This window comes from Aegilops tauschii, chromosome 6, assembly GCF_002575655.3.
Source record: "Aegilops tauschii subsp. strangulata cultivar AL8/78 chromosome 6, Aet v6.0, whole genome shotgun sequence".
NCBI lineage: Eukaryota > Viridiplantae > Streptophyta > Magnoliopsida > Poales > Poaceae > Aegilops > Aegilops tauschii.
The window spans coordinates 97,910,570-97,982,658 of NC_053040.3; positions in this window are offsets into that span (position 1 = coordinate 97,910,570).

Sequence of the window (72,089 nt, forward strand, 5' to 3'; positions counted from 1 at the left end):
TGACGTACTTCTTTCGCCTATATATATACTCTTATACCCTAGAAACATCAAGAGGAGCCACGAAACCACTTTTCCCCGCCGCAACCTTCTGTACTCGTGAGATCCCATCTTGGGGCCTTTTCCGGCGATCTGCCGGAGGGGGAATCGATCACAGAGGGCTTCTACATCAACACCATAGCCTCTCCGATGAAGCATGAGTAGTTTACCACAGACCTTCGGGTCCACAGTTATTAGCTAGATGGCTTCTTCTCTCTCTTTGAGCATCAATACAAAGTTCCCCTCTATGTTCTTGGAGATCTATTCGATGTAATACTCTTTTGCAGTGCCTTTGGCGATGGAGGAAGCCGATGCGCACCGTCCTCTTGGAGGCGGCGCTGGCGCGGATGAAGGTCCTCCGCGCCCTTGTTCGCTGCCGCCGTGTGGGCAGATCTCGCCCGCTCACCTAAGCGACATCTCGCCTGCCTGAGGTATAACTTCTTGTACTGGTCCAGCTCCCCAGGTCGCTGCCTGCGGCTTTTCTTCTATGCGACTACTCCCTAGCTTCTCGTGTATAGTAGCTAGGGTTCGTCGGTTGGTCCAACATCACCTACTATTATAGAGGAAATGCCACTCGAAAAGTTGTCCTGATTTATGCCTCGGTGGAGGTATACATGTTGTTTCGACAAAAAGTATATGGTGGTTGTGTGGTCATTGTCCATATGCTCCTATTGCTGTTGCTAATCTAATACTATCACTGGTTAAATGAGAAATGCTTTTTTTCTCGGGTATCCTGGTTTAGATCCCATCAAGATAATCATGATGCTTCTGTTTGTTGGTGTACTTTTCATTAATTCTTAATGACAATTCAGATGTCGTTGTTAATCTTGTACCACTACCAAAACAAAGTAACAACACTATATCCCTTTTTTATATTTTTGCAAACAGCAATGCGTATCTCCATACCCGGACATGTCTTCCTCAATTTTAGTGGAACTGCACAAAATTGGATGGCCATTGTTGTTCTGCCTCACTGTCCTCTGCCACGTGGTTCTTCCTTCCTCGAGCTTGATTAACGAGAAGAAACAGACCACAATGAGGATTTGTCGAACTTCATAGGTGCCTCACCCAAACTTGATGCCAAATGGATGATGCATCACCACGATGACCTATCGATGCTCATGGTTGCGCCTCATGGTTGCGTCAGCTGGTGAAGCTGATCGATTTTCAACGAAAAACAAGTTGTCTTCCATCAGTGTTGTTTGCTTGGTTGTGTTGGCAACGCAGTCGTCTTTCATATTGGTGCAATTTTATCACACAATTGGCTATGAACCAAATGTTTCCTCGAAGAAGGATCGACGTTGGTACTAAGAGCATAAGTTTTGTATTGATTTCTAAGCCTTCTCACAACTTTGTCTTCAGCTCCCCTGTAATTTTATTTGTCCAGCTATTAACCTTGATTAAAAAAAGGCGCGGACTAAAAACCCGGATGGACGTAGTAGCCCTCCATTTTTATTTACTCCGCATATTAGATTTGACTAAAGTCAAACTTTGTAAAGTTTGACCAAGTTTAGACTGAACACAACAAACCATAATTATTGAGAGAGGGCAAACTGTACATACTCTCAAACCTTTCCGATAATTGAAATTAAGACTCTTTATTTGTACACACTCTCACACGTTTCCGATAATTTGGCGTATGTGTGGTTGCTCACTTAAGGGAGGTTAGTGTACCGCACGTGAAGGACAGGAAGTGCGACCAGGATGCGTGGATCGTTAGTTCATCGGAAGTAGTAGTTTTCTTCACTAGTACGTTAAGTAAAGAGTTTTGTTTTGTACTTTCACAATTTGAAAAGATTGTTATGGAGAGAATAAGAAAACCACTCCACTATATATTAGTAGTATACACGAGTACTATATGGATGCAGCTTCGTTGACTTAGTGCACCTGCCTTTGGGTGTATGACATGTGGGCCCAAAATGTGGCTGGACCACCTGTCATACAGCCAATGGTAGGTGCAGTTAAGGCACCAGAGCTCAGTCCGTAATACAGCATATATGTAGTACACTATATAAGCTGGAGCCTCTGTAGCGACCAGACCTCAAACAGTCTGTGCTTCTGTGCACCAGTGTCATCCCTGGATCAGTAATGCTGACACGCACAGTACAAATGGAGGATTTATACAGAGTAGCAATCACACACTTATTACAACGAGTATCTCACAAGAGAAATAAGTATGTTAAATATGGCTTAAGGCCATCTAAATACGATAACGACGGAAGACTTGGAAGATAAGTGAGTCCATCAACTCCAACGACATCACTGAGTATAAGACCACGACCTAAGGCACCTTACTCGTCGTCTGAAAAGTCTGCAACATGAAACGTTGCAGCCCGAAATGGGTCAGCACATGGAATATGCTGGCAAAATAACACATAGAGAGTAATGAACAGAATGATGCTATCACTACATGCATATTTGGCTGGTGGAAAGCTCTATGGTTACTGTTTTGCGAAAAGCCAATTTTTCCCTACTGCAAAGGAATAAATTTTATTTAACTATCATGGTGGTTGTTAAACATTGAATGGTTGACAGCATCTCAATCCCAATTAAGTTATCATCATTAACCCAACAAAATTAATTAAAGTAACATGGTGATGAGATTCACAGGATAATCCAGATACTAGATACTCAAAACGTCCATAACCGGGGACACGGCTAACCATGATTAGTTTATACACTCTGCAGAGGTTTGTGCACTTTTCCCACAAGACTCGATCGCCTCCGCTTGATTCTCGCACTACATGATGTTTTAGAAACGGATGACCGAGACACAGTCTTTCCGAAGAGGTCCCCTTAACCGATAGATAGGCCGATACACCTACAATCCCCTACATCTGCTAGCCCATCATGGAAAGGTTTCCCACAACTTACTCGACTATGCTAGAGCCCATAATAGCTTGTGGCTGCACACGGAAGTTTCTAGCATGAATAATCTCATGATCCCTTTGAACCTGGGTGGCGGTCCAAAAGAAAAACACAGGCAATCCTGAAATACCCAGGTACCTCAATCCACCCAGATGTGAGTTTTAGTTGCCACCTTAAGTAAACCATTAATTATAAATCTCACATCTGTCGTGAATATCTCTCAAACCCAATCCACGTCTACGAGCATAGCATAGCGATATAAGCAACGCAGAAGTAACTCCCAAGGGTTTGCTAATAAACAGTTAATAGGTACTACCTCAACTACTTCCCAATTCCCACAATTTAATTAGATCCTAACCATGCAATGTTTGAGGGTTGATCTAATGCAATAAAACTGGGTAGTAAAGAGATATGATCAAAGTGTTACTTGCCTTGTTGATGATCCGTGAAACCTAGAGATTCGAAGTAGCAAGCGGCGCACTCTGGGTACTCTATCGCAAACAAACAAGCATACAATAAGCACTCATCAAATACACAGGTAAAACTCAAATAAAAGATCTAACCAGAAGGTTCAACTTAAGAACTCCGGTTTGCAAAAAGAAACAAATCGAACAAAGCAACGAAAGTCAAACGGCGAAAGAAACAAGCTTCGTTTACTAATCTGGATCTAGGTCAAATTTTACAGTAGCAAAAACTTGTTTGAGTAGGTTAAACGGAAATAGAATTTCGAGACGAAACTCTAGGCGCTTGAATCGCCTGATTCCGATAAACGAGCGAAAAGTTCAACTAAAACGAAAAATAGATCAGAAATCGCGATTCTGGAAAATCGCGGATAATCCGACGAAAATAAAACTAAAGAACAGTTAAACAAACGGACGTTCGCTAACAGCGACTAACCAACGAACACGTTCGTTAAAACGAACAGATCGGTGAACGTTCACTAACAAACTAAACCGAAGAAAAAAAATAAACCGATCATAAAAAAATAAACCTAGGGTTCTAAAAAATAAACCGAAGCAGTTTTTTTTGCAAAAAACCGGACGGTCGGCGGCGGCTGCGGCTACCTCGTCGAGGCAACTCCGGCGGGGCTCGGGACGGGCTCCGACGTGGCTCGGGGGGTGCGGCGAGGGGCGGCGGGGCTCGAGGAGGCGACGGGCGGCGGCGTTCGGGGCTCCGGCGGCGAGCTCCTTCGGCGGCGGCGGCTTGGCTCCGGCGTGGGGCTTCTCCGGCGTTGGCGGCTTCGGTCGAGGCGGGGAACGGGGTGAGGGAGGCGGCGGGGTCGGGCGGGGATATATAGGGGGGTGCCGTGGGGGAGGAGTAAGGCGGCGGCGGCGTCGTCCCCGACTGGGACTTGGGCGGCGGCGGGAGCTAGGTCTCCGGGAGGGAGACGGCTCGGGCGGCTGGGCTGGGCCGTCGGCTGGGCTTCGGCCGAGTCGGCGCTCGCGCATTTTTTTAAATTAATTCCGCTGAACCTAAAAAAATCATAGAAAAATAAATAAAACTTTAAAATTGCCAAAATAAATTTTCACCGCCTAATTAAAATAATTAGAACGAGGTGAACATTTTCTTGGCCCTAAAAATGCAGTTTTTAAAACGTGCAACTTTTTTAACGCAAATAAAATTGCAAATAAAATCCGAATAAAATCAAATATTTGATTTTAATATTTTCCTCCAATATTTCAATTATTTTGGAGAAGTCATATTTTGTCCTCTCATTTATTTTAATATGAAATATTTTTCAGAGAGAAAAATAATTAAAACAAAAAATCCTCGTTTCACTTATTTGATAAAAATAAAATATGAAAACCGGGAAAAATCCCCAACTCTCTCCGAGGGTCCTTGAGTTGCTTAGGATTTTCGAGGATTTGCCAAAATGCAATAAAATATGCTATGCAATGATGATCTAATGTATAACATTCCAAATTGAAAATTTGGGATGTTACAAACCTACCCCCTTAAGATGAATCTCGCCCTCGAGATTCGGGTTGGCTAGAAAATAGGTGAGAGTGGTTCTTCCGTAGATCTTCCTCTCGCTCCCAAGTGGCTTCATCTTCCGTGTGGTGACTCCACTGAACTTTGCAAAACTTGATAACCTTGCTGGGGGTGACTCGGCTGGCATACTCGAGAATCTTAACTGGTTTCTCCTCATAGGTCAAGTCACTATCCAACTGAATCGCTTCCAATGGCACCGTAGCTTTCAGTGGTATCTCAGCCATCTCTGCGTGGCACTTCTTCAACTGGGAAACGGGAAATACATCATGAACTCCTGACAGTCCTTCAGGCAATTCCAGCTTGTAAGCAACTTCTCCCATACGCTCCAATACTTTGTGTGGTCCTACAAAACGTGGCGCTAACTTTCCTTTAACTCCAAAGCGCTTCACTCCTCGAAGTGGTGATACACGAAGATAAACTCTGTCTCCGACTTCGTGAACTGTCTCCTTGCGTTTAGAATCCGCATAACTCTTCTGCCTGGATTGGGCTACCTTAAGCCTATCACGAATCGACTTCACTTTCCGTTCAGACTCTTTAATCAAATCTGGTCCAAACAACTGGCGGTCTCCAACTTCGTCCCATAACAATGGTGTTCTACACCTCCTTCCGTACAAACCTTCGAAAGGGTCCATCTTCAAACTGGTTGGATAACTGTTGTTGTAAGAAAACTCTGCATACGGCAAATTGTCATCCCAACTAGATCCATAATCTAACGCATAAGCTCTCAACATGTCCTCCAAAATCTGATTGACTCTCTCGGTCTGTCCATCTGTCTGTGGATGAAAAGCAGTACTGAATTCTAGCCTGGTTCCCAAAGTTTCATGTGACTGATTCCAAAACTTCGAGGTAAACTGGGTTCCTCTATCTGATACAATGGTCCTCGGAACTCCATGCAAACATACGATTCTGGTCATGTATATTTTTGCCAACTTAGCACTCGTGTATGTGGTCTTCACTGAGATGAAATGAGCTACTTTCGTCAAACGATCGACTACAACCCATATCGAGTCATAGCCTGAACGAGTCCTGGACAATCCCGTGATAAAATACATGCCTAGTTTATCCCACTTCCATTCGGGTATCGGCAATGGCTGTAGCAATCCTGCTGGCTTCTGATGCTCTGCCTTTACTCTCTGACATACATCACAAACTGCTACATACTCCGCAATATCCTTCTTCATTCCGGTCCACCAGAAAGTATCCTTCAAATCCAAATACATCTTGGTATTTCCTAGGTGAATCGAATACGGTGAATCATGGGCCTCTTGCAAGATCAACTTCCTGACCTCTGGATCATTGGGCACATAAACGCGGTCCTCAATCCTTAAGGTATCGTGCTCATCCTCGCGAAATCCCTTGGCTTTTCCTTTGCTCAACCTTTTCTTTATCTCATCAATCTCCTTGTCTATCTTTTGAGCTTCCCTGATCCTTTCCATCAAGGTAGACTGAATCTCCAACGTTGCTAAATAGCCTCTTGGTACTATCTCCAAACATAGCTCGCGAAGATCCGGGGCTAATACTTTCGGTAACTCTCCGGTCATGAGTGTGTTGACATGGCTCTTGCGGCTCAACGCGTCTGCTACTACGTTAGCCTTTCCGGGGTGATAATGCAATCTCATATCATAATCCTTTATGAGCTCCAACCATCTCCTTTGCCTGAGATTCAACTCCTTTTGCGTGAAAATGTACTTCAAACTCTTGTGATCCGTGTACACCTCACAGTGATTTCCGATGAGAAAATGTCTCCATGTCTTCAACGCATGTACTACGGCTGCTAACTCCAAATAATGGGTGGCATAATTCTTCTCATGGGGTTTAAGTTGTCGTGAAGCATATGAAACAACTCTTCCCTCCTGCATAAGCACTGCTCCAAGTCCTCGACGAGAAGCGTCGCAATAAACTTCATAATCCTTGCGTTGATCTGGCAGGATCAACACTAGTGATGTAACCAAACGTTTCTTCAACTCCTGCAAACTAGCTTCACAATCCTCAGTCCAATTGAACTTGGTGTCCTTCTTCAATAGCTCAGTCATGGGCTTAGCAATCCTCGAGAAATTCTCAACGAACCTCCGGTAGTATCCTGCAAGTCCAAGAAAACTCCGGATTTCTCCAACTGATGCGGGTGATTCCCAGTTTGTTACTGTGTCAACTTTGGTGGGGTCTACTGCTATTCCTTCTCTGGATATAACGTGTCAAACTCACATTTGCTGAACTTGGCGTATAGCTGATGTTCTCTGAGCTTCTCAAGTACCAAACGCAAATGCTCCTTATGCTCCTCTTCGTTCTTTGAGTAGACCAAAATGTCATCAATGAACACTACGATGAACTTATCCAAAAACTCCATAAACACTTTGTTCATCAGGTTCATGAAATAGGTAGGTGCGTTAGTCAGACCAAATGACATAACGGTATACTCATACAGCCCATACCTTGTGGTAAAAGCCGTCTTAGGTATATCCTGCTCTCGAATCTTCAACTGATGGTATCCTAATCGTAGATCGATCTTGGAAAATACCTTAGCTCCTTGTAAGCGGTCAAACAAATCATTGATCATCGGCAGTGGGTACTTATTCTTGATGGTCACTTCATTCAATCCACGATAATCAACGACCATCCTTAACGATCCATCCTTCTTCTCCAGTAGAAGTACCAGCGATCCCCAAGGTGACGAACTTGGGCGAATATAGCCTTTATCCAGTAACTCCTTAATCTGCTTCTTAATCTCCTCCAAATCTTTTGCGGGCATCCTGTACGGTCTCTTAGATATTGTTCCTGTGCCTGGCAAAAGCTCGATCAGAAACTCAATGTCTCTATCTGGTGGCATGCCTGGCAACTCTTCTGGAAATACATCCGGGTAATCCTTCACCACTGGTACTTCCTCCTGTACAACTCCTGATAAGGAATTCACTTGAGTCCTCTTCGGCACATGCCGGGATACATACTTAATCCTTCTTCCTTCTAGGGTGGTAAGCGAAATCGTCTTACTGGCGCAATCAAAGTTCCCTCCATACTTCGATAACCAATCCATACCCAAAATTACATCCAAACCTTGCGACTCCAAGATTATCAAGTCTGAGGGGAAAACATGCCTACCTATGGCCAATGGCATCTGAAAACATCCTTGGCTTGCCATATACTCTGCTCCTGGTGAACTTACTAACATAGGTGTTTTAAGAACCTTTGTGGGCAGTTTATACTTATCCACAAATCCCCTTGATATGTATGAATGCGATGCACCAGTATCAAAAAGAACGAGTGCCGTAAATGACTTAACCAAAAACTTACCTATTACTGCATCAGGCTGTGCTTCAACCTCCTCCACGTAAACGTGGTTCACATGTGCTTTGTTGAAAGGGTTCGGCTTCTTCCCAGAGCTTCCATTTCCATTTCCATTCTGGGCTTCAGGACATTCATTGGCGTAATGTCCAGTCTTCTGGCACTTAAAGCAAGTGACTTGGCTCAGGTCTCTCTTAGCTGGGGTTGAAGGATTGGTACGGTTCTGGCTGTTGCTTCCTCCATTCCCATTACCATTCTTGGGGCCATTATGGTTGTGAGAACTACCTCCTCCATGGGTATGCTGAAAATGTTCTCCCGATTTCGGGGTAAAACGTGGCTTTTGCTGAGCTCCAGAATTGTACTTCCCTTGTCCATACTTCCTCTTACAATTTTCAATCTGCTGCTGCTTCCCTTTAATCATGAGAGCTCTATCTACCAACTCCTAGTAGTTGTTGAAGGTTGCTACCATCTGCTGCATGCTCAGCTCATCATTCAGTCCTTCCAGAAACTTCTCCTGCTTGGCTGCATCTGTAGCAACGTCATCCGGAGCATAACGTGCTAACTTACTAAAGTCCTCCACATACTGGCCTACGATGCGTCCTCCTTGGCGTAGGTTGCGAAACTCACGCTTCTTCATAGCCATAGCTCCTGCTGAAACATGGGCAGTACGGAAAGCTTGCTGAAACTGATCCCAGGTGACACTGTCAATAGGGTGTGTGGCTGTGTAATTCTCCCACCATGATGTTGCGGGTCCATCAAGCTGATGTGCGGCAAAACGCACTCTCTCCGTATCTGTGCATCCTGCAGTGGTCAACTCCCTTCCAACTTTGCGGAGCCAATCATCTGCAACAATCGGCTCGGTGCTGCTGGAAAACACCGGCGGATTTAGCCTCAAGAAACGGGCTAAGTGATCAACAGGTGGTGGTGGGTTGTTGTTGTTGTTGTTGCCTTGGTTCTGTACTAATACTTGCATCAGTGCATTCTGCTGCTGAATCAACTGAGTGATCTCCGGTGGAAAAACAAATCCGGTGTCGCGTCTCGAAGGCATCTGATAGGTTTAGAAAAGATGATATATAGAATAGAATGAGGTCTAGAGAGAAGACACTACCCATATGCTCATGAGACAAACACAATCAATATCACTCAATCAACAAGGCATACAATCGATCTAACTATCGTTACTACGTGCTCGGACTATACTATATACATGGGGGAATACTACTACTGATTATGGTGGTCTACTACAAATTTTGATCGGCCGAAGACTCCATGATATCTGCTCCAGCTTCATCAACATAGTCATCTTCACTTGGGTCCGAGTCGGTGTCGTCGATGATGATGTAGTTATCCGGGCAAGTAGAATCGTCATCTTGTCCTCCAGGTGCTGGGTCTCCCATGAAAACTCTGATCTTCTGTGTCAGGTCGCCGTTCTTCCTTACTAGTGTGACGATTTCCTCTATATAATCCTCGCGTGTAGCCTTGAGTTCTTCCTCCAACTCCGTGATCTTGGTCACTGCCTTCTTCAGATCTATCATGTCTGCGCACATCTGGTTCTCCTGGCGACGAATGTGTTGGTTTTGCTCCTGGATGAAAGCTGCAATTGATCCATCCTTCTTGGTGCTGATCATCTCCCATTGCTCATCTCGGCGTCCACAAATCTGGTAGATAGTATCCTTATGCTCCCTATGGTAGACTTCTCCAATGTGTCCCATGGTGATGTGGGCTGCCATGCTCTTCCCTAAACACCAGGTTGGTGCATCAAAGGAAACTCTATAGGCTCAGTGACTGGCGTAAACGTCCTTCCTGGAACTTGAACTTGAATCTTCCAGCGCTCTTATTCTGGTAGTGTGGCGTTGTAGGTTCCGGTGAAGCTTGGAATTCCGATGTTTAGGTATCTAGTGACTTCCTTCAAGTGGCGTCCAAAGGGTGTATCTTCATCTGGTTGCATGAACTTGTTCCTTGCATCCGCCATTCCTAAAAGAGTAGAAAATGGAGAGGAGTAAGAAATGAGAAGAGAGTAGTGTTCTAGGGTTTAAACTTAGTGGTCGTGTCCTACAGTCAGCGTGTGCTCTGATACCACCTTTGTAGCGACCAGACCTCAAACAGTCTGTGCTTCTGTGCACCAGTGTCATCCCTGGATCAGTAATGCTGACACGCACAGTACAAATGGAGGATTTATACAGAGTAGCAATCACACACTTATTACAATGAGTATCTCACAAGAGAAATAAGTATGTTAAATATGGCTTAAGGCCATCTAAAAACGATAACAGCGGAAGACTTGGAAGATAAGTGAGTCCATCAACTCCAATGGCATCACTGAGTATAAGACCACGACCTAAGGCACCTTACTCGTCGTCTAAAAAGTCTGCAACATGAAACGTTGCAGCCCGAAACGGGTGAGCACATGGAATATGCTGGCAAAATAACACATAGAGAGTAATGAACAGAATGATGCTATCACTACATGCATATTTGGCTGGTGGAAAGCTCTATGGTTACTGTTTTGTGAAAAGCCAATTTTTCCCTACTGCAAAGGAATAAATTTTATTTAACTATCATGGTGGTTGTTAAACATTGAGATGGTTGACAGCATCTCAATCCCAATTAAGTTATCATCATTAACCCAACAAAATTAATTAAAGTAACATGGTGATGAGATTCACATGATAATCCAGATACTAGATACTCAAAACTTCCATAACCGGGGACACGGCTAACCATGATTAGTTTATACACTCTGCAGAGGTTTGTGCACTTTTCCCACAAGACTCGATCGCCTCCGCTTGATTCTCGCACTACATGATGTTTGAGAAACGGATGACCGAGACACAGTCTTTCCGAAGAGGTCCCCTTAACCGATAGATAGGCCGATACACCTACAATCCCCTACATCTGCTAGCCCATCATCGAAATGTTTCCCACAACTTACTCGACTATGCTAGAGCCCATAATAGCTTGCGGCTGCACACGGAAGTTTCTAGCATGAATAATCTCATGATCCCTTTGAACCTGGGTGGCGGTCCAAAAGAAAAACACAGGCAATCCTGGAATACCCAGGTACCTCAATCCACCCAGATGTGAGTTTTAGTTGCCACCTTAAGTAAACCAGTAATTAACAATCTCACATCTGTCGTGAATATCTCTCAAACCCAATCCACGTCTACGAGCATAGCATAGCGATATAAGCAACGCAGAAGTGACTCCCAAGGGTTTGATAATAAACAGGTAATAGGTACTACCTCAACTACTTCCCAATTCCCACAATTTAATTAGATCCTAACCATGCAATGTTTGAGGGTTGATCTAATGCAATAAAACTGGGTAGTAAAGAGATATGATCAAAGTGTTACTTGCCTTGCTGATGATCCGTGAAACCTAGAGATTCGAAGTAGCAAGCGGCGCACTTCGGGTACTCTATCGCAAACAAACAAGCATACAATAAGCACTCATCAAATGGACTGGTAAAACTCAAATAAAAGATCTAACCAGAAGGTTCAACTTAAGAACTCCGGTTTGCAAAAAGAAACAAATCGAACGAAGCAACGAAAGTCAAACGGCGAAAGAAACAAGCTTCATTTACTAATCTGGATCTAGGTCAAATTTTACAGTAGCAAAAACTTCTTTGAGTAGGTTAAACGGAAAGAGAATTTTGAGACGAAACTCTAGGCGCTTGAATCGCCTGATTCCGATAGACGAGCGAAAAGTTAAACTAAAACGAAAAACAGATCAGTAATCGCGATTCTGGAAAATCGCGGATAATCCGACGAAAATAAAACTGACGAACAGTTAAACGAACGGACGTTCGCTAACAGCGACTAACCAACGAACAGATCGGTGAACGTTCACTAACAAACTAAGCCGAAGAAAAAAAATAAACCGATCATAAAAAAATAAACCTAGGGTTCTAAAAAAAATAAACCGAAGCGGTTTTTTTTGAAAAAAAACCGGACGGTCGGCGGCGGCTACGGCTACCTCGTTGGGGCAACTCCGGCGGGGCTCGGGACGGGCTCCGGCGGGGCTCGGGCGGGTGCGGCGAGTGGCGGCGGGGCTCGGGGAGGCGACGGGCGACTGTAACGCCCGGATAATCATGCTACAGTAATCTCACGTTAATGATGGCACGTCACCTCTGTCACTGCAATTAATCTCGGGTTAATTCAAAACCGTTTTAAATTTAAATCCTAAATAAGTCAAACGAAAAAAGTTTTCAAATATTAAAATAAAAATGTTCAGGAGATGCCATATTTTGCATAAGTAAATATGGTGTGGTAAACACATTTTTATAAAATGCCAAAATAGTTTAAATTAAAATAAAACAGAAAAGCAAATAAATAAAAGAAAAGAAATTACAAAAAAAACAAAAACAAAAACAAAAAGAGGAGCCCCCCCACTGGACCCTGGCCCAACTGGGCCAAACCCCAGGCCCAGCCGGCCGCCCTCCCCTTATCCACTCCCTCTTCCCCCCACCGACACCCCCCACTCCCACGAAAATATCCTCCCCCTCTGCCTCCACCGATCTGGATCGAGGAGGAGGCCATCGCCGTCGCGCTCGACCCCGCCGCCGCCTGGACGTCGCCGGAGCACTCCCCCGCCGGCCTGCTTCCCCCTCCTCCCCTGCGCCGGTCGTCCCCGTCGCTCCTCCCCGCGCTCGCTGCCCAGACCCCGCACCCCCCCGTGAGGACCCCCTCCCTCTCCTCTTCCCCACGCCCCGCCGGTGAGTGCCCGCATGCGCCCGCCGTGGCCGCGTCCGGCCACTGCGCACGCCCCGCCACCGCACCTCCTCCCGCAGTTCCGCCCCGCCTCGCTCCCTCCCTCTCCCTCGTGCGCTCGCGCTCGTCGCCGCGCTCCCCGCGTTCGGCCCGCGCCCGGGCCGCGCGTCGCCCCGCCCGGCGTGCCTACACATGCGTCGTGGCCGCGCCCTCTCCCCCGTGAGCAGCGCCCCTCCTCTCTCTCCCTCGCCCCCACGCTCACCGTGGCCCTCGCGCCCGGTGGCCGCGCTTGGGCTCGCCCCTGGTCACGCCCGCGACCGCGCTTACCGCGCCCCGCGACCACCGCCCGCCCTCCGGCTCCCAACGCTTCTCCACCTCGGCCATGGCCTCGCCCTCCCCCGTCTCTCCCTCTGTCCCGTGGCCGCGCCACCACGCCTGCCCCTCCGCGCCACTCCGACCGCACCAGCGCCACCCCTCGCCTCCACCCGCCGTGGCCCCTGGCCGCGCCGGCGAGCCCCGCCATCGGTGCCCTGGCGTCCTCGTCCCGCCCTGCGGGCAAGCGCTCGCTCGGGTGCGCCCGCACACGTGGACCAAACCCGCTGTGCCCCCAGGGCCACTGCCAGGTGGGCCTCGCCCCCCCTGAGCCACTGCCCCTAGGCCCGAACCCCCGTGGCCCTATGACATATGGGGCCCAGCCCAGAGAACAAAAAGAAAAAAAATGAAATGATTAAAATAATAATAATAAAAATAATAAACTAATTAATAAAAATTAAGAAATAAATAAAAAATAATAAAAATAAAATTAATAATAAAACAAATAATGAGAATAAATTTAATTAATTAATTAACTAACTAAATTAATTAAGTTAATTAATCCTGTTTAAATTAATCTAATTAGTTAATTAATTTAACTAAACAGTAGTTAATTAGATAACAGTCACTGACAGGTGGGACCCACCTGTCAGGTTGACCAGGTCAACGGTCAACGTTGACTGCTGACGTCAGCATGACCTCATGCTGATGTCATAAATCCAAATTTCGAATTAAATTAAATAATTAATTAAATTCTAGAAATTAATAAAATCTTTAGAAAATCATATCTTTTAATCGGTAACTCGGATTAAAATATTTTCAACATGAAAGTTGCTCAGAACGACGAGACGAATCCGGATACGCAGCCCGTTCGTCCACCACACATCCCTAACCTATCGAACTCGCAACTTTCCCCCTCCGGTCCGTTTGTCCGAAAACGCAAAACATCGGGAATACTTTCCCGGATGTTCCCCCCTTCGCCGGTACCACCTACTGTCGCGTTAGGACACACCTCGCACTGTTCATTGTCATGTCCCGCATCGTCATGCTTATGTTTGCATTGTATTTACTGTTTCTTCCCCCTCTTCTCTCCGGTAGACTACGAGACCGACACTGCTGCTGCCCAGTTCGACTACGGAGTTGACGACCCCTCCTACTTGCCAGAGCAACCAGGCAAGCACCCCTCCTTGATCACCAGATATCGCCTATTCTTCTCTATACTGCTTGCATTAGAGTAGTGTAGCATGTTACTGCTTTCCGATATCCTATCCTGATGCATAGCCTATCCTTGCTAGTACTGTTGTTACCTTTATCTGCAATCCTACATGCTTAGTATAGGATGCTAGTTTTCCATCAGTGGCCCTACATTCTTGTCCGTCTGCTGTGCTATACTATCGGGCCGTGATCACCTGGGCCGTGATCACGGGTATATACTTATATATTATATACATGACACATGTGGTGACTAAAGTCGGGTCGGCTCGTAGGAGTACCCGCAAGTGGATCTTTGTGGCGGAGCGACAGGGCAGGTTGAGACCGCCTAGGTGAGAGGTGGGCCTGGCCCTGGTCGGCATTCGCGGATACTTAACACGCTTAACGAGATCTTGGTATTTGATCTGAGTCTAGCCATTTGTTCTATACGCACTAACCATGTACGCGGGAGTAGTTATGGGTATCCCGGCGTCGTGGTATCAGCCGAAGCTCTTTTTGACGTCAGCGACTGAGTGGCGCGCGCCGCATTGGACCGTAAGCTCGCGCTTGTATTAAGGGGGCTAGGTCTGCTTCCTGCCGCGTAGGCAACGTGCAGGTGTGCATAGGGCGATGGGCCCAGACCCCTGCGCGCATAGGTTTAGACCGGCGTGCTGACCTCTCTGTTGAGACTAGGTGGGGCTGCGACGTGTTGATCTTACGAGGCCGGGCATGACCCAGAAAAGTGTGTCCGGCCAAATGGGATCGAGCGTGTTGGGTTATGTGGTGCACCCCTGCAGGGAAGTTTATCTATTCGAATAGCCGTGTCCCTCGGTAAAAGGACGACCCGGAGTTGTACCTTGACCTTAAGACAACTAGAACTTGATACTGAATAAAATACACCCTTCCAAGTGCCAGATACAACCCGGTGATCGCTCTCTAACAGGGCGACGAGGAGGGGATCACCGGGTAGGAATTATGCTATGCGATGCTACTTAGAGGACTTCAATCTACTCTCTTCTACATGCTGCAAGATGGAGATGGCCAGAAGTGTTGTCTTCGACAGGACTAGCTATCCCCCTTTTATTCTGGCATTCTGCAGTTCAGTCCACTGATATGCCCCTTTACACATATACCCATGCATATGTAGTGTAGCTCCTTGCTTGCGAGTACTTTGGATGAGTACTCACGGTTGCTTCTCTCCCTCTTTTCCCCTTTCCTTTCTATCTGGTTGTCACAACCAGATGCTGGAGCCCAGGAGCCAGACGCCACTGTCGATGACGACTCCTACGACACTGGAGGTGCCTATTACTACGTGCAGGCCGCTGACGACGACCAGGAGTAGTTAGGAGGATCCCAGGCAGGAGGCCTGCACCTCGTTCGATCTGTATCCTAGTTTGTGCTAGCCTTCTTAAGGCAACTTGTTTAACTTATGTATGTACTCAGATATTGTTGCTTCCGCTGACTCGTCTGTGATTGAGCACTTGTATTCGAGCCCTCGAGGCCCCTGGCTTGTATTATGATGCTTGAATGACTTATTTATGTTTTAGAGTTGTGTTGTGATATCTTCCCGTGACTCCCTGATCTTGATCGTACACATTTGCGTGCATGATTAGTGTACGGTCAAATCGGAGGCGTCACAAGTTGGTATCAGAGCCGACTGCCTGTAGGAATCCCCCTTCCCACACTCCTTGGCCGGAGTCGAGTCTAGACATTACAAAAACTTTTACTAACATGGCTGTGTATCTTACGGGCCCACGTCGCCATTGGGTGGTATTAGGATCTTTTACTCCTTGCCTATACTCTGGGACTCTGAACTCTCTTCTACTCGGGTTAAACGAATTTACTAACTCTAACACTAGGATCCCGTGACCGCATTCACCCCAAAGTTGGATAAGCCATAGTTGTTTCTTAGAATAGTATTTTGAACAATTCACACACTGTCATTTGACTCCTTTGAAACGTCTTTGCTTTCAGATGGAAGCCACGAGGCAGGTCGTGCGCCACACGACGGCCATTGGTGCCTCGGGATCACCAGCTGTGCTAGCTGAGATGATGACCTATCTGGGTTATCGCTAGCACCCTGAGTACACCGTCTACGATGAGTACCAGGACTTTAACCAGGAGCAGTACCGTCCCATCGTCCACCTCTACTCGCGGGGAGTATGACTCCACTACTGTGCTGCACACCGCACATGGTGTTGGTGTGACCATCGATATGGCTGTCCACGATGCTGCCTATGCTGCTCTGACACGTCTTCGTGGAGAGTATCGGGAGTTGGACACCTCCCCTTTCAGGCACATTGCTATCGCATCTGATGTTGGTGCGGAGGGATACTATACTGCTGCCTACTCCACTGTCACCCGAGAGCCCTTCTACCATCAGAACCTGGTTCTGCATGCTGATGGGCTGGATCGAGCTAACCGAGCTCTTCGCCACGAGATGTACACCACCCGTCGGCACCTTTACTGTGCTCTGACGCTGCTGCACCCTTTGTCCGATCTGGACAGCTACCGCGTACTGCGATCTACCCAGCCAGGACCGTGATGCCCCACAGTGTCGGTTGGCCAGAGGTGGGAGGCTACTCTCCCGCACTTGGTCCTCTTCTGCCACCTAAGGGTCGGGCTCTACATCTGAGTATCCACGGCCCCCAGTCTGCTGACGTGGAGGGCTATCCGTTGCCTCACTACCAGCTGTCGGGCTACGATTACCTCCACAGTACCTCTTGGGACTGATGTAGGCTTGCTTGTAGTGTTAGATGCATTCGCCGCGAGCCTGTGTGCCGCCTATGATGTTGTAGTCTATGTACTGAACTCTGTGTACTGAACTCTATGCATGACCCCTTTTGTAAGTTATGCCGACTACTATGTAGTAGCTATCGTGCTCCTTTCATTATGCTTGTTTCATCATGAATGATCCTTGTCTTTGCAAATTTCTCAATGCTGAACCCCTGTTATATATTAGCAGGATGGTTAGACCAGGTGGTCGTGGTAGTGGTGGCAATGCCCCACCACCACCTGAGTACATGGCTGGAATGATCCAACAGTTCGAACTGAACCGCCAATTCATGGAAAATATGATGGCTCAGTTTCCTCGCCCCAATATGAACCAGCAGCCAGCCCAAGTGACTCTTCAAGATTTCATACGCCTCAACCCAACCATCTACCGCAGCTCAACTCAGCCTCTGGATGCTGATGACTGGCTCCGTGACATCACCTATGAGATGGAGTCTGCTGATGTAGCCCCTGCCAGCTATGTCACCTTTGCTTCCTTCTTCTTGAAGGGACCCGCAGCTCAATGGTGGGATAGCCACAGGCGTACTCTGCCAGCTGGAACAATCATCACCTGGCCAGACTTCCAAGCTTTTTTCCGCGCCCGCTTCATTCCTCAAGGAGACATGGACCGGAAGAAGCGTGAGTTCCGCAACCTCACCCAAGGCAACAAAACTGTTGAAGCTTATCAGCGGGAGTTTCTGGACTTGTCTCGCTATGCTGAAGAGGACATTGCAACTGATGCACGCAGACAGGAGAAGTTCCGTGATGGCCTTCAAGCTGACATCAAGCTCGCACTTCTAGTGCATGACTTTGCTGATTTCGCCACCTTGGTGAACAAGGCCATCAATGTCGAAACTGGTCTGCAGGAATACCAGAGCACTCACAGGCGCAACCGTGACACGGGCTCATCTTCGGGCTCGCCCGCACAGAAGCGTAAGATATGGATCCCGAACAGCATGTACCGTCCAAATGCGTCTGCCCTAAGGCAGACCTATGCTGCACCTCGTCTGCCTCCACCACCATCTAGGCAGTCAAGACTTCCAGCTCCACCGTCCCAAGCCCCTGTTCCCACTCCCAATAATGGTCTGTGCTACAAGTGTGGACAACCAGGTCACCGTGCCAGGGACTGCAATCAGAATCAGAATCAACTTGCCCTTCCAGTAACTGGCCGTGGTAACAACCAGCCCCGCAACAACAATGCTAAGTCTTATGGTCGTGCTCATGCCAACCACGTTGATCTCAACGAAGCTCAAGACCAGCCTGCTACTGTGATGGGTACACTCCTCGTAAATTCAGTACCAGCATCCGTTTTATTTGATACAGGTGCATCGCATTCATTCATGTCAGAAGATTTTGCATACAAGCACGACGTTAAATGTGAGGAGATGAACACCTCGGTATTGGTCAAAACCCCAGTGGGACAGTGTCAAACCTCCCTGGTTGGCATTGATGTCCCCGTGGAAATCGAAGGGCTGGAATTCTATGCCTCTCCCATTATCCTGAAGTCGTCTAACATCGATCTCATTTTGGGGATGGATTGGTTGAAAGTGCATACTGCTTCTATAGTTTGCGCCACTAAGACCGTCCATCTACTTCACCCTTCCGATGAAATAGTTGCTTACCAAGCTCATCTGGTGCAAAATGCCGAGGCCAGGCTCTATGCATTGAATGCATTGAACGCTGCACCACTCGAGGGCATTGAAAACATTCCCGTCATGCGTGAATTCCTCGACGTCTTTCCTGAAGAACTTCCAGGGATTCCCCCTGCTAAAGCTGTCGAATTCATCATCGACTTGAAACCAGGCACCACTCCTATAGCCAAGCGACCCTACAAGATGCCGCCGCATGAACTCCTTGAGCTTAAGGAGGAAATCGACAATTCTCTTTGCAAAGGATTCATTCGCCCAAGTTGCTCTCCTTGGGGAGCACCTTCTCTCTTTGTCAAGAAGAAGGATGGGACAAACCGGTTAGTTCAAGACTACCGTCCTATAAACCAAGCTACCATTCAGAATAAATACCCTCTTCCTCGGATCAATGATCTGTATGATCAACTGGCGGGTTCGTCAGTGTTCTCTAAGCTCGACTTGAGGTTGGGTTACCACCAGATCCGTGTTCGCAAAGAGGATATCCCAAAGACCGCCTTCGTGACTCGCTATGGTTCATACGAGTACACCGTCATGTCTTTCGGTTTAACCAATGCTCCAGCCACCTTCTCTCGTCTGATGAACTATATATATTCATGGATTACCTCGACAAGTTCGTCGTGGTTTATCTGGACGATATCCTGGTATTTTCCAAGAACGAAGAAGAACATGCTGAACATCTTCGACTTGTGCTGGAAAAGCTACGAGAGCATCAACTATATGCCAAGTTCTCCAAATGTGAATTCTGGCTACCGGAAGTAACCTATCTTGGGCATGTCATCTCTAAGGATGGTATTGCCGTCAACCCTGAGCGAGTCCAGGCTATCCTTGATTGGACCCCTCCCAAGAACGTTAAGCAAGTCAGAAGTTTTCTCGGTTTCGCTAGCTATTGTCGTCGATTCGTCGAGAACTTCTCCAAGATTGCCAGGCCTCTGACTAACCTGTTGCATAAGGGCGTTAAGTTCCAATGGACAGACAAATGTCAAGAAAGTTTCCAGGCACTCAAACACAAGTTGACTTCTGCCCCAGTTCTAGCTCCACCTGATACTACGAAGGACTTCGTCATTTACTGCGACACTTCCCGTCAAGGATTAGGCTGTGTCCTAATGCAAGACCGCAAAGTGATTGCTTATGCCTCTCGGCAATTGCGCCCTCACGAAGAGAACTACCCAGTTCACGACCTCGAACTTGCTGCTGTCATTCATGCGCTGAAGCAGTGGCGACATTACCTTCTCGGTAATCGATGCGAGATCTTCACTGACCACCAAAGTATGAAGTATCTGTTTACTCAGCCAGACCTGAACCTCCGTCAGCAGAGATGGATGGAGCTTGTTGCAGATTTTGACTTGGGTATTTCGTATACGCCAGGCAAGGCTAATGTAATGGCTGATGCCTTGAGACGCAAGTCTTACTGCAACCACCTCCAGGTTCACAAGGTTCAGCCCTCGCTTGTTGAAGAATTCAGGAAGCTGAACCTCCATATTGTTCCTCCGGGTGCACTCGCTCCCCCTCCTAAGGAGTTTGGCAAGGTGAACCTCCACGTTGTTACCCAGGGTTCCCTCAATACCCTAGTTGCTAAACCAGATCTCGTGGACAGGATCAAAAGGCTACAGAAGTATGACTCTGAAGCCCACAAGATTAAGCGCTACCTCGCAGAAGGAAAGCCCTCATTCTTCACTATTGCTGAAGATGGCACCTTATACTTCAAGGGCCGCCTAGTGGTGCCATGTGCAGAGAAAAACCTGGATATGACACAGGAAGTTATGAAAGAAGCTCATGATACGCCCCTGTGTATCCATCCTGGTAGTACAAAGATGTACCAAGACATCCGTCAGAGATTCTGGTGGTCTAATATGAAGCAAGACATTGCTCGATATGTTGCTGAGTGTGACGTTTGCCGTCGTATCAAAGCAGAACATCAAAGACCTGCTGGAACTCAGCAACCTATCTCTATTCCTGAATGGAAATGGGACCATGTTGAGATGGACTTCGTCACTGGATTTCCCAAATCACAGAAAGGTAATGATGCTATTCTTGTCGTCATTGACTGGCTTTCCAAAGTTGCACATTTTCTGGCGGTCAAAGAAACGATCAGTGCTAGTCAGTTGGCAACGCTCTATATGTCCAGGATTGTTTCACTCCATGGTATTCCATTGGTTATCAGCTCAGACCGTGGTAGCTTATTCACTTCAAGATTCTGGGCAAGTTTCCAAGAAGCCATGGGAACTCATCTGTCATTCAGTACTGCGTTTCATCCTCAGTCGCAAGGGCAAGTTGAACGCGTCAACCAAGTTCTCGAAGATATGCTTCGAGCTTGTGTTATTTCCTTCGGCAAGAAATGGGAGGAATCTCTCCCGTATGCTGAGTTCTCTTATAATAATAGCTATTAAGCTAGTCTGAAGATGGCCCCCTTCGAAGTGTTATATGGATGAAAGTGCCGAACCCCTCTGAACTGGTCAGAAACTGGGGAACATCCACTCTTCGGTCCGGATATTATCCAACATGCCGAAGAACAAGTCCGCATTATTCGTGAGAATCTCAAGACTGCTCAGTCACGTCAGAAGAGTCAGTATGACCGTCATCATAAAGACATGGTCTATCAACCTGGCGAAAAGGCTTATCTTCGAGTCACACCTATGAAGGGTGCTCACCGCTTCGGGATCAAGGGCAAACTAGCTCCTCGCTATATTGGCCCATTCACTATTCTCGAAAGGCGTGGAAAAGTGGCATACCAACTGGAGCTACCGCCGAACCTTTCTCAGGTTCACGATGTGTTCCATGTGTCACAGCTCCACCGTTGCTTCAAGGACAAAATCCGAGCTGTGGATCATGAAGTGCTCGAATTGCAGCAGGACCTCTCCTATAAGGTGCATCCGGTCCGCATTCTCGACCAAGCTGAACGCCGCACACGTCAGAAGGCGATCAAGTTTCTCAAGGTCCAATGGTCGCACCATTCTGAAGATGAGGCCACTTGGGAACGCGAGGATCGTCTGCGCGAAGAATACCCCGCACTGTTTCCTTCTACCTCCTAAATCTCGGGACGAGATTTCTTGTAGTGGAGGAGATTTGTAACGCCCGGATAATCATGCTACAGTAATCTCACGTTAATGATGGCACGTCACCTCTGTCACTGTAATTAATCTCGGGTTAATTCAAAACCGTTTCAAATTTAAATCCTAAATAAGTCAAACGACAAAAGTTTTCAAATATTAAAATAAAAATGTTCGGGAGATGCCATATTTTGCATAAGTAAATATGGTGTGGTAAACACATTTTTATAAAATGCCTAAATAGTTTAAATTGAAATAAAACAGAAAAGCAAATAAATAAAAGAAAAGAAATTACAAAAAAAAAACAAAACCAAAAACAAAAAGAGGAGCCCCCCACTGGACCCTGGCCCAACTGGGCCAAACCCCAGGCCCAGCCGGCCGCCCTCCCCTTATCCACTCCCTCTCCCCCCACCGACACCCCCCCACTCCCACGAAAATATCCTCCCCCTCTGCCTCCCCCGATCTGGATCGAGGAGGAGGCCATCGCCGTCGTGCTCGACCCCACCGCCGCCTGGACGTCGCCGGAGCACTCCCCCGCCGGCCTGCTTCCCCCTCCTCCCCGGCGCCGGTCGTCCCCGTCGCTCCTCCCCGCGCTCGCTGCCCAGACCCCGCACCCCCCCGTGAGGACCGCCCCTCCCTCTCCTCTTCCCCATGCCCCGCTGGTGCGTGCCCGCCCGCGCCCGCCGTGGCCGCGTCCGGCCATTGCGCACGCCCCGCCACCGCACCTCCTCCCGCAGTTCCGCCCCGCCTCGCTCCCTCCCTCTCCCTCGTGCGCTCGCGCTTGCCCCCGCGCTCCCCGCGTTCGGCCCGCGCCCGGGCCGCGCGTCGCCCCGCCCGGCGTGCCTACACACGCGCCGTGGCCGCACCCTCTTCCCCGTGAGCAGCGCCCCTCCTCTCTCTCCCTCGCCCCCACGCTTACCGTGGCCCTCGCACCCGTTGGCCGCGCCTGGGCTCGCCCCTGGTCACGCCCACGACCGCGCTCACTGCGCCCCGCGACCACCGCCCCGCCCTCCGGCTCCCGACGCTTCTCCACCTCGGCCATGGCCTCGCCCTCCCCCGTCTCTCGCTCTGTCCCGTGGCCGCGCCACCGCGCCTGCCCCTCCGCGCCACTCGGACCGCACCAGCGCCACCTCTCGCCTCCACCCGCCGTGGCCCCTGGCCGCGCCGGCGAGCCCCGCCATCGGTGCCCTGGCGTCCTCGTCCCGCCCTGCGGGCGAGCGCTCGCCCTGGGCCACTGCCAGGTGGGCCTCGCCCCCCTGAGCCACTGCCCCCTGGGCCCGAACCCCCGTGGCCCTATGACATATGGGGCCCAGCCCACAGAACGAAAAGAAAAAAATGAAATGATTAAAAAAATAAAAATAAAAATAAAAATAATAAACTAATTAATAAAAATTAATAAAACAATAATAAAATAATAAAAATAAAATTAATAATAAAACAAATAATAAGAATAAATTTAATTAATTAATTAATTAACTAACTAAATTAATTAAGTTAATTAATCTTGTTTAAATTAATCTAATTAGGTAATTAATTTAACTAAACAATAGTTAATTAGATAACAGTCACTCACAGGTGGGACCCACCTGTCAGGTTGACCAGGTCAACGGTCAACGTTTACTGCTGACGTCAGCATGACCTCATGCTGATGCCATAAATCCAAATTTCGAATTAAATTAAATAATTAATTAAATTCCAGAAATTAATAAAATCTTTAGAAAATCTTATCTTTTATTCCGTAACTCGGATTAAAATATTTTCAACATAAAAGTTGCTCAGAACGACGAGACGAATCCGGATACGCAGCCCGTTCGTCCACCACACATCCCTAACCTATCGAACTCGCAACTTTCCCCCTCCGGTCCGTCTGTCCGAAAACGCAAAACATCGGGAATACTTTCCCGGATGTTCCCCCCTTCGCCGGTACCACCTACTGTCTCGTTAGGACACACCTCGCACTGTTCATTGTCATGTCACGCATCGTCATGCTTATGTTTGCATTGTATTTACTGTTTCTTCCCCCTCTTCTCTCCGGTAGACTATGAGACCGACACTGCTGCTGCCCAGTTCGACTACGGAGTTGACGACCCCTCCTACTTGCCAGAGCAACCAGGCAAGCCCCCCCCTTGATCACCAGATATCGCCTATTCTTCTCTATACTGCTTGCATTAGAGTAGTGTAGCATGTTACTGCTTTCCGATATCCTATCCTGATGCATAGCCTATCCTTGCTACTACTATTGTTACCTTTATCTGCAATCCTACATGCTTAGTATAGGATGCTAGTTTTCCATCAGTGGCCCTACATTCTTGTCCGTCTGCTGTGCTATACTATCTGGCCGTGATCACCTTGGCGGTGATCACGGGTATATGCTTATATCTATTATATACATGACACATGTGGTGACTAAAGTCGGGTCGGCTCGTAGGAGTACCCGCAAGTGGATCTTTGTGGCGGAGCGACAGGGCAGGTTGAGACCGCCTAGGTGAGAGGTGGGCCTGGCCCTGGTCGGCATTCGCGGATACTTAACACGCTTAACGAGATCTTGGTATTTGATCTGAGTCTGGCCATTTGGTCTATACGCACTAACCATCTACGCAGGAGTAGTTATGGGTATCCCGGCGTCGTGGTATCAGCCGAAGCTCTTTTTGACGTCAGCGACTGAGTGGCGCGCGCCGCATTGGACCGTAAGCTTGCGCTTGTATTAAGGGGGCTAGGTCTACTTCCGGCCGCGTACGCAACGTGCAGGTGTGCATAGGGCGATGGGCCCAGACCCCTGCGCGCATAGGTTTAGACCGGCGTGCTGACCTCTCTGTTGAGACTAGGTGGGGCTGCGACGTGTTGATCTTACGAGGCCGGGCATGACCCAGAAAAGTGTGTCCGGCCAAATGGGATCGAGCGTGTTGGGTTATGTGGTGCACCCCTGCAGGGAAGTTTATCTATTCGAATAGCCGTGTCCCTCGGTAAAAGGACGACCCGGGGTTGTACCTTGACCTTATGACAACTAGAACTGGATACTGAATAAAATACGCCCTTCCAAGTGCCAGATACAACCCGGTGATCGCTCTCTAACAGGGCGACGAGGAGGGGATTGCCGAGTAGGAATTATGCTATGCGATGCTACTTGGAGGACTTCAATCTACTCTCTTCTACATGCTGCAAGATGGAGATGGCCAGAAGCGTAGAATTCGACAGGACTAGCTATCCCCCTTTTGTTCTGGCATTCTGCAGTTCAGTCCACTGATATGCCCCTTTACACATATACCCATGCATATGTAGTGTAGCTCCTTGCTTGCGAGTACTTTGGATGAGTACTCACGGTTGCTTCTCTCCCTCTTTTCCCCTTTCCTTTCTATTTGGTTGTCACAACCAGATGCTGGAGCCCAGGAGCCAGACGCCACCGTCGACGACGACTCCTACGACACTGGAGGTGCCTACTACTACGTGCAGGCCGCTGACGACGACCAGGAGTAGTTAGGAGGATCCCAGGCAGGAGGCCTGCGCCTCGTTTGATCTGTATCCCAGTTTGTGCTAGCCTTCTTATGGCAACTTGTTTAACTTATGTCTGTACTCAGATATTGTTGCTTCCGCTGACTCGTCTGTGATCGAGCACTTGTATTCGAGCCCTCGAGGCCCCTGGCTTGTATTATGATGCTTGTATGACTTATTTATGTTTTAGAGTTGTGTTGTGATATCTTGCCGTGAGTCCCTGATCTTGATCGTACACATTTGCGTGCATGATTAGTGTACGGTCAAATCGGGGGCGTCATAGCGACGTCGACGGGCGGCGGGCGGCGGCGTTCGGGCCTCCGGCGTCGGGCTTCTCCGGCGTCGGCAGCTTCGGTCGAGGCGGGGAACTGGGTGAGAGAAGCGGCAGGGTCGGGCGGGGATATATAGGGGGTGCCATGGGGGAGGGGTAAGGCGGCGGCGGCGGCGTCCCCGACCGGGACTCGGGCGGCGGCGGGAGCTAGGTCTCCGGGTGGCAGACGGCTCGGGCGGCTGGGCTGGACCGTCGGCTGGGCTTCAGCCCAGTCGACGCTCGCGCGTTTTAAAAAAAATAATTCCGCCGAACCTAAAAAGGATCATAGAAAAATAAATAAAAATCTAAAATTTCCAAAATAAATTTTCACCGCCTAATTAAAATAATTGGAACGAGGTGAACATTTTCTTGGCCCTAAAAATGCAGTTTTTAAAACGTGCAATTTTTGAACGCAAATAAAATTGCAAATAAAATCCGAATAAAATCAAATATTTGATTTTAATATTTTTCCTCCAATATGTAAATTATTTTGGAGAATTCATATTTTCTCCTCTCATTTATTTTAAGATGAAATATTTTTCCGAGAGAAAAATAATTAAAACCAAAAATCCTCATTTCACTTATTTGATAAAAATCAAATATGAAAACCGGGAAAAATCCCCAACTCTCTCCGAGGGTCCTTGAGTTGCTAAGGATTTTCGAGGATTTGCCAAAATGCAATAAAATATGCTATGCAATGATGATCTAATGTATAACATTCCAAATTGAAAATTTGGGATGTTACAGCCTCAGTGCTGGTTCGCTAGGGTTTGCACTCTCCACACTCTCGCCACACTACATATATATATACACACACACTGGAGGCTCAGCGTTCCTTTGCTAGGGTTTGCTATATTCACAATCTCTCACCCTCTTCACCAGATCTAAACAAGACTGCGTTGGCCTCTGTCTCTCTCTCCCCCCTCGCAGCTGGTGAAGGAGGCGTCCGGATCCCGTCGCACCGGGAAGGAGAGGAGGTGCAGTGTTCACTCTATCGCCTTCGGCGAGGGAGGCCATCCAGTGCCGGCTGCGCTGTTCTCTTTCACCCAGCGCTTGTGCGGGAGGGCCACTGACCCCTTCTTCCTCCCTACCGTATGTAGTGTGGGCAGATCCGGCCTCCCGCCGCACGCCTTGCCACATCCCAACAACCCTAAGGTCTAAGTTTCTTTGAAACCGTCATTGCTCTAGCTGCATGCAAATCTTTTTCGATTCTGTAGTCGAATCGAGGTCTTGGTTCAAAGAGGAAATAAGTGCATAGTGGGGTGGAGCATGAATCTAGGACGTGGTTCAATGAAGAAAGGAGGGAGGGAAAGTAGTATAGACTGGCTATCCAGCCGCTTTGTTGGTCGAAAAGGTAAAAAGGGGGTAACCCAGTACACACATCTGTAAGGAACCGACCTCTTTGTTGGAAATGGAAAGAAACTGGGGGTTCGGTTAGTTTGTGCAGGACTAGATTTGCTGCCCTCACATTGGAAAAAGGTTCAAAGAGAACAAATATGGGACCAACGCAGATATGCTGCTTGGCTACATACTCTGCATCACCCATTTATACGTGTGGACGCACATGGTGCTGGCATGCCCCATGTCCTATGTCCCATACAACTATTTTGCTGTTGTTAATCTAAGAATGCTGCTGAAAAATTGAAGCAATCCCACTGTTAAAAGTAAATTACATTCTTAGCGAATGTTGTTTTAAGAGAATGTCTCTGTTAATATGAATCAATGCAACCGTTTTAGAAATGCTACTATACTACTTTGTTTTCCATCAAGATAAGTTAGATGCTTCTTTTTCTCGCCGTTTGTTTCATCCTCCTTCATTGGCCAGTAATTGTTTCCTTTTTTGCCTCTGTTAAAACAAGGATATCTATTCAACTTGTTGCTATAGCAAACTTAAACGTCACACCGGCGACTTTGCTTGATTTCTGTGCAACTGCACAAAACAAGATTGGATTTCCTATTCGTGTTGGCAGATTCATAGGTGATCTTGTGTGCGTCATGACAGGTTGGTACTTTCCTTCATCCACATGATCGTGCGGTGTGTTTTTGAGAAGCTATGCTACTTGTATTGGTACTGTTTTAAATAAATGTTGAATTGAAGCTATTGTATTGCTCTCTTTTCCCATTAAGTAGTGAACAAAAATGGTACCAACCCAGACATGATGCTTGTTGCTTTGCTACAACTAACTCTGCATCACCCCCTTTATAAGTAGATGGAAGCACATGGTTTTGTTGCGCCCACTCTCCCCTGGAACTGTTTATGCTTTTTCTTAATCTAATGCCGCTGGTAAAATTAAGCAATGCCACTCTCAGAATTAACTACTGAAATGTTTTAACAGAATTTCTCTGTTAATATATCAATGCAACCGTTTTAGAAATGCTACTGTCCTATATACTTTGTTTTCCATCAAGATGAGGTAGATGCTTCTTTTAGTGGCCACATGTTTCATACTCCTTTATTGGCCAGCAATTTTTTCCTTTTTTGCCTCTGTTAAAACAGGGATATCTATTCAACTTGTTGCTATAGCAAACTTAAATGTCACACCGTCGACTTTGCTTGATTTCCGTGCAACTACACAAAACGAGATTGGATTTCCTATTCGTGTTGGCAGATTTATATTTTGTCTTTATCGTCTCATGAAAGGTTAGTACAGGCCTTCGTCCACATGAGTTGCAGTGTGCTGTGATATCTTGTGCTACTTGTATTGGTACTGTTTTAAATAAATGTTGAATTGAAGCTATTGTATTGCTGTCTTTTCCAATTAACACTACAAGAAACAGCTACTTTGCCGTCTGCCATGGCGGACGGCAAAGGCTCGAAAGGTGGACGGCAAAGACCTTTGTCGTCAGCCGCGGACGGCAAAAGGCTCCGGCAAAGAAGGCTACGGTAAACAGCTGCTTTGCCGTCTGCTTCCTGGCGGCGGACGGCAAAGGCTCTTTGCCGTCTGCGGCGGACGGCAAAGAGGGCGGACGGCAATAATTGCGCTGTCAGTCCGTTAAGTGGCTCACGGCAGACCTTTGCCGTCCGCCGCAGACGGCAAAATTTCTCTGGTCTTTGCCGTCCGCCGTATGATGTCATCTACACGTCACTAGATGGCAGGTTCTTTGCCGTCTGCCAAGGATGGCAAAGTGCAGGTTCTTTGCCGTCTGCCACTGATGGCAAAGTGCAGGTTCTTTGCCGTCTGCCACGGACGGCAAAGTCTTTGCCGTCTGCCACTGTAGGCAAACTGACCAAATGGGTCAGCTCCCAGGAAGCACAGTTGGCTGCCACGTGGCTTCTTTGCCGTCCGCGGCAGACGGCAAAGAGCTCTTTGCCGTCGGTGGCAGACGGCAAAGAGCTTGCATATTGTCTGTTTTTTTCTGTTTTTATTAAATCCCACAATTTGCACAGAAAATATATAAGTTTCATATCACATATCCAGCACATATCCAGCACATAAGTTTCATATCACATATCACATCAGTTTCATCCATACACATTGTTCATACATAAGCAAGTTCCATCCATACACATTGTTCCATCCATATATATATTACAATGCAATGTTTCATGAAGATAGCAAGTTCCATCATAGCAAGCTAGATACAATGCAAAGTTTCATCAAAGGAAAAGCAAGCACTCCATCATAGCAAGCTAGCTTCCATGAAGTGAATGAAATCTGCAAAATGGTAAATAAGAAAGTTAGAAATAGGTGACTAGAACAAGAAGAAGACTAGAACAAGAAGTATATGTCATTTATGAGCTAACTTAGGTGAAATGGATCATATATGAGCTAACTAAGTTGAAATGGGTTGTTTATGAGCTAACTTAGTTGAAATGGATCATTTATGAGCTAACTTAGTTGAAATGGGTCGTTTATGAGCTAACTAAGGTGAAGGGCATCGTTTTTGAGCTAAGTAAGGTGAAATGGGTCATTTTGGAGCTAACCTAGGTGAAATGGGTCATTTTAAAGCTAACGTAGGTAAAATGGATCATTTAGGAGCTCATCTACGTAAAATGGGTCATTTTAGAGCTAATTTAGTTGAAATGGATCTTTTTGAGCTAACTTAGGTGAAATGGATCATTTAAGAGCTAATTTAGGTGAAATGGATCGTTTTTTAGCTCACTTAGGTCAAATGGATCGTTTATGAGCTAAATTAGTTGAAATGGATCGTTTATGAGATAACCTAGGTAAGATGGGTCATTTTGGAGTTAACCTAGGTGAAATGGGCCATTTTAAAGCTAACGTAGGTAAAAAGGATCATTTAGGAGCTAATGTAGGTAAAATGGGTCATTTTTGAGCTAACTTGGATGAACTGCATCATTTATAAGCTAACCTAGGTAAAATGGGTCATTATGGAGGAAAATAAGCTAACTCTAGCTCATTATGGTAAGCATATTGGAGGAAATAAAGCTAAGTCTAGGTCTTTATGCATTTGTTAAGCAAAACACTAGAGAAACTTACCATGATCAGGGAGGTGTAGGAGCGGGGTGGCTAGTGCCGCTACCTGGAGAAGGATCGTGCGATGCGTTTCTGGAGTTAAGCTGCACCAAAGATCATTTCCAATGTCTCGTTAGCATTACGACACTCAAATGCTAAGACTACCAAGTAATGTCCATTCAAACTAAACTCACCGTGCTCCCAGGAGCAATCACTGGCATCGGCGGAGCGGGCTGACCGGACTTCTCGCACACAGACTGCACATTTGGTTTTCAGAACAGAGTCATACTAGTTAGTAATGAGACTCAAATGTTAAGACTAGCAAGTAATCTGCAGAAGAAACTTACCACAAGGAGCTCGTACATGGCCCTTGCCTGCATGTCATTCCGTGCCCTCTCCTCCTCCATCATCTTTCTCGTCCTCTCCTCCATCTCCCGCTGCCTCTCCGCCGCCTCCGCCAGAAGTTTCTCCGTTCTATCTCTCTCAGTCTGTATAGCAGCCTGCAACACCACTCACATGACCATTTGTAATCTTTGATGGAAGCGCACACAATGTAATGGAGAAAGATAACTGAGTACGTATCACTAACCTTGATGGCGAGTTGCACTGGCCGTTCACGAGGCCTTATCTCAGGAGCGGAGATCGACTAGCGCGCCTTGATCTCCAAGTCCATCTCCAATGGCTATGGAGCCATGGGACCTCCCGCCACCAGATATCATCACCAGCTCTGGATCAATGGGACCCTGGCTCGGGTTAAAGTCCTCCCCTTTCCTCGCCTTCCCCTCATCTCTATATCTCACGAGCTTGTTGTGGGAGGAGATGTTGGTGAAGTTGTTTGCATCATCGAGGTCAGACTGAGAGAAAGCCTTGACTTTCTTGAAAGAGCCAGTGTGGGCCATGGCATACAGGTCGTACACCTCTGGCACCTTATCCACCTTATTGTAGCGTGCCTGAAAGAGAGAAACAATGAAAATTAGTAATTAAAGGGCTCAAGCTAGCATGATGAATGAATTGCATGAATCATGAAGCAAACCACATACCCAGTTGCGCCCGAACTGATATAAGAGCTGCCTTGATGGTATGGCACACCTTCCATTTGGGCATGTTTGTCCTTGGCCTGGTTGTGGAGGGCTAGCCATTCTTGTGAGCACCACTCATCGACCAACACCTCCCAACAATCCATCCGATCCGCACACCATCTCGGAGGCGCCTAAGTTAGCAAATAGAAACTTGAGCGCTACGGCTAAGAATTACTAAATGAAGGAACTTAAGTAGAAGGCCTTAAGAATTACCTTCATGTACTGCTCCTTACTCAGGAACTTATCGCGGCACGCCGGCTTGGTCTTCTTGATACCACGCAAGGCGTAGTAGTCTCGAACAGCCTGCACCCGAGCCTCGTGCCGTAAGTTCTGGAGTAGGCGCTTGCAGACGTTCTGGATAACATTTGCGCTGTCCTCCTCGTAACCCTCCTCACACCTGTAGAATGTCTGCAATCAAATGAGACAATATTGATTAGTACAATTAATAACTAGCTAGTTGAAGATTTTGAAATGTGTAAAGGATAAATTACCCAGAACGTCCTGATCACCATGTCTGCCCTCATGTCGCACACGACACCGTCGATAATGACATCCGGCGGGGCCGGGGCAGGCACGTAGTGCTCCCAGCTCAACCCAAGCTCTGGAAGCCGACCCTCACCAGGCAACGTGACAAACCCCGGGAAGTTTTGCCGGCAAAGAACTCCAAGGACGGAGTTGGGCCGGCGGACACTATGATGGTGGTCCCAACCCCTGTAGCATGACAAGGCCAACGCATTAGTTATTTGAAGAAACGTGAATGCAGAAGGTACAAAAATATTAAATGCACTTACGTACCTCTCCCCATCAGGGAAGATCAACCACCTCTGCTCGCGGGTCGCCGGCACGGACGGGAGCCGTGTAGCACCACGCTGGTAGACGGTGCCACCCTCCTCCTCAAGATCAGTCGGCTCCCCGCCATCATCAGCATGGCCACTCGGCTCCTCGGGCTGATCCGGCCAGGTACCCCATCCGGACGTGTGCTCCTCCGGGGTCTCGTGGGCCGAACTCTCGTGGACCGAAGGCCAGTCGACCCGAGGCTCGTGGGCCCAAGACCCGTGGACCGGAGGCTCGTGGACCGGAGTCCGTGTAGCCTCCTCCTCGGACGAGTCCACCCTAGCAGTCACGTGCTCGGGTGAAACAGCTGGGGGTGGCGGCGAGGAAGGCGCCCTAGCAGTCACCCTACCTCCTCTCCCGCGACCACGTGCCCCACCTCCTCTCTTCCTACCTCGTCCCCTGCTGGGCACCGCGGTCGACGAAGAAGGGCCCAGCGGTGTGGACATACTGTCCAGCAACGCTCGGCGGAGAGGTACGTCTGGAATCGAAGACCTCAGACCACACGCCGACGAAGAAGGGGCCTTGGCGCACTCCCGACCAGCGCCCACCATCTTTCAACACCTGCCATGACAAACAGCAAACGGAATTAGTACAACATAAAAAAAAGACCGACATGAATAATAATATGTGTATCACTTAAGTGTATCATCATCAAGTACAACATTAAAAAAATGTAATACCTGACACTACTAATAATCTCGATCAGTATCATCAACAAATGCATAATCATCATCATCACTATAATCAATGACGGGCTCATAGGGTTCAGTGGCATCAACATGTGCAAGGCCACCTTGACGTAATCGGTCAAGCAATGACAGGTCATCCGCAGCAGTAACCTCTTCTTGTTCCTCCTCTGGGGTGATGTCGGATTCACTGTCGCTGTCTACTTCAATGTTTTTGGGTGAAGTATAGCGGTTCTTGAAACGCTTTTTGGAAAGACGGGTCTCTTGGAAGAATTCTCCTTCATATGTGTCTGGGTTAATGTGAGGTTCATAATCCTCTTCCTTTGGGGGAGATAGTCTAGCATGTGGCGGCACTTCATAAATGACATCCCAACCTTTCAGATTTGGATTAGTTTGGCAGGCCCACGGTAGATAGAATACTTGGGTCGCCTGTTGAGCCGTAATATAGACATCAGGAACATCTAAATGGGTGCTTTGGTTGATTTCAACTAGCCCTATATGTTCATGAGTCCTTCTAGTCTCCTTCGGCTGAAACCAATAACATTTGAAGACTACGACATTCGGTGGGTTTTCACCATAGAATAGAAGTTCATAAATTGCTTCAACTCTCCCATAATACTCGGTACCTCCTTCGCCGATAGCAGATACACAACAATTTGTAGACTTTCGGTCGGCCATAGATAGCTCTTTTCCATAGGTATGAAAGCGATACCCGTTGATGTCGTATTTGTCAAATGAACGGACCTTATAGTCAAAACCATTAGCGACTTGTCTCAATTCGGCATCCATAGACTCTGAATTAGCCTACAAGTTTAATATGAAAGGATTGTTGCATTACGCACAAATTAGCGAATGAAACCGGGATAGCCGCCTACAAATTAGCCTACAAGTCTAATAGAAATTACCGTTTGTTTGAACCAAGAGATGAAACCGGGATAGCCGCCTCCTTGCTTTGCGAGAAGCTCATACTCTTCGACAGAATCCTTTTGGATCACCGCTCCATACGAGAATAAGGCGACGTATCGACTGTATGAAATATCCAGGAATAAGAGCAGTTCAAAGGAAATAGAAGTTGCGAAACTATGTACCGAGAACTTACTCGATGTACGGCCGCACTTCTATCAGGTTGTTGAAGATATACAACGAAATGGTCCGCCATTGTTCGTTATCCAAAGATACTGGATTTGAAACACTGGCTGGTGCGAGATTCCCTTTGAATAGGCTGAGGTTGGATCCACCCTTTTTAGGGTCGTCAGCATTGTACCGAGGCTTCGGATTATGCAAATGATGATTTTTGGCTTCGTAGTGTGCTCTCACGAAGTTTGCCGCCTCCTCAGTGATGAATGCCTCAGCCATCGATGCTTCAATTCTACGTTTATTTTTACATTTTTGTCGAAGCGTCTTCTACATCCTCTCAGTTGGGTAGCACCAACGATTTTGCACGGGCCCCCCCAATCTTGCCTCGGTCGGGAGATGCAAAATCAAATGTTGCATTGGATTAAAGAAGCCCGGTGGAAAGATCTTCTCTAACTTGCAGATCAACTCCGGCGCCAACTCTTCCATTTCTTCTAGCACGCCAGGCGATAGTTCTTTCGCACAAAGAACACGAAAGAAATAGCTGAGTTCTGCCAGTACTAGCCATTCATCCTCAGGGATGAAGCAACGCAACATCACCGGCATTACCCGCTCAATCCATATGTGCCAATCATGACTCTTGAGACCAAATATCTTCAATTTATCAAGACTGGCTCCCCTCTGTAGATTCGCTGCATACCCATCGGGGAACATCAACTGCATTTTCACCCACAAGATAATTTCCCTCATAGCTGGCCTTCCAAGATTGAACCATGCCTTCGGCTTCGTCCAGTTCTTCTTTCCTTTTGGTTCTTTCATGTTTTGTAACGGCCTATCACATAGCGCCCCCAGATCGACTCTAGCCTTAGTATTATCCTTTGACTTCCCATCTATGCCGAACAATGTACCAAAAAGTGCCTCGGCGATATTCTTCTCAGTGTGCATCACGTCGATGTTGTGTGGGCAAAGGAGGTCTTTGAAGTAAGGCAGATCCCATAAGCATGTTTTGTGAGTCCAGGCGTGCTTAGAATTATACCCCTTGAAGTACCCTGGACGCTCTGGATCTGGCTCGAGAGCGTTTAACTGATCCAGGGTCTGTTGGCCTGTCAATGCATGTGGTGCAGAGTTTTTGACAACTCTACCTCTGATGAAGTTCTTCTTGTCTTTCCTGAACTTATGGCGAGGATTCAGGAACTGTCTATGCATGTCGAAGCAAGAAAACTTGCGACCGGCCTGAAGCCAACAAAACTCAAGAGCTCCCTTGCATGTGGGGCACGGGAACCCTCCATGCACACACCAGCCAACGAATAGCGCATACGCCGGCAAGTCATGCGTCGAGTACATGTACCAGACACGCATTATGAAGTTCCGTTCGCTATAGGCATCGTATGTCTTGAACCCATTATCCCAAGCTTCTTGCAATTCGTCCTTAAGCGGTTGCATGTACACATTCATATTTTTCCCCGGATACTTGGGCCCTGGAATTATCAACGTCAGGAAAATGTTCTTTCTTTGCATAATCTGTCCGGGGGGAGATTGAGTGGAAAGACAAATACGGGCCAACAACTGTATTGGGCTGCCGTCATACCAAACACACTGAACCCATCCGTGCTGATGCCGACTCGAGGATGCCTCGGATCTGCCGCTTTGTCACCATGTAATTCATCAAACTTTTTCCACGCAACACCATCCGATGTGTGTACAATCATCAGATTCCCATCTGCATCTAGTTCGGTTCTTTTGCCCGTTTTGTGCCATGTCATCTGTCTGGCTGTCTCTTCGACCATGAAAAGACGTTGAAGTCTTGGTACGATTGGCATATACCGAAGAACACTAACGGGGATTTTGGTCTGTGTCTTCTCACCCATACCGTTGTCTACCACAACATACCTGGAAGACTTGCAAATGGGACAATAGTTCAAGTCCGCACAGTCAAGCCTAAACAAGACACATCCTTTCTCATAGGCATGTATCTTATCATAGGGCATCTTTAGTGCACGGAGGATTTTGTCCGACTGGTACAGGTTTGCAGGCATTACATGGCCTTTGGGTAGAAAGCGTCCAAATACTGTCATCATTGCATCGTAGCATTCTCTGCCCAAGTTGAACTGAGCCTTCAGAGCCATTACTTGTGAGATGGCATCCAACTGACAAAGCTCAGTGTGCTCATGGAGCGGACGTTTTGAAGACTCCAACATTTCATTGAAGGCCTTTGCAGATTCCTCCATCTCCTCGTCCGAATCCCGAGCATCATCAAAGTCATGCACCATGTTTTCCATCCCGGTACCATGCTCGTCGGTGCGACGACGATCCACCTCAGCTCGGTCACGTTGGGCAGACTCACCATGAAATGTCCACACCGTATAATCGGGCGTAAAACCACTCTTCTGCAGGTGTTTGCCCATTTCAGCCTCTGTCCTCTTTTCCCAATTGCCGCACCATAAACAGGGGCACCAGGTTTTCCTCTGGCCATTTGCAAATGCGGCTCGCACAAACCCCTTGGTTTTTGTGAACCATTCAGTGCTCCATTTGTTCTGACCAGTGTGACCGGTGTACATCCACGCACGATCACTCATCTTGACTTTCAGAGCTACTAGACACACAACCAATATATATATAATTCACCATGTATGTATTCATCAGTTGATCTACTTTGTCAATTTTATTACGTCCATGCAACCTACACTCTAATAGGTAATGATAGGTCCTAATCCCACCCGAGTATGTTTACATTGGGTTCATTTTCCCATGCTATGCCCCGGATCCTACGCAAAATTTCGGCAGCACCTCCCCGCTGTTCTCCTGATACACGTCTCTGCAATAAACAGAGAGGATGTGTACCCGGAGAACAACAGGGGAGGCACTGACGAAATTTATGCGTCGGATCCGGAGCAAAGCATATGGGAAAACGAACCCAATCTAAACATACTCGGGCTGTCCATGGATAGCATTGGACAATTCGAAAGAATCAAGGTTATAAATATGCAAATGCATGCATATTTATAACTATGACGCTTTCGAACGGGAGACACATATTGGTTACGCATACTGATGATTCAACACACATATATATATCTAGCTATCAAGTTTCATCGGAATAGATCAAATAATTAATGGGGGAGGAGGACATGTCATTTGTGCTCACCCACGAACGAAGGGGCAGAGCTCGTCAAACGCACGGCGAGGTCGTCGAACACCAAACCTCGCAGCGATGAAACAACTGCACATTTAAAACTACCCGATCAACACAATTATATATGATGTTTTTCATAACAAAATCGAAAGATATATGACCTAACTAATAATTCACAAATATATGACCCCGTCGGCTTCTAGAAGGCCAAAGAACACCTTTTCGGGAGGTGTCGGGGGTCGGGGTGTCGTGTCGGTCTCGGGGTGCCGTGTCGGGGTCGGGGTCTCGGGGTCGGGGTGTCGGGTCGGGGTGCCGGGTCGGGGTCGGGGTGCCGTGTCGGTGTCGGGGTCGGGGTGTCGGGTCAGGCTCGGGGTCGGGGTGTCGGGGTCGGGGTCGGGGTCGGGGTCTCGAGGTCGGGGTGTCGGGGTGTCGGGGGTGTCGTGTCGGGAGTCGGGGTGTCGTGTCGGTGTCGGGGTGCCGTGTCGGGGTCGGGGTGCTGTTTCGGGGTCGGGGGGTCGGGGTGTCGTGTCAGGGTCAGGGGGTTAGGGGGTCGGGGGGTCGGGGTGTCGTGTCGGGGTCAGGGGGTTAGGGGGTCGGGTGTCGGGGTGGAGTCGGGGTCGGGTGTCGGGGTGTGGTGTCGGGGTTGGGGGGTCAGGGGGTCTTCTCATTCTTCTACTACTTCTACTTCTTCTCATTCTTCTACTTCTTCTCATCCCCCGTCTTCTTCTTCTTCTTCTTCTTTCTCCTCCTCCTCCTCCTCCTCCTCCTCCTCCTCTTCTTCTTCTTCTTCTTCTTCTTCTTCTTCTTCTTCTTCTTCTTCTTCTTCTTCTTCTTCTTCTTTCTCCTCCTCCTCCTCCTCCTCCTCTTCTTCTTCTTCTTCTTCTTCTTCTTCTTCTTCTTCTTCTTCTTCTTCTTCTTCTTCTTCTTCTTCTTCTTCTTCTTCTTCTTCTTCTTCTTCTTCTTCTTCTTCTTCTCCTCCTCCTCCTCCTCTTCTTCTTCTTCTTCTTCTTCTTCTTCTTCTTCCCCCTTCTACTTAACCTAAACCTAAACTAAAAACCAAAACTAATTAAAACTAAACTATTTAAACTAATTAAACCTAAACTAATTAAACTAAATAACCTAAACTAATTAATTCTAAACTGAAAAAACTTAAACTAAAAAACCTTATCTAAACAGAAAAAAACAAAAAAACAGAAGAAAAAAAATGGGAGGGGCTCACTGTGGGGGGCGGCGACGGGTTGGGGAGGGGCCGGCGACGGGGGGCCGAGGCGGGGCGGTGGAGGAGGCGGGGCGGCGGGGGGCCGGGGCGGGGCGGTGGAGGAGGCGGGGCGGCGGGGGCCCGGGAGGCGGGGGGCCGGCGCGGCGGGGGGCCGGGGCGGGGCGGTGGAGGAGGCGGCGGGGGGCGCGGGGCGGCGGGGGGCCGGGGCGGCTGTGGGCCGGGGCGGCGGTGGGGCGCGGGGCGGCGGGGGGCCGGGGCGGCTGTGGGCCGGGGCGGCGGTGGGGCGCGGGGCGGCGGGGGGCCGGGGCGGGGGGGGCGACGGGGCGGTGGGGCGGCGGGGAGCCGGGGCGGCGGGGCGGCGGGGGCGACGGGGCGGCGGGCGGCGGCGGCGGCGGCGGGGTGGGAGGAGAAGGGCGAGGACGAAGTGAGTAACGGGCGGGGGGGGGGGGTACCTGCCGTTAGGCAAGTGCCCTCTTTGCCGTCAGCCAGCCTTTGCCGTCCGCCTTTTTGCCTCTTTGCCGTCTGCTAGCGGACGGCAAAGACGTGGGCCGTTAAGATTTTTTCAAACGAGCGGGGGGTGGGGGCCACCACACTCTTTGCCGTCTGCCAGCGGACGGCAAAGACTCTTTGCCGTCTGCTGGCAGACGACAAAGAGCTGGCAGAGCTTCTTTGCCGTCAGCCTTTTCTTTGCCGTCTGCTTATGTGTAGCTGATGGCAAAGAGCTTCTTTGTCGTCAGCTAGCAGACGGCAAAGAGCTGGCAGATGGCAAATTAGCTGATTCCAGTAGTGTAAGTAGTGAACAAAAATTGAACCAACCCAGACCTGATGCTTGTTGCTTTGTTACAACAAACTCTGCATCACCCCCTTTATAAGTAGATGGAAGCACATGGTGTTGTTGCGCCCACTCTCCCTGGAACTGTTTATGCTTTTTCTTAATCTAATGCCGCTGGTAAAATTAAGCAATGCCACTCTCAGAATTAACTACTGAAATGTTTTAAGAGAATTTCTCTGTTAATATGAATCAATGCAACCGTTTTAGAAATGCTACTGTCCTATATACTTTGTTTTCCATCAAGATGAGGTAGATGCTTCTTTTTGTGGCCACATGTTTCATCCTCCTTTATTGGCCAGCAATTTTTTTTCCTTTTTTGCCTCTGTTAAAATAGGGATATCTATTCAACTTGTTGCTATAGCAAACTTAAATGTCACACCGTCGACTTTGCTTGATTTCCGTGCAACAGCACAAAACTAGATTGGATTTCCTATTCGTGTTGGCAGATTTATATTTTGTCTTTGTCGTCTCAAGAAAGGTCAGTACAGGCCTTCGTCCACATGATTGTGCAGTGTGCTTTGAGATCTTGTGCTACTTGTATTGGTACTGTTTTACATAAATGTTGAATTGAAGCTATTGTATTGCTGTCTTTTCCAATTAAGTAGTGAACAAAAATGGAACCAACCCAGACATGATGCTTGTTGCTTTGTTACAACAAACTCTGCATCACCCCCTTTATAAGTAGATGGAAGCACATGTTGTTGTTGTGCCCACTCTCCCTGGAATTGTTTATGCTTTTTGTTAATCTAATTCTGCTGGTAAAATTAAGCAATGCCACTCTCAGAATTAACTACTGAATCTCAGTTCAAAACTGCAACACTTGTTAGGGATTGGTGGGATTACCATTTTTGTGGCCGCATGTTTCATCCCTCCTTTATTGGCCAGTAATTGATTCCTTTTTTGCCTCTGTTAAAATAGGGATATCTATTCAACTTGTTGCTATTGCGACATTTTGCTTCACTACGCGAAACACTTTTGTTCTAAAACTGTTTTGTGCAGTTCAACTTGAATGTCACACCGACGACTTTGCTTAATTTTGGTGGAACTGCACAAAAGGAGATCATGGATTTTCATATATGTGTCAGGATTTCTTTGAAGTCGTCCTCGTGAGTTGTTTCAAATCTTGGTCAAGAAAGGTCAGTACCGACTTTCATTCACATGATGCTGAAGTGTGCTTTGAGATGTTGTGCTACTTGTATTGGTACTGTTTTGGATAAATGTTGAATTGAAGCTATTGAACTGTTGTCTTTTACCATTATGTGGGCAAATTTTTTTCCAACCCAGACATGATGCTTGTTGCTTTGTTACAACAAACTCTGCATCACCCCCTTTACAATTAGATGGAAGCACATGGTGTTCTTGCGCCCACTCTCCCCTAGAACTGTTTATGCTTTTTCTTAATCTAATGCCGCTGGTAAAATTAAGCAATGCCACTCTCAGAATTAACTACTGAACTGTTTTAAGAGAATTTCTCTATTAATATGAATCAATGCAACCGTTTCAGAAAGAAGCAGTCCCTGTTTGTGCTACATTACACAAGGAATGATCGAGAAGCTTTACAGAGTATTAGTAGACGCTGGTGACATGAGTAGTCTGTAGAGAGCATAGGAAACTCTACAACACGTGGAGTGCACTAGGAAAATAGTGCCCAAACAAGTACAGGAAGCCAGGACAGGACTCCAAATCTGTCAATGTCATTCTAAGCAACAATGATGGGGTATCTGGGTATGGTAATCTGTTTACCGTACTTTCAGTTTGTTAGTCCACCGATTGGTGGGTTGACACTAGGGCCAATATTCATGTGTGTGCTGCTGTGTCTTTGTTTTCTTGCAGCATATAAATACGATATCCATAGGGATGCTCAGCTTGATTTTAGTGGAACTGCACAAAATGTCCAGATGGTTTGTGTCCTCCATAATACTTCATCATGCACAATACATCGAATGGTTCTCTAATCATTCATCGTCACCTTGAGCCACCGGACTATATGTTTGAATGGTGCTGCCAGCGTCAGCCATTAAGAAGGGTAGGAAGAAAGACAAAAAGAGAGATGGCTGCTTTACTTGTGGTTCGGAGGAACACTGGGCAAACAAGTGCCCAAACAAGTACCAAGAAGCCAGGACAGGACTCCAAGTCTGTCAGTGTCACTCTAAGCAACAATGATGGGGCATCTAGGTATGGTAATCTGTTTACCGTACTTTGAGTTTGTTAGTCCACCGATTGGTGGGTTGACACTAGGGCCAATATTCATGTGTGTGCTGATGTGTCTTTGTTTTCTGGCAGCATATAAATACGAAATCCACAGGGATGCTCAGCTTGATTTTACTGGAACTGCACAAAATGTTCAGATTGGTCGTGTCCTCCATAATAATACTCCATCATGCACAATACATCGAATGGTTCTCTAATCATTCATCGTCACCTTGAGCCACCGGACTATCAGATGAAAAACTGATGACAAACCCTGCCTGTTCCACAATCATAGGCATTACATATTTTGAATGGGAAAAGCTTTTCAAAGTTTAATCATTGATGTTAGCAAGAAGACATTAGTTTAATATATTGGAATCTGAAAACCTTGACAATTTTTGCTCATTGATGTTAGCCAAAAGACATGGATTTGATATTTTTGAGTGGGACGCCCTTTGCTGTGAGCAACGTCGATCGTTTTTCCTATTCCTGTCTTCAGTTCACAAGTAAATATTTACTCTGCTGAGATGCATAGTCACATGAATGTTGACTTATGTAAGGTATTTTAAGAGTATGTTCTGAATGTTTTCTATGTAATGCCAGGCCTTGTGAGTTTGATTGCAAAGTTGAGCTTGGAATGCTGTGGCATGCGGCATGACGAGCTGTTCACCGTGCCTCCTGAGAATAATGCTTCATATTGTTTTGCATGTTGATCTAATGCCCGTGATTTGCATGTTAATAAGATCATCCTCTTCTGTTGTTTCTGTGCTTAAGAAGTTCATTGTCTTATGTTTCATTCATAGCCTATACGATAACACGGGTAGGTTAGAGGTGAAACCATATGATCTTCCGACCAACTCATCATCTTAGGCCGTGATTGGATTGTCGTTTTCCAACCAAAACCGCTTATAAAACTGACGCTTGTAAATAAAAGCAGATGGTCTCGAGCAAAGCGCTTGGTTGGTCGATTTCGACTAGTAAAATATACACTGGTCTCTCAAATTACATGCGTAACCCGCCGGTTTTACTTACAGACCTCGGGCCCTCGGTTTCATTACACCTGTATTTTATGCGTTGTTTCCGATGACGAGTAAATTACACTTGTATCTTAATACAGGTGTGAAATAAACCAGAGCTCCGAAGCGCGGCCTTACCGTTTCATGCCGTCTCAGTCTCTCAAAGGTGCTCATAGGTGTCCGATGATCCTGGCTTCCTGAATGAGTAGCAGACGCTGTATCAGACCATCTGTAGGGCCCGCGAGGCCCTCTCCGTCGTCCTTCGAGTTGTTGCGCTCGCCGTGGCGCCGAGCATTGTCAACATGGTCAACGAACATGAGGATTCAGGAGATGACTTTATTTTGACTGGATGACAGTAGGGACCCACTAGGGCCATAGCTGTACGTACGCAAGTGCCTCCTTATTATGTACAACTATAATTTTTTTGCTTCCTCCTGGTTTCCTGACATCACGGTCCGACACCATTGTCAACCTATGTAGTCAATAAACGAGAGAATTGCACAAGGACATGCCAATAGCTGGGACCAAGCAGCTCGAGCAGTATTTGTGTTTTGAGGTGTGAGCACTGCAGAGTTTTTCTTTAGCGATGTTTTCGTTGTTGTTCAGAGGAGAGCAGGGTATTAACTGGGCGGGCTGTGGCCTGTCTAGCCCAGGCCAGATATCCAGCCCAGATATTAATTTTTTTCAAGCTGAAAATGGCTAGCCCAGCTATACTTTTTTTGAGGAATACCAAGGCAAGGTCAACTTGTTATTCTCCGCCCCGCTGTGCTGCTAATATTTCCTTGGAGGGATGCATTAGGCTTAACAGGAAAACGGGCTTTAATAAATATTAAATGGGATGTAATTATAAAAACTGGGCAGTAACTATAAAAAAATGCACCAAACACGTAATTAGTTTATAAAATATTATTTTTAGATTTTGAAAATTTTAATTTCATTAATTGTTGCGCGCGCAATGTTTCGTTGGATTTTTACGTAATACAAATTTATATTGTAATTGTATTTAATCTGATTTCGGGATAAAAATATTTCGGATCCCATCAAAATGTGGGAAATTTCTTTGAATTCATTTTTGAATGGTTGGTTGAAATTATTAATCGTTCTCCTTGCTAGAAAAGGGGCTGCACTTTTAACAAACTATAAATGGGCTGTAGTAAATTCCATTAGAATTCAAAAATGGGTTGTACATTCTTACAAATCGCAAATGGGCTATAAGTTCTTTGCGACACACTTGTGGGCCTACTAAGTTGACGCGTCCCCTAAAAAAAGTAAGTTGACGCATATGCAAGGCTTTGTCAACTTATAGTCAACACACGGTTCTAGCAGTAGTGGCTGTTGGATGTCCATCCAACGGATGTCGTGCTTCTTCTTCAATTTCGGATATTCTAGCTTCAGCCGCCCAAAAAATGATTCCTCCCCCTGACATCTGGGGCGCGCCGTTTCGGAGGCTGACCTGTGGGCCTACTAAGTTGACGCGTACCAAGGGCTTTGTCAACTTAGTCATTATAAACGATTCTAGCTGCAGTGACCGTACGATGTCAATCCAACGGCCGTCGTGCTTATTCAACCTCTGGTCTTCTTGCTACAGCCGCCCAAAGTAGCACCGGTCGTGCCGCCTGCTCCCGCCTCCCGTGGCCGGCGGTGCTACCGCAGAGGCCTCATCGCCCCTACTGCTCCCACCACTGGCCAGACCATCCCTCTACTCACCCACACCCGCTGTTATTCTCCAGCGACGGTAGCCTCACACCGCAGCCGAACCAGTGAACCCTCGTACTCCTCTCCGCGTGGGCTTCCACTGGCGCGTCTTCCCTAGCTCCGTGTCATCCTCTTCCTAGGCCTCGCCGTCATCCACCGCCCTGGTGCTCTCGGCGCGACGTGGTCAACATGGTCAATGAATGACATCCATCGGATGTGGACTGTACGTGGAGAGGCTGACAGCTGGGTCCACGGCCGCACACAAGGAAATGCCTCCTTATTACGCGCTAAATAATGATAACTCCACCTGACATCTAGGACCCACCGGAAGGGCCTCTGTATTTTGCGAAAATAACGTCCCTCCCGCTGACAGGTCGGACCCACCAGCTATATCTTCGCACGCAAGGAAGTGCCTCCTTATTACGCACAAAAAAATGAATACTCCCCCTGCTAGCTGGGACCCAGCATAGTGGGAGGCTGACTTGTGGGCCTACTAAGTTGACGAGGACGGAGGGCTTTGTCAACTTAGTCAATATGAACGATTCTAGCTCCAGTGACCGTACGATGTCCATCCAACGGCCGCAGTGCTTCTTCAACCTTTGGTCTTCTTGCTCCAGCCGCCCAAAGCAGTGCCGGTCGTGCACCTGCTCCTACCTCCCGTGGCTGGCTGTGCTGCCGCGGAGGTCTCACCGCCCCTACTACTCCCACCACTGGCCAGGCCCTGCGGCGACGGCAGCCTCACACCACAGCCGAACCAGTAAACCCTCGTACTCCTCTCCACGTGGGCATGCACTGTCGCATCTTCCTTGGCTCTGCGTCGTCCCCTTCCTACGCATCGCCGTCGTCCACCGCCTTGGTGCTCTCGGCGCGGCATGGTCAATGTGGTCAACGACCGATTTCCATCGGAAGAGTACTGTATGTGGAGAGGCTGACAGCTGGGTCCATGGCCTCAGCAAGGAAGTGCCTCCTTATTACGCGAAAAATAATGATTCCTCCACCTGACAGTAGGGACCCACTAGACGGGCCACCGTATGTTGCGAAAAAAAACGTTTGCCCCCTGACTGCTGGGACCCACCAGCTACATCTTCGCATGCAAGGAAGTGCGTCCATATTACGGGCAAAAAAATGATTCGCCCCCTGACTGCTGGGACCTACCAGCTACATCTTTGCACGCAAGGAAGTGCCTGACCGTCGGGACCCACCTGGTCAAAGCGTATGTAGCATTGTCATTCTGGTCGCGAACGTGTACGTACATACTGGTCGATGTAGAGGCACGCAAGTGTCGTAGTAGAGGTGCGCACGTAGCATGTACATGTACGTACAACTGACAGGGTGCAAGAAAGAACATACGACCACGTACGTACATACGGGCGGGGTATCGAACACCTACTCACGCATACGTACGACCAGGGCTCGTGTACATGGCTGGATCGGAACGGAGAAGCTGCCCGTCGTCGTGTTCATGGGGAGGCAAACAGCTGGGTCGGAACGGAATGCGTCGTCGTGTTCATCGGGAGCCAACCAGCTTGGACAGAACAGGCGATGAAAACGTGGCCTGGCGTACCGCAGAACAAAAGAAATGGCCTTGTGTTCAACTGGCCACGGTCGAAACGGGATCCTGTTCATCGGGAGGGGTCTGGCGTACCGCAAAACGGTCGAAACAGGGTCCTGTTGATGGGGAGGGGTGTGGCGTACTGCCAAACTGAGAAAACAGACTTGTGTTGGAGCACTACGGTCGAAACGGGGGTCCTGTTCATCAGGAGGGGTGTGGTGTACCGCAAAACGGGACTCCACGAGATACTGTTCATCTCCACCATCGACTGCCTCGACGGGCTACTGTGCATCCATCGTCGACCTCCTCCAGCCTCCACCTGTGACTGTTCATCCACGGGCTCCTGTTCATCCAGCCTCCACCGTGCGCTCCTCCACCGGCTACTGTTCAACCAGCTCTCTCCATGTGGTCCTGTTCAACCACTCCTCCACCGGCTACTGTTCATCCAGCCCTCCACCGGCTACTGTTCATCCAGCCCTCCACGGGGTCCTGTTCATCCACCGGCTCGATCGATCGGGGTACTGTTCATCCAGTGGCAACGGCCTCTACTACCACGGGGTCCTGTTCATCCAAACCCCCACCGGGAACTGTTCATCCAAACCCCCAACAATGCTCACTGTTCATCCAGAGGCAGCATCGATCGGCTTCAGTTAGCAGCAGTAGTGAAGGAATCACTCGGGTTCAGTTAACAACAAGGGCTCGATCGATCGCTCGGGTTCAGTAATGCGTAGCCTGCAGTGCAATCGCTCGGGTTTAGTTAGATCCCAATGCCTCGCTCGGGTTCAGTTAGAGCCCAACGCCTCGCACACACGTGCGTACGTACGAGAGAAACGCGTATCACTCGGCCCCCGACCACTCACCGTAACCGGGAACTCCCCGATATTTTCCTCGCCCTCGCTTCTACCACAGTTTTTCTGTCATGGACGGCCCAAAGAATGTCATGCAGCTGCATCTCCAGCCGCCCAGGATGAAAAGCCCATTTTCTGTCATAATTTTTTGTCATAGAAGTAGGAGCCCACCACATCGATGATGATACCGGGTTTTGTCACAATTATCGTCATAGAAGTGTCATAAGTATGACAGATTTTTTTTCGTTCGGCCCAAAATGTCACGGATGTGTCTTTTTTTTTGTAGTGATGCGTGACATATATCATATTCACTGTTTTCACCTCAGGGGGAAATTTCTTCTGTCCCCCGGTGTTCGGTGGGTGGGGCTCATCATCATCCTCGCTTGGCGGCCCTTTCCCCTTATGTTCGGTATTTAACTTACCGGCCTGTTTAAAGACCTAACAGTTTCTATTGGAATGATTGGAAGGTTTGTCGGGGGTGCCATGAATCTGGCAAGGCCGGTCGAGTATTTTGTCCAAATTAGATGGACTGTCCCTATTTCCTTTGAATGGCTTCTTCCGCTGACCGGGTTTAGAGCCACTGAATCCATCATTGACCGCTGTATCTTTAGTTTCTTCATTGTTGTTCCGACGGTTATGTTTGTTACGTCGTGGCCTTCCGTTGCCATCCCTGGCTATGGAGGTGCCAAGGTTGCTGGTACTGTTGCTTCTACGAGCTAACCAGCTATCTTATCCCATGCAGAAGCGGGTCATGAATGCGGTGAGAGCTGCCATAAACTTCAGCTTTTCCTGACCGAGGTGTCGGGCGAGCCATTCATCGCGGACACTATGTTTAAAGGCCGCTAGGCCTTCGGCGTCCGGACAATCGACGAGTTGGTTCTTTTTAATTAAGAACTAAGTCCAGAGTTTGCAGGCTGACTCTCCGGGTTGCTGGCCTATGTGACTAAGGTCATCGGCGTCCGGTGGCCGGACATAAGTACCTTGGAAGTTGTCTCGAAAGGCATCCTCCAAATCTTCCCAGCTGCCAACAGAGATCTCTGGGAGGCTGTTTAACCAGTGTCGTGCTGGTCCCTTTAGCTTTACGGGGAGGTATTTAATGGCGTGGAGATCATCACCTCGAGCCAGGTGAATATGGAGAAGAAAGACTTCAATCCATACAGCGGGATCTGTCGTTCCATCATATGCTTCAATGTTTACGGGTTTAAACCCTTCTGGAAACTGGTGTTGCATTACCTCATCGGTAAAGCACAATGGGTGTGCGGCGCCTCTGTATCGGGTAACGTCAAGACAGAGTTCGGGTCACATCCGTGTTCTGTTTTCAACCCAAGTTTGGTTATGCTTATCGCGCCACGCTTGGTGGACATCATCTCTTGTTGGAGCACGTCCCCTTGATCCGTAGATTGATCTAGTCTGACCGGCTCTATTGTCCAGGTCCTGACGTAAGTCGTAGGTGTAGCCCGAAGCCGCTACCTCTTTGCCTCGACGGCGAGGTGGCGCGGGTTGGTGTTTGGCATAAGCAGCCGCTTTGTCCCTTCCACGTGGTGGTCGGTCCGGCTCGTCAGCGTGATTTTATCTTGACGGTATTGGCTCAAGGGCCTCGTCGTCGAATTGTGGTAGTAGCTGACGTTTTGGATAACTCTTTGTTGGGCACTCGAGGCCGTATTCTTCGGCAGCCAGAACCTTGGTCCATCTGTCGTTGAGCGTATCATGTTTGGCTTGAAGCTGTTGCTGTTTCTTTTTTAGGCTCCTCGTAGTGGCGATTAGCTATCGCTTTAAGCGATCTTGCTCGAGGGGTTCCTCCGGCACGATGAAATCTTCGTTGCCGAGGCTGACATCCTCCTCGAACACCGGTAGATAGTTACTATCCTCCGAATCCTCATTCCCGATAGGTTCATCGGGGTTAACTTGTCCCTCCTCCCATTCATCCTGTTCGGACGCAGGCTCGACGGGGTCTTCGGGGTCTTCGGCGTCATCCGGAGTGTTATTATCTCCGGTGCCGGTATTGCTATCCTTTTCGCGATGCGATTTTGAGCGGCGCCACCGACGTCGGTGCTTTGATGGTGCCTCGACAGGCTTGTCGTCAGTCGGATTTTTAGCGCTGTCGTCGTCCTTCTTTTCAGGAGTATCCACCATGTACACGTCGTAAGTGGATGTGGCCGTCAAGCGCCCGGTGAATGGCGGGTTTCGGCCTGGTTCGGCTCTGGCATCATCGTCCATACCATGATGTCTTTGGAGGCATAATCTAGCATTTCGGTCAAGTCCTCGACAGTGGCTATTAAGTGGGTGGTGGGTGGGACACAAAATTCCCCGCTCTCAACCCCTAGTTCGGGCCGGGCGTAGTTTGGCAATGAAACTTCTGTAATGGCAAGAGATCGCATCAAGTCCAAAGCCTCGTTTAGGAGCGAAGGCCAGAAGGGAAACCGAGGACCTTCGGAGCTGGGCATGGTAAACGCCACTTGACTGTGCTCAACGGACGCAGACCTCGAGAGTTCGTAATTAGAATACAGAGGTGAGTCCGTCTTACCGATGATAGGAGGGTTCTGTTTGATTTCAGGCTTGCCGGTAATATAGTCGCCTCTAGGTCTTGATACGTCTCCAACTAATCTGTAATTTTTTATTGTTCCATCCTATTATATTATCTGTTTTGGATGTTTAATGGGCTTTAATATGCTCTTTTATATTATTTTTGGGACAAATCTATTAACCAGAGGCCAAGTGCCAGTTTCTGTTTTTTTTGCCTATTTTAGTGTTTCGCAGAAAAGGAATATCGAACGGAATCCAAATGGAATGAAACCTTCGTGATGATCTTTCTTGGACCGAAAGCAAACCAGAATACTTGGAGATGTAGTCAGAGACGCAATGAGGCGGCCACGAGGCAGGAGGGTGCGCCCAGGGGGTAGGCGCACCGCCCACCCTCATGGGCCCCTTGTAGCTCCACCGACTTATTTCTTTTGCCTATATATATACTCTTATACCCTAGAAACATCAGGGGGAGTCACGAAACCACTTTTCCACCGCCGCAACCTTCTATACCCGTGAGATCCCATCATGGGGCCTTTTCCGGCGATCTGCCAGAGGGGCAATCGATCACGGAGGGCTTCTACATCAACACCATAGCCTCTCCGATGAAGCGTGAGTAGTTTACCACAGACCTTCAGGTCCATAGTTATTAGCTAGATGGCTTCTTCTCTATCTTTGTTCCTCAATACAAAGTTCTCCTCGATGTTCTTGGACATCTATTCGTTGTAATACTCTTTTGCGGTGTGTTTGCCGAGATCCGATGAATTGTGGATTTATGAACTTCATTATCTATGAATATTATTTGGTTCTTCTCTGAATTCGTATATGCATGATTTGATATCTTTGCAAGTCTCTCCGAATTATCGGTTTAGTTTGGCCTACTAGATTGATATTTTTTGCAATGGGAGAAGTGATTAGCTTTGGGTTCAATCTTGCGGTGTCCTTTCCCAGTGACAGTAGGGGCAACAAGGCACATATTGTATTGTTGCCATCGAGGATAAAAAAATGGGGTTTATATCATATTGCTTGAGTTTATCCCTCTACATCATGTCATCTTGCTTAATGCGTTACTCTGTTCTTATGAACTTAAGCGGTCGATGTGTGGAGTAATAGTAGTAGATGCAGAATCGTTTCGGTCTACTTGACACGGACGTGATGCCTATATTCATGATCATTGCCTTAGATAACTGCATAACTATGCACTTTTCTATCAATTGCTCGGCAGTAATTTGTCCACCCACCGTAATACATGCTATCTTGAGAGAAGCCACTAGTGAAACCTATGGCCCCCGGGTCTCTTTCTTATTATATTGCATCTCTTTTATTTACATCGCATCTCGTTTACTATTTTGCAATCTTTACTTTCCAATCTATACAACAAAAATACCAAAAATATTTACTTTACTATCTTTATTAGATCTCACTTTTGTGAGTGGTCGTGAAGGGATTGACACCCCTTTCGTGTTGGTTGCAAGGTTCTTGATTGTTTGTGCAGGTACTAGGTGACTTGTGCGTTGTCTCCTACTGGATTGATACCTTGGTTCTCAAAAACTGAGGGAAATACTTACACTACTTTGCTGCATCACCCTTTCCTCTTCAAGGGAAAACCAACGCATGCTCAAGAGGTAGCAAGAAGGATTTCTGGCACCGTTGCCGGGGAGATCTACGCCAAGTCAAGACATACCAAGTACCCATCACAAACTCTTCTCCCTCGCATTACATTATTTGCCATTCGCCTCTCATTTTCCTCTCCCCCACTTCTAAAATGATTTTCGAAAACCTTTGCCTTTTCCTTTTCTTCGCGCCTTTTTCGTTCGTCTCTTTTCGCTTGCTTTCGGTGTTCTTGGGTGTTAGTGTGCCTATTTGCTTTGATGGCTCTGCCAAAAGGCATTGATCCTCACCTTAGAAGGTTGGAAGAAATTGAAAACAACGTTAGAAGCCTTATGTCTTTGCAATTTGAGCATAATAATTTCTTCAGAAACGAGTTTAAAGAACAAAAAGGTTTAATGGAGTACATGAATAAAGAGCTCGATGATATGTCTAAGGTATTTTATGGTTTGAAATCTCAGTTTGCTCATCTTGAAAATTTAGTAGGCCAAATATCGGATAAGCAAGCCACTTTAGTTAATAAGATGGCCGCTAAACCGGAAGATCTTCACGCTAATAATGATGAAGATCTAAAAGTAATTGATGTGTCTCCTATTAAATCTTTGTTTTCCAATATGAATCTTGATAAAGATGGGACTGGAGATGAGTCAATTTTAGTTAAAAGGCGTCCCAACGATTTAGAGTTTTTAGATCTTGATGCAAAAATTGATAAAACTGGCATTGCAGAGGTCAAAACTTTACATAGCAATGAACCCACTATTTTGGATTTCAAGGAATTTAATATGATAAGTGCTCTTTGATAGATTGCATTTCCTTGTTGCAATCCGTGTTAAATTCTCCTCATGCTTATAATCATAATAAACCTCTTACTAAACATATCGTTGATGCTTTAATGCAATCCCATCAAGAAAAGCTTGAACTAGAAGTTTCTATCCCTAGAAAACATTATGATGAATGGGAATCTACTATTAAAATTAAGATTAAAGATTATGAATGCTATGCTCTATGTGATTTGGGTGCCAGTGTTTCCACGATTCCAGAAACATTGTGTGATGTGCTAGGTTTCCGTGAATTTGATGATTGTTCTTTAAATTTGCAACTTGCGGATTCCACCATTAAGAAACGTATGGGAAGGATTAATGATGTTCTTATTGTTGCAAATAGGAATTATGTGCCCGTAGATTTCATTCACTACAAAAAAAGACACATCCGTGACATTTTGGGCCCAATGAAATTTTTTTGTCATACTTATGACACTTCTATGACGATAATTGTGACAAAACCCGGTATCATCATAGATGTGGTGGGCTCCTACTTCTATGACAAAAAATCATCACAGAAAATGGGCTTTTCGTCCTGGGCTGGCCGGAGACACAGCTGCATGACATTCTTTGGGCCGTCCATGACGGAAAAAACCATGGTAGAAAGCGAGGGCGAGGAAAATATCGGGGTGTTACTGGTTACGGTGGGTGGTCGGGGCCGAGCGATGCGCGTTTCTCTTGTACACGCATGCGTGCGGGTGTGAGGCGTTGGGCTCTAACTGAACGCGAGCGAGGCGTTGGGCTCTAACTGAACCCGAGCGATTGCACTGTAGGCTACGTGTTACTGAACCCAGCGATCGATCGATGGCTGTTAACTGAATCCGATCGAGCGATTCCTTCGCTACTGCTGCTAACTGAAGCCGATCGATGCTGCCTCTGGATGAACAGTGAGCGTTGCTGGGGGGGTTTGGATGAACAGTTCCCGGTGGGGGTGGATGAACAGTACCCCGTGGTGTTGCCTCTGGATGAATAGTGAGCGTTGCTGGGGGGTTTGGATGAACAGTTCCTGGTGGGGGTGGATGAACAGGACCCCGATTGTTCGTGCCGGTTGGGGCTGGATGAACAGGACCTCGTGGAGGGCAGGATGACCAGGACCACCCCGTGGAGGGCAGGATGAACAGTAGACGGTGGAGGGCTGGATGAACAGTAGCCCATGGAGGGGTGGTTGAACAGGAGCCCGTGGAGAGGGCTGGTTGAACAGTAGCCGGTGGAGTAGCGCGCGGTGGAGGCTAGATGAACAGGAGCCCGTGGATGAACAGTCGCAGGTGGAGGCTGGAGGAGGTCGAGGATGGATGAACAGTAGCCCGTGGAGGCTGGAGGGGGTCGATGGTGGAGATGAACAGTATCCCGTGGAGTCCCATTTTGCGGTACACCACACCCCTCCCGATGAACAGGACCCTCGTTTCGACCGTAGCGCTCCAACACAAGTCCGTTTCCTCCGTTTTGCGGTACGCCACACCCCTCCCGATCAACAGGACCCCTATTTCGACCGTAGGAGGTCCGTTTCCTCCGTTTTGCGGTACGCCAGACCCCTCCCGATGAACAGGGTCCCGTTTCGAACGTGGCCGGTCGAACACAAGGCCGTTTCCTCCGTTCTGCGCTACGCCAGGCCTCGTTTCCATCGACTGTTCCCTCCAAGCCCTCCCGATGAACACGACGACGCATTCGGTTCCGACCCAGCCGGTTTGCTCCCCATGAACATGACGACGACACTGTTTCTCCGTTACGACCCAGCCATGTACACGAGCCCTAGCCGTACGTATGCGCGAGTAGGCGTTCGAGACCCTGCCCGTATGTACGTACGTGGCCGTATTTTCTTTCTTGCACCCAGGCCGTTGTACGTACGTGTACATGCTATGTGCGCGCCTCTACTACGACACGTGCACGCCTCTACATCAACCAGTATGTACGTACACGTTCGCGACCAGAATGACAATGCTACATACGCTTCGACCAGGTGGGTCCCGACTGTCAGACACTTCCTTGCGTGCGAAGATGTAGCTGGTGGGTCCCAGCAGTTAGGGGGGCGAATCGTTTTTTTTGTTTTTGCCCGGACGCACTTCCTTGCGTGTGAAGATGTAGCTGGTGGGTCCCAGCAGTAAGGGGGAAACGTTTTTTCGTGAAATACGGTGGCCCGTCGAGTGGGTCCCCGCTGTCAGGTGGAGGAATAATTATTTTGTGCGTAATAAGGAAGCACTTCCTTCCTGCGGCCGTGGACCCAGCAGTCAGCCTCTCCACGTACAGTCCACGTCCGATGGAAGCCATTCCTTGACCACGTTGACCACGCCGCGCCGAGAGCACTAGGGCGGTGGACGACGGCGAGGCCTAGGAAGGGGACAACACGGAGCTGGGGAAGACGCGGCAGTGGAAGCCCGCGCGGAGAGGAGTACGAGGGTTCACTGGTTCGGCTACGGTGTGAGGATGCCGTCGCCGCAGGGCCTGGCCAGCGGTGGGAATAGTAGGGGGCGGTGAGGCCTCCGCGGTAGCACAGCCGGCCACGGGAGGCAGGAGCATGGGCGCTGCTTTGGGCGGCTGGAGCAATAAGACCAGAGGTTGAAGAAGCACTACGGCCGTTGGATGGACATCGTACGGTCACTGGAGCTAGAATCGTTCATATTGACTTAGTTGACAAAGCACTCCGTCCCCGTCAACTTAGTAGGCCCACAAGTCATCCTCCCACCAAGGCGGGTCCCAACCAGTAGGGGGATTATTCATTTTTTGTGCGAAATAAGGAGGCACTTCCAGTGGGTCCGAGCTGACAGCGGGGGGAACCTTTTTTCTCGCAATACGGTGGCCCGTCCGGTGGGTCCCAGCAGTCAGGGGGCAAATGTTTTTTCGCGAAATACGGTGGCCCGGCCGGTGGGTCCCTACTGTCAGGTGGAGGAATCATTATTTTCCTCGTAATAAGGAGGCACTTCCTTGCTGCCATCGTGGACCCAGCTGTCAGCCTCTCCACGTAGAGTCCACGTCCGATGGAAGCCGTTCCTTGACCACGTTGACCACGCCACGCCGAGAGCACCAGGGGGGTGGACGACGGCGAGGCCTAGGAAGGAGACGACGCGTAGCCGGGGAAGACGCGACAATGGAAGCCCGCGCGGAGAGGAGTACGAGGGTTCACTGGTTCTTCTGCGGTGTGAGGCTGCCGTCGCCGCGGAATAACAGGGGGTGTGGGTGAGTAGAGGGATGGCCTGGCCAGCAGTGGGAGTAGTAGGGGGCGGTGAGGCCTCCGCGGCATCACAGCCGGCCACGGGAGGCAGGAGCACGCAGCACGACCGGCGCTGCTTTGGGCGGCTGGAGCAAGAAGACCAGAGGTTGAAGAAGGACTACGGCCGTTGGATGGACATCGTACGGTCACTGCAGCTAGAATCGTTCAAATTGACTAAGTTGACAAAGCCCTTGGTACGCGTCAACTTAGTAGGCCCACAGGCCAGCTTCCGAAACGGTGCGCCCTAGATGTCAGGGGGAGGAATCATTTTTTGGGCGGGTGAAGCTAGAATATCCGAGATTGAAGAAGAAGCACGACATCCGTTGGATGGAGATCCAACGGCCACTGCTGCTAGAACTGTGTGTTGACTATGATAAGTTGACAAAGCCTTGAATACAAGTCAACTTCTTTTTTTAGGGGATGCGTCAACTTAGTATGCCCACAAGTGTGTGGGAGATAACTTATAACCCATTTGCAATTTGTAAGAATGTACATCCCATTTTTGAATTCTAATGGAATTTACTACAGCCCATTTACAGTTTGTTAAAAGTACAACCCATTTTCTATCTAGGAAAATGATTAATAATTTAAACTAACCGTTCAAGATAGAATTCAATAAAATTTCCCACATTTTGATGGGATCCAAAATATTTTTATCCCGAAATTTCTAGTCAGATTAAATATAAATTTGTATTATGTAAAAATCTAACGAAACATTGCGCGTGCAACAATTAAAAATTAAGATTTTGAAAATCCATAAATAATATTTTATAAACTAATTCCCTGCTTGGTGCATTTTTTTATAGTTACTGCCTAGTTTTTATAATTACATCCCATTTTTTTACAGCCCATTCTCCTGTTAAGCCTAATGCATCCCTCCGAGGAAAGATTTGCAGCCCAGCGGGGCGGAGAATTACAAGTTGACCTTGCCTGGGAATTCCACAAAAAAAGTATAGCTGAGCTAGCCATTTTCATCTTAAAAAACTTAATATCTGGGCTGGATATCTGTCCTGGGCTAGACGGGCCACAGCCCGCCCAGTTAATACCCTGCTCTCCTCTGAACAACAACGAAAACATCACCACGAAAAACTCTGCAGTGCTCAAGCCTCAAAAACACAAATACTGCTCGAGCTGCTTGGTCCCAGCTGTCGGCCGCACCTTGTGCAATTCTCTTGTTTACTGACTACATAGGTTGACAATGGTGTGGGACCGTGATGTCAGGAAACCAAGAGGAAGCAAAAAAATATAGTTGTACATAATAAGGAGGCACTTGCGTACGTACGACTATGGCCCTAGTGGGTCCCTACTGTCAACCAGTCAAAATAAAGTCATCTCCTGAATCCTCATGTTCATTGACCATGATAACAATGCTCGGCGCCACGGCGAGCGCAACAACACGAAGGATGACGGAGAGGGCCTCGCGGGCCCTACGAATGGTCTGATACAGCGCCCGCTGCTCATTCAGGAAGCCAGGATCATCGGACACCTATGAGCACCTTCGAGAGACTTAGACAGCATGAAACGGTAAGGCCGCGCTTGGGAGCTCTGGTTTATTTCACAACTGTATTAAGATACAAGTGTAATTTACTCGTCATTGGAAACAACACGTAAAATATAGGCGTAATGAAACCGAGGGCCCGAGGTCTGTAAGTAAAACCGGCGGGTTACGCGTGTAATTTGAGAGACCGGTGTATATTTTACTAGTCGAAATCGACCAACCAAGCGCTTCGCCCGAGACCATCTGCTTTTATTTACAAGCGTCAGTTTTACAAGTGGTCTTGGTTGGAAAACAACGATCCAATCACGGCCTAAGATGATGAGTTGGTCGGAAGATCCTATGGTTTCACGTCTAACCTACCCGACTTGTCGTATAGGCTATGAATCAAACATAAGACGATGAACTTCTTAAGCACGGAAACAACAGAAGAGGATGATCTTCCTAACAAGCAAATCACTGGCATTAGATCGACATGCAAAACAATACGAAGCATTATTCTCAGGAGGAACGGTGAACAGCTCGTGATGCCACATGCCACAACATTCCAAGCTCAACTTTGCAATCAAACACAAGGCCTGGCATCACATAGACAATATTCAGAACAAACTCTTAAAATATCTTACATAAGTCAACATTCATGTGACTATGCATCTCAGCAGAGTAAATATTTACTTCTAAACTGAAGAGAGGAATAGGAAGAAACAATTGACATTGCTGACAGCAAAGGGCGTCCCACTCAAAAATATCAAATGCATGTCTTCTGGCTAACATCAATCAACAAAAATTGACAAGGTTTTTGAATTCCATATTAAACTAATGTCAACTTTGACAAGATTTTCCAATTCAAAATATGTAATGCCTATGATTGTGGAACGGGCAGGGTTTGTCATCAGTTTGTCATCTGATAGTCCGGTGGCTCAAGGTGACGACGAATGATTAGAGAACCATTCGATGTATTGTGCATGATGAAGTATTATTATGGAGGACACGGACCATCTGAACATTTTTTGCAGTTCCACTAAAATCAAGCTGAGCATCCCTGTGGATTTCGTATTTATATGCTACGAGAAAACAAAGACACATCAGCACACACATGAATATTGGCCCCAGTGTCAACCCACCAATCGGTGGACTAACAAATTGAAAGTATGGTGAACAGATTACCATACCCAGATGCCCCATCATTGTTGCTTAGAGTGACATTGACAGACTTGGAGTCCTGTCCTGGCTTCTTGGTACTTGTTTGGGCACTTATTTGCCCAGTGTTCCTCCGAACCACAAGTAAAGCAGCCATCTCTCCAGACTAGTCATGTCACCAGCGTCTACTAATACTCTGTAAAGCTTCTCGATCATTCCTTGTGTAATGTAGCGCAAATAGTGACTGCTTCTTTTTGCAAAGTGGTAAGACCAACTGGACCCACTAATGCAGCAGTTTGCCTTAGACACATTGGCTCCTTTTGTGCAGTTCAACTAAAATCAAAGTCGGAATAAAACCGAGCTTTAATTTTGATATCCCTGTAAGCAAAAAAAGGTATAAGGGAAACAATTACTTAGAAATAATGATTGATGACTTGTACTCCCAGAAGAAAAACACCTACTGATCTACCTTATCTTAATGGGAAACAAAGCAGGAGAGTAGCAATTCTCAATCAGTGTGATTCATTCATATTAACTGGGACATTATCTTAACAATGCCTTGTTTCAACATGTATAAAGAACGACAAAGCAGAAAAGTATCATTCCTAAAACAATGCGACTGATTCATTTGAACAGATACATTATCTTAACAATACCTTGGTTAAACATGTAGAAAGAACTACAAAGCAGGATAGTACCATTTGTAAAACACTATAACTGATATATAATAACAGAGACATTATCTGAACAATACATTTCTTAAACCGGCCGATCCCTAACAGAAATGGTACTCCCGCTGATCCCTAACAAGTGTTGCAGTTTTGAACTAAGATTCAGTAGTTAATTCTGAGGAAAGTAGGTACTGACCTTTCAAGACCAAGATTTGAAACAACGCCTGAGGTGGATCTAAAAGAGATCTCAACACATATATGGAAATCCGGTCTCATTTTGTGCAGTTCCACCAAAATTAAGCGAAGCAAAATGTCGCAATAGAAACCAGTTGAATAGATATCCCTGTTTTAACAGAGGCAAAAAAGGAATCAATTACTGGCCAATAAAGGAGGATCAAACATGCGGCCACAAAAATGTTAATCCCGCCAATCCCTAACAAGTGTTGTAGTTTTGAAATAAGATTCAGTAGTTAATTCTGAGAGTGGCATTGCTTAATTTTAGCAGCGGCATTAGATTAACAAAAAGCATAAACAGTTCCAGGGGATAGTGGGTGCAACAACAACATGTGCTTCCATCTACTTATAAAGGGGGTGATTCAGAGTTTGTTGTAACAAAGCAACAAGCATAATGTATGGGTTGGTCCCATTTTTGTTCACTGCTTAATGGGAAAAGACAGCAATACGATAGCTTCAATTCAACATTTATTTAAAACAGTACCAATACAAGTAGCACAGCATCTCAAAACACACTGCACGATCATGTGTATGAAGGCAAGTACCAACCTGTCATGATGCACACAAGATCACGTACGAATCTGCCAACACGAATAGGAAATCCAATCTCGTTTTGTGCAGTTACTCTGAAATCAAGTAAAGTCGTCGGTGAGACATTTAAGTTTGCTATAGCAACAAGTTGAATAGAGATCCCTGATTTAACAGAGACAAAAAAGGAAACAATTACTGCCAATAAAGGAGGATGAAACATGCGGCCACAAAAAGAAGCATCTACCTTATCTTGATGGAAAACAAAGTATAGGACAGTAGCATTTCTAAAACGATTGCATTGATTCATATTAACAGAGAAATTCTCTTAAAATAGTTCAGTAGTTAATTCTGAGAGTGGCATTGCTTAAAATACAATAGCTTCAATTCAACATTTATTTAAAATAGTACCAATACAAGTAGCACAACATCTCAAAACACACTGCACGATCATGTGGATGGGACATGGGACATGCCAGCACCATGTGCGTCCACACGTATAAATGGGTGATGCAGAGTATGTAGCCAAGCAGCATATCTGCGTTGGTCCCATATTTGTTCTCTTTGAAACTTTTTCCTATGTGAGGGCAACAAATCTAGTCCTGCACAAACTACCCGACCCCCAGTTTCTTTCCCTTTTCAACAAAGAGTTGGGTTCCTTACAGATGTGTGTACTGGGTTACCCCCTTTTTCCCTTTTCGACCAACAAAGCGGCTGGATAGCTAGTCTATACTACTTTCCCTCCCTCCTTTCCTCATTAAACCACGTCCTAGATTCATTCTCCACCCCACTACACCCTTCTTTCCTCTTTGAAGCAAGACCTAGATTCGACTACAGAATCGAAAAAGATCAGCATGCAGCTAGACCAATGACGGTTTCAAAGAAACATATACCTTAGGGTCGTCGGGATGTGGCAAGGCATGCGGCGGGAGGTCGGATCTGCACACACTACGTACGGCAGCGAGGAAGAAGGGGTCGGTGGCCCTCCCGCACAGACGCTGGGTGAAAGAGAAAAGCGCAGCCGGCAGTGGATGGCCTCCCTCGCCGAAGGCGATAGAGTGAACGCTGCACCTCCTCCCCTTCCCGGTGCGACGGGATCCGAACGCCTCCTTCGCCAGCTGTCTGTGAGGGGGTGAGAGAGACAGAGGCCACAACGCAGTCTTGTTTAGATCTGGTGAAGAGGGTGAGAGACAGTGAATATAGCAACCCCTAGCAAAGGAACGCTGAGCCTCCAGCGTGTATATATATATATATATATATATATATATGTAGTGCGGCGAGAGTGTGGAGAGTGCAAACCCTAGCGAACAAGCGCTAAGGCTCCAACTTATATATATACTGTAGTGAGGACTGAGCTCCGGTGCCTTAACTACACCTGCTTTTGGCTGTATGACAGGTGGGTTAGCCACATTTTGGGCCCACCTGTCATAAACCCAAAAGCAGGTGCACTAAAGTCAATGAAGTTGCGTCCATATAGTACTTGTGTATACGACTAATATATAGTGGAGTGGATTTCTTATTCTCTCCACAACAATCGTTTTAAATTGTGTAAGTACGAAACGAAACTCTTTATTTAACGTACCAGTGAAGAAAACTACTACTCCCTCTGTTCCTAATTATTTGTCTTTCTAGAGATTTCAACAAATGACTACATACGGAGGAAAATGAGTGAATCTACACTGTAAAAAATGTCTATATACATCCGTATGTGGTAGTCCATTGCAAACCACTTGAAAGACAAATATTTAGGAACAGAGGGAGTACTTCCGATGAACTAACGATCCACGCGTCCTGGTCGCACTTCCTGTCCTTCACGTGCGGTACACTACCCTCCCTTAAGTGAACAACCACACATGCGCCAAATTATCGGAAATGTGTGACAGTGTGTACAAATAAAAAATTTTAATTTCAATTATCGAAAAGGTTTGAGAGTATGTACAGTTTGCCCTCTCTAGTAATTATGGTTTGTTGTGTTCGGCCTAAACTTGGTCAAACTTTACAAAGTTTGACGTCAGTCAAATCTAATACGCGGAGTAAATAAAAATGGAGGGCTACTATGTCCATTCGGGTTTTTAGTCCACACCATTTTTTTAATCAGAGTTAATAGATGGACAAATAAAATTACAGGGGAGCTGGAGACAAAGTTGTGAGAAGGCTTAGAAATCAATACAAAACTTATGCTCTTAGTACCAACGTCGATCCTTCTTCGAGGAAACATTTGGTTCATAGCCAATTGTGTGATAAAATTGCACCACCGTGAAAGATGACTGCGTCTCCAACGCAACCAAGGTGAACTGACGAAGGATATCATCTTTGTGGGTAACAAGCAAAGAGCGCTGATGGAAGACAACTTGTTTTTATTGAAAATCGATCAGCTTCACCAGCCAACGCAACCATGAGGTGCAACCATGAGCATCGATAGGTCATCGTGGTGATGCATCATCCATTTGGCATCAAGTTTGGGTGAGGCACCTATGAAGTTTGACAAATCCTCACCGTGGTCTGTTTCTTCTCAGTAGTCAAGCTCGAGGAAGGAAGAACCACGTGGCAGAGAACAGTGAGGCGGAACAACAATGGCCATCCAATTTTGTGCAGTTCCACTAAAATTGAGGAAGACATGCCTGGGTATGGAGATACGCATCGCTGTTTCCAAAAATATAAAAAAGGGATATAGTGTTGTTACTTTGTTTTACAAGATTAACAACGAAATCTCAATTGTCAATTAGAATTATGAAAAGTACACCAACAAACAGAAGCATCATGATTATCTTGATGGGAACTAAACCAGGATACCCGAGAAAAAAAAAGCATTTCTTCATTTAACAAGTGATAGTATTAGATTAGCAGCAGCAATAGGAGCATATGGACAATGACCCCACAACCACCATGTACGTTTTGTCGAAACAAAATGTATACCTCCACCGAGGCATAAATCAGGACAACTTTTCGAGTGGCATTTCCTCTATAATAGTAGGTGATGTTGGACCAGCCGACGAACCCTAGCTACTATACATGGGGAGCTGGGGAGTAGTCGCATAGAAGAAAACCCGCATGCAGCAACCTGGGGAGCTGGACCAGTACAAGAAGTTATACCTCAGGTGTGCGAGATGTCGCTTCGGCGGGCGGGCGGATCTGCCCACACGACGACAGCGAACAAGGGCGCGGAGGACCTTCGTCCGCGCCAGCGCCGGCTCCGAGAGGATGGTGCGCATCGGCTTCCTCCATCGCCGACGGTGACAACGTCAACGCTGCACCTCCTCACCTCCCGCAGCGGACGGGATTCGGCCGGATTTGTGACCACCGGTGAGGAGAGAGATAGTGTGGACACTGTCATCTTGTTTTCATATGGAGAGGATGAGAGAGCGAGACGCGAGAAACTCTATCAAACAAGAGGCTATAATGGAGTAAAACAATCTCTCCATAGCAGTGGTTTTAAATAGAATACGCGCGTTCCCGGAAAAAAGAAACGAAAACTGGCGGACAATTTTTTTAACGTAACAAGAAAGAAAACTCGATCAAAAACACGCCTCCGCTTCCAGGTCGCGAGAGTCGTCGCGCACACACACATAAACATAGACATGCATATCCGTGTTTACGTAAAATTCCATTTCCATCTCCATCTCCAATCATATTTGTCCAACTGGCACATTATTTATATACGCGGCAATATTAACGTACATCATCTCTTGTTTGCGGGTGTCCGGACTGCTGCCACGGCCGCTCCTGACCAACCCGAACCCTCTTCATCACCCGCGCGTGCTTCCCGTCCGAAACGGTCAGTACCGCATTCATGCCCGGCCAGAGCGGATGCGACCTCTCACTGGCGCCGGCATTGAAGCGCCGCGCCGGCCGAGAGACCGTCGCCCGCGCCGCTTCCTGGTGCACGCGACTGCTCTGCGTTCAAAGGTCGCAATAGCCGGCCACAACATGCATGTAAAAAGTTCTTGGAAGTCCGCTACAGCTAGCTGTCCTCCCCAACTCGTCCATCTCTTCCAGTAGTACTAGTACTCCATGGCGCGATCCATCGACAAGCAGGCGGGAAAGTTACCGTATACTCGGTTTGCGGTGAGTGGCATGTCGAGCAACCGTGTGGGGTCGAGCCGTGGAGGAGGGTGAGACACGAACGTGACAGACGTGATTTAAACGTTGGTTTTGCTCGATGGCGCAATCCAACGAAACGAAACGTTGGTTTCTCTCCGTTTCCATTTTTTCTCCGAAAAAATGGAAACTTCCCACTCCATTTTCATTCCTACTCCAAGGTTGCCCGTTACAACATTCCATCAAATACAAAGGAAAACTAACACGCATGCAGATGCATCTCAATGATTCACAGATCATAGCCACTATTTACTTCACAACTAAAGACAAAAGTTGTGAGAGCATGTACGAAAGAAAAACTACTGATGGGGTCACTACGACTTAAACAATAAACCCTAAACAGGATTTAATTTCCTGGCCAGGTAGAACCTATCGAAGGAAAGGCGGCTGGCACCCTCAGATCATACGATGCTTTTGTGCAGTTCCACTAAAATCGAGCTGAGCATCCCTGATGGCAAAGATATTGAAGAAGTGTGATTAGAATAATAGTACTGGCACTAGTTCATGAGACATAAACTCATCACAAGTAGAAGCCGGTAGAAGTAGAGAAAGATCGACATGGAGATGGAGCTACGTGGGGAGCTGCGGCAGTGGAGCAAGCCGGCTCCAAAAGGAAGATGGACTACCTGGGACGTCAGGTGGTAGCTAGAAGGGCGGTTGGAACGCGACATCGGCCCATACCACGGTGACAACCGATTGGGACGCACCGACTGTGGATTTTCTCCCTCGCCGATGTCGACCGCGTCTACGCAGAACATTGTTCCCTTCCCCCAGCTGCGGGATCAGGCCGGATATGTGACCAGCAGTGTGGCCACCGTCGTTCTATGCTTGTGAAGAGAGCAACCCAAGCAAGCAGGCTTGTAGCTTAGGCTCCTGCTAGCGTATATATAGTGGTTTTCTTTTTCTCTCCATATCAACCATTTTATATTGCGTACGTGTCATTGAAGAGTGAAATGATGGTTGCTTCTTCCGACTAACTTACTATGTGATTTGACTGCTCCTTTAGTGGCCCCTACACGTACTCCCCCTACGTGTATGCAACAGTCACATGTACACATGGACACAAAAACGCGCGCGACGCCCTAATGCATGCATGTCCGAGCACACGATGGAACACACACGATCACGCTCAAGTGCTCCACCTACACGTGCATGCACACACATACTCAGCCAGGATGAGCTAGTGACCGTATAAACACCGGAAAATGTATATATTGAGCGCAATGAGCGTATTATGAAGTCAACTGACCGTATTTTTACAAATATACAGTGACAGACAGTGTATTTATCACGTTTCAAATTAAGCCATATTAACCGGAGAGGAGGCAGTATGGACTAGCATTACTTTGTTGTGTCCCGTCAACTTGCCGAATGAGGAGAAGCTTGCAGGATGGGAGAAGCTTGCGCGCGGTGGCTCGCAGGACAAGGAGAAACTTTTGACTAATGCAAGTTGTCCTTCGCTCAGGCGGTGGACGTGCAACAGTTAATTCGGTGTTAGATTGCGAGAAGCATACACTATACTAGTACTATTATTCTTGCACTTCCCAAAGAGGCGAACAGCCAAGCGCAAAGTTTACTAATACTACTACTATAGTCTATAGAGGTACTATACTAGTACTAGGAACCGGATGGAGGAGCAACTGCACTCTTATTATATTTTTAAAATGTGTAAAGCAATCTTCAACACATTTGGTTCTCTCCGAGGGTTCTCACATGTGATAATGGAAGTTGATTGCATGGAACACTCGTCACAATTCTCGCTTAATTCTGGCTCATATCCTGTTACAAATAGGAGCACTCGGTAATATTTCCTCTTTTTTGTTATTCAACATGTAAACAGGTCAGCAAACCTTGTGGCGCATCTTTGTGCGAACCGTGCTTGCTGCACTTTGAATGTGGCTGAGAGCTAGCTTGATGAAACAACTCGCTTCCTACTTCTTTTTTTGCGGGGTACCTCGCTTCCTAGTGACCAGTGTCTTGGCTGATCGTCCTAAGAATGCTTATATATGAATAAAGCTCTCTCATTTACCCGCAAAAAAGATTAAGCCATATTAACCGGAAAGGAGGGAGTATGGACTAGCACTACTTGTTGGTGTGTCCCGTCAACTCGCAGAACGAGGAGAAGGTTGCAGGACAAGGTGAAGCTCGCTTACGCCTTTTGACTAATGCAACGTACCCTCGCCTAGGCAGTGGACATGCATCAGTTCATTCGGTGTCAGATTTCTAGAGGCATACACTGTAGTACTGAACATGCGGAGTACCATCATTGTTCGACTTCACGAAGAGGCGAGGAGCCAAGCGCAAGGTTTAGTAGTACGAGTAGTACTACTACTAGAACCGCATGGTGGAGCCTCTGTACTCTTATTTTTCTTAATCTTTGATAAAGTACACATTTATTCCGGAGAAGGGCGGAAAACGGCAGCCCAACATGTAATGATGATATCGATCAACCATGCTCGAATATATCTTGGCCTCCGTGCAAGCCCGTCTGTGTGTTCTCGCTCCTCGTCTCTCTCAAGGAACGGCAGGTTGGCCATTTTGTTGTCAATTGAGATCGGTTTGCTCACACTCCGGTCCCACATGTCAGTGATATGCCCAGAGGAGGTGCGTTGACCGACTGGCCATACGCGTACTTGGTTTTGCACCTTCATACTACTCCTCCCTCCGTCACAGTTTACAGGGCGCGCTTCATTATGATGCATTTCTCTCAATGGATTTCCACCACCAGAGAGACTTTAGACGCGTTTGGTTTAATGCTCAATTAATTAGGGTGTGGTAACCGCATTTTTCTCTCGATGTAGTACTACGGAGTGGAGTAAGTGCATGCATGTGTCTACCCGGAGTGGAAGCACTGCATGCATGTGTGTACGCATTATTTCCTCTAGTAATAGATGCCGTGCTATAACTACAATGCTATTTTTCAGGCCGATCGATAGTCACCTTGGTCCCAGAGATTTTCTCTTTTTCTAAAGCGCGCTCTATAAATAGTGACGGATGGAGTAGTATGAGCGGATTCAAAGAAGAGCGTATTGATGGTTGCTTCTTTCGAGCAACTTACAGTGGGAAAGGTGGGGCTTATGATTTGACTACTCATTACTCACTATTAATGCGGCGCAACGACCAGTCTGAGTCTCCCATGCGGCTGTGCACTACCCCCTCGGTTCTTAAATATACTCCGGAGTATTTGTCTTTCTAGAGATTTGAACGAGTGACTACTCAAATATTTGTCTTTTTAGAGATTCAAATGGACTACTAAATACGGATGTATATAGACATATTTTAGAGTGTAGATTCACTCATGTTGCTCCGTATGAAGTCACCTGTTGAAATCTCTAGAAAGACAAATATTTAGGAATGGAGGGAGTACACATACGAAGCAAAATGAGTGAATCTACACTCTAAAATATGCCCATTTGAAATTTGTAAAAAAGATAAATATTTAGGAATGAAGGAGTATAATTTTATGCATGGCACATGGACCCGGATGCCGAAGAGGCTTCTGGCAATGCTATCAAGCTTCCAGCATTTGTTTATATAATTGACGTAATATACAAATAATTTTCCAGTGACATGAAATTGTACAATGGTGTGAGCTTTCAGCTTTTGTTTCGTGTGTTTTGCCATCGATGCTCTTTCGGAAACAATAAAAAACTAACTTACTTGCTAATCAGAGCTCATATTTACATCACAGCTGAAGACAAATTTGTGAGAAGGTGTTAAATTAAAATTAATCCATGCTTTCATTGGCATCATCGTCCCCCAGCTCTGTCTAAATCAATAAGGCATGTTGGGAAAAAAGTAGCTGTCTGGAGGATGCAACATTCCGATCATTTTGTGCAGTTCCAATAAAATAGAGCTGAGCGTCCCTGTTCCAAATATATTAAGTGTGATTACGATAATAGAGGACTGCTAATGAAACAATAATCACACAAATAGAAGCCGGTCACCTTTGCAGGCTCTCTTAAGACTAACTAGTTGGAGAAGATTAGGATCGGAGTTGGATGAGGAGGATAGAGCAAAACCAATCTCCCTTTGTGTAGTCGCAATGAAATGTAGAGATGTTGCCCGTGTGACATTTTGGTAGAATTGCACAAAACACTCTTAAGAAAAAAGTGATTTGTGCAGTTCACCAAAAGGTCACAATAACAACGAGGTGAAATGGATAGCCCTGTTTGCAAAAAAGAGGTAGAAAGGAAACAATTACTGGCCAATAACAGTTGATGACACATGTGACGACAAAAAAGAAGCATATTCCTTGTCCTAAGGGAAGATAACAACACGGTTGTGTTTGTCTAAAACGGTGTGAGGACGAGATTGCAATATGGAAAGTACGCCGAACGAGCTACGTTTTGGGCAAAGAACTATGGAAGATCCACATGCAGCGACGTGGGAAGACGGGCAGTGGAGCAAGGCCGGAGTGGATACCTAGAGGTCGTCGGGATGTAACTAGGTGAGCGGCGGCAGGCGGAATCTGCCCATACTACGGCAGCGAGCAGGTGGCGTAGGCCCTACCATGTCGGAGCTTGGTCAGAGAGAACGGCTGTACCGCAGATCAGGATGTGCTGCCTTGGCGCCGTCGAATGGAGAAACTATGCACGTCCTCCCTTTCCGTCGGCGGACGGGATGCGGCCGGATCGGTGACCAACGGTGAGAGAGAGAGAGAGGCCACCGCAGCCTTGTGTGAGATACTATGAAGAGAGACAAACCAGGCAGGCAGGCTCCATTTTATATAGTGGAGCGGACTACCTTTTTCTCCATAAAAATCATTTTATATTCTGTGTATGTGCCATTGAGCGATATAACTTTATTTAAAAATAACGCGACAACGCATCAAGTCGAACTTTGTTTCGTGCACGTGTGGTACACGACCTCCGTAGGTAAACAACCACTACAGGCGTTCAAATTAGCACGTGGGCTGCCATTTCGTACAGAAATGAGCTCCACCGTGTACCCGCGCGTGTGTGGCTGGGCATGAAGCGTGAGTACGTGCACGGTGCACCTATTCTCTTGTTGTATACGTACACCACCTACGTGGGGTTGTGTGAGAGAGATACAAACATAGAGAGATAGAGTGTGCGGGTTTGTGAGAGTTTTTGGGGGGGGGGGTCAATCAAAAAATGTAACATATGCAATGTGTGTGAAATAGAGTCCTGGATATATCATATATATAGAGGGGGCGATCCACGAGAAGAGAGTGGAGGTATCATCGGCTTGAGGTGTCCATAGAATCGAATAGAGGGATGATGTGTGTGTGTGCGCGCGCGCGATCGATAAAGAGTGACATCGAATTTGTGTGTGCCCACGTCAAAGATATAGAGTGGCTGGCCTACTGGAACGTGAGAGGGGACAGCTGCAGTTTGTCTCTGTGGCATGGATACCTACCTACAGCGCTCGACTATCGGTGTGTGGTGGGGGGGAGGGAGGCCTAATTAACTATAGAGGTACAATGGTTGGTATATGTGCGGAGGAGGAGAGAGGCCTACCTCATGTATTAAGGGAGATCGATCTACCTCATGTATTATGGGAGATCGATCGGCATCCATGCATATGTGTAGGAGAGGAATAAGGTTGGGAGAGAGACAGAGCTAGAGTGTTGGAGGGGGTGGTAGTGGAGTTGCTTCTAACAAATGGTGGGATAGGCTTGCTAGACAACCAGAGGGCACACCTTCAATATCAATAAGAGAGGGGATGGCTGCCTGTCTGTGCACGTGCATGTGAGAGACGGGTCAGGAGGCATGCATGAATGATGAGGGGGCGATATGGATGTGGTAAGCAGACATAACTACATAGGAAGATCAATCGTCCTTTGTCAGAGAAAGGAGAGACATAACTTGTGAGGTACGTCGATCGATGGGGGGGATAGTTAAAGTCGACCTAGGTATATGTTGGGAGATCGATCGGTATACATGCATGTGTGTGTTAGAAGCAAATGAGGCACGGGGAGAAGGATAGAGAAAGAGGGATGCATCTAGGAGGTGGTGCGAGAGTCATACTATATCGAGGGGGGAGAAGTGTGCGAGTACGAGATCGATGAAAAGAGTGGTGGGAGTGAGGCATGGACGGTGATAAGAGAAGAGGGGGAGCTTGTGTTTTGTGCTAGGCACACCTGGCTAGAGAGGCATATCGATCGATGTGTGCTGTAGAGAAGGAGCTGGGGGGCCTACACACACCATGGGTGAATGACCTAAAGTGAAAAGACGAATTTGCGCGATGGAGCTAGAAAATGCTGAGGGAGGGTTAGAGGGATGCGGGTGTCTACATGCACGAGAGAAAGTTAGCGCTAGCTAGCTACAAAGATAAGAGGATTGTGTGGGTGTAAAAGACGAATAGAGATCATACTTCATTATAAAAAGCGAATTCAGATATTTGAAGAATTTATCATAGTGTTTTAAACCGACGCATGTGTGAATATATATAACGGTGATGCACATGGTGTGGTTATGAACATGTTATACTACATATAATATATTTTATCTCTACTCTTATAAAAAACAGAGTTGATGATGGTGCCATCCTGCAATATAGGCCGTCCGATTTATATCTGACGGATAGGAAGGAAACTATGGCAATTTTGAAAAAAGATACCCACACCCCTCTCCATATTTGCAAATTAGGCCTCCCCTTGATCATGTTGATGTTCTGTGGAACGCATGGGCATCTTGCTAGTACTACGTATAACATATAGAACATTGATCATAATTTGGGCTAATGTGTGGCTTTTGCAGCTGAGGTCTAAATACTTGTCATAATGTAGGGGGTGGGGCACTATACTATGTGTGATAAACACGGTGTACACGTATGGAACATGGTTTAGATTATGAATATATAGTTAGTACATCAAATGTACTATTATTTGGAATCAACATCAAGTGTATTAAAAAAATAGAATCCGAGTTCATGTAGTACACATAGTTCATATCTATCTGTATAGTAATCATGCGGTGTGTTATTAAGGTAATACACTAATGATGGTTGAAGTCGGCAACAATCATGATTGTAGATTTGTTATTGAAATAGAGAAACAAATTCAAATTCAGTTTGAATTGCAGCGGTAGTATAGACATTTGGAATGCACTAAAATGTTGGTATGAGTAGGTTACATGCATTATACAGCAAGCAAAAAATTTAATTGGACATAACATGGATTCATACTACCGAATAGCATTTAATTGCACTAAATTGTTGGTATGAATAGCTTTAAATAGCATTTTTATTGTAAAACGGGGCAAGACTCTGTCTCTTTGTGTGGTGTGAATAGTTTTATTTTTTTCGTTTTCTTTTTGGTTGAGGGAAGTGCGAATTGATTTGGTACGTACAAGTACAATATTACACGTTAGGCTTGTCCCTAAAGTTCAACCCGCCCCTTGTTATATCCCGAAAATTCAGATATCGTGCTCCCAAAACTGGCGCCTTCACAACCCGCGCCTTGCTATCCTGAAATTACAGCGCGCGCGAAAACTCCCTCCAGCTGCCAAATCCCGACACACGAAATTCCCCTTCTAACCCTGAGCCGAAAGGGCCGCTAGTTCAAATTGGTGCGGGGTACTTTTGAAACACACCATACATTTTGGACAAGCGTGACCCTAAGTCATGGTGCACCCCCTCCCATCGCCTCCTTTTTGCCATTCGAAATCCCAGGCCGCCATAACCTCTCCGCTCCAGCCGCGAAACCCCACCCTCCTCCGTCCGCCACCTCACCGCTGCCCAGCCGGAGCCTCTTCCCCGACGATGTCGTCCACCGCAACAGCTCGACGTCCCTCATCCACCTCCCCGGGTGAGGATCCGTCGTCCATCTCGTCGTCCCGCCGGTTCAGCCGCCCCGTCCTCCACCTCCAAGGAGTTGCTCCGACGATCGCCTCGTCTATCGCGGCTGCTCCATCCCCACAGCGCCGCCTTAAGCTGCTCCACCGGAACCGCAGCATCCGCACCGACTCCTCGGACGAAGCCGAGGCCTACTCGGCGCCACCAAAGAGGTTGTACACTCATCGCATCGCACCTTCTCCTTAGATCGACCTCCCGGCGCCGACGGTTCTCCATCCCGCACCCTCATGGAGCGGCTACCTTGAAGCTGGCGCCGCGGGCGACATCTCTACGGCGGCTCTCCCCTAGTGCGAGGCCCCTTCGGCGGCGGCATCCATACCAGCCGGATCTGCTGCTCTAGCTCTCGCTCGCTCGATCGCGCTGCTGCTGCTGCTCCGGCTCTCGCTCGATCGCTCGCTCGCCCAGCTGCTGCTGCTCCGGCTCTCGCTCGCTCGCGCTGCTGCGGCTGCTCTCCCCCTCGCTTGTGCTGCTGCTCTGCTCCGATTTAGCTACACTTCAGTCGACTGAATCGAATTTTGGGTCAGTCGATTTTCAGGGGGTGGGGGGGGGGGGGCTCGCCGGAGTTAAGGAAGAACCACCCGCAGCGGGGACGGGGGCTCGCCGGAGAGGTACCCCACTATCTATCTTAGGGTTCAGGGTGGGGGTGTTGGGAATCGTAGCATAATTAAATATTTTCCTACGCTCACCAAGATGCACCTATCGAGTCTACTAGCAACGAGGGGAAGGGAGTGCATCTACATAGACTTGTAGATCGCGAGCGGAAGCGTTCCAATGAACGTGGATGACGGAGTCGTACTCGCCATGATCCAAATCACCGATGACCGAGTGCCGAATGTACGGCACCTCCGCGTTCAACACATGTATGGTGCAGCGACGTCTCCTCCTTCTTGATCTAGCAAGGGGGGAGGAGAGGTTGATGGAGATCCAACAGCACGACGGCGTGGTGGTGGATGTAGCGGCTCTCCGGCAGGGCTTCGCAAGCTTCTGCGAGAGAGAGAGAGGTGTTGCATGGGAGGAGGGAGGCGCCCAAGGCTTAGATCTTGCTGCCCTCCCTTCCCCCCACTATATATAGGGCCAAGGGAGAGGGGGGGGGCGCGGCCTTGCCCCTTCCTCCAAGGAAGGGTGCGGCCAGGGGGGAAGTCCTTCCCCCCCAAGGCACCTCGGAGGTGCCTTCCCCCTTTAGGACTCTCCCCTTTTTCTTATCTCTTGCGCATGGGCCTCTTGGGGCTGGTGCCCTTGGCCCATATAGGCCAAGGCGCACCCCTTACAGCCCATGTGGCCCCCCGGGGCTGGTGGACCCCCTTGGTGGACCCCCGGACCCCTTTCGGCACTCCCGGTACAATACCGATAAAGTGCGAAACTTTTCTGGCGACCAAAATAAGACTTCCCATATATAAATCTTTACCTCCGGACCATTCCGGAACTCCTCGTGACGTCCGGGATCTCATCCGGGACTCCGAACAACTTTCGGGTTTCCGCATACATACATCTCTACAACCCTAGCGTCACCGGACCTTAAGTGTGTAGACCCTACGGGTTCGGGAGACATGCAGACATGACCGAGACGCCTCTCCGGTCAATAACCAACAGCGGGATCTAGATACCCATGTTGGCTCCCACATGCTCCACGATGATCTCATCGGATGAACCACGGTGTCGAGGATTCAATCAATCCGTATGCAATTCCCTTTGTCGATCGGTATGTTACTTGCCCGAGATTCGAT